Genomic DNA, 72,089 nt, shown 5'->3' with positions numbered 1-72,089 from the left:
ATCACACCTGTCTTATGTTCCTTATGCTTATGCATTCACTCTTTTATGCGTCTTCTTTTGCTGACCCTGGGGTACATTTGCAGTCAGATCACTGCTAGGACAGTTGGTTGGAGTGCTTTGGTGCGGCGACTGCTCGGACACTTGGTCTCAGCAGTTCGGTTATAATGTGTGCTTCACATTTGGTGGTTCGTAATGGCTGGTATTCCCTTACTGTTATTTATTGCTTTGTTTTTTTATGGTTTCTAGGTTCCTTAAACAGACTCTATGTTGGTGAAATTTGTGGTTTTGGATATCTTCTTCCGAGTGCACACCGTGTGTTCTATGAAATGTCATTCGCTTGATTTAACAATTTGTGTTATGTGGTTTGCTGTTGCAGATATTAAACAATTACAAGGTGATATGTTTGATAATTCTCAAATCAAGCGATAGTTTGTTTCTTCGCTTGGAGAATCGTATGGTACAGCCTTTTAATTCTTTCAGTTTTGTGGTTTTGTTGGATTATTTATTTTTCCTGTGTTCTATGATTTGAGTTTTTTTTTATTAGTTTTTTTTATGCAGGTATTTACTTTTCGCCAAATTTATGTGAATTCTAAATTGCTTACTTCATGATCTAATGTAAATGTACTTTGTACTCTTCATAAATTGAATCTCTTTGTAATTGATTTTCTAAATGCATGTATGTGTGCACCTAGTATCATTATTTTACTTTTGTTTGATGAAATGCTTATTGTTTATTTTGACGTCATTAGGATATTTTCTTGACGACCCTTAAAAGTTTTCACTAGATGACTGTCTGATTTGTTAAATTTGTGTTCTTCATCATCCTTTATATATATATATATATATATATATATATATATATATATAGACAACTTAATGTCATCATATAGCATAACCAAAATGAATTGTCTTTTGAATTTTTGTTTCATGTTCTATTTTGTTTGAAAGTCTGAACAAAATGATTTAGGAAGACTTTTTTTTATTAGATATACAACTTGAGTGACTCACAACTCGTTTGATCCATTGAACCATTTCTTTTTTCTGTTGCTAAGAATTTTGGGTGCAAATTTTATTTTACAGCAATTTTGGGTTGAATTGTATAAGGTTGAAGCAATGGAAGTTGGACCAAATTTTGAAATTTGTTTGCTTGACTTTAATGTCAACCTTCTATGATTACTTATATTTTTGCATATATAGAGAATACCAACCGGTTAATTCTCACCGATATATAAAAAGCTTCATGAACTAATCTAATTCGGCTACTTTTAAAATACCAATTTTGACATTTAAAAGTCATCAATGCATTTTGCACTCTTCATATACTTTTTTTTCTACAACTTACATACACCTAAACATGAACTTAAAAGGGTATAAGCTTACCCATTTTCCAAATCACTTTAGCCCTCACTATTTTCTCTTTGGTTTTATGGTCACAAATAGGTTTCGATTTTGGTTAACATCTGTTATATTCGTTAGTTTCAATTTTGGTTGACATTTGTTATATTCATTACTTTGTATATGCCTTTTTTTTGGCTATGCTTGATTTTGTGGTCATATATGGGTTTGAAGTTTGGTGGCTATATGTAGTTTTGTTTGGATGCGTATGCATAAGGTTTTGGTTTGTATAGTTTTACTTGTCATTCTTAGAGTCTGTTAAAGAACTGCATGAATTGTATGCCTTTTCGCTTATGCAGTATTTATATCTATATATGCAACGCACACAAGGTATACACACTTCCAAACAATCATAAGCATTAAACCCCTACTTGGAACAGATACAGATGAAGGGAAGAAAATGATGAAATAAACGAGGACATCTAGCTAAAAATAAGTCAAAACTCTGATATAAATAGTGCTGCATACATGAATAGTGGCTGATAACCACATTTTGTACGTTATGAAGATAGGCTGTCTAAGCACAACTGCAAAGTTTTTTTTTCTTTTCTTTGAAAAAAGCAGTACATGTTCAGCAAATACTTATATAACCACGCAACAATGATGAAGCTTATAATGCTAATCATCTAAGTCTTTACTTTCTCAAGTGTTTTTTCAGTAGCTTTATGAATGGCTTTTACAGAATATGCAACCCAACCCAGCTTAACGCGCTAGTTGTAAAACTAGTTCAAAAACAAAATCCAGCATGATAAAGCACAAGTCAGTATACTAATGCACCAATTTCTACTATTATAATTTGTAATATTTGAATGTGTAATATATATTATTTGTAAGTCGTGGAAAATTAATGTCCTTAATGTTACTATTTTGTGTTTAGTCTTTGGACTTTGGCCATCAATAAATATGTTATTTTCCAACAAGTTCTTTCTAAACTCAAAATATATCACTAGACGGTAGAGCCATAGAAATCGCGGACACTTCTTATTTACAATTTAATGAAAACGAACATATATTTCTCATTATTGTAGGAATTGATCACCTCTAACAAATTAAATAAAACAATTTGTTGAATGTTCACATTTTTACTAGCTTGTATTTCTTTTCTTGTTAGTTAATGATTTTGTTGGTTCTAAATTTAAGAGGCTTGAATAGCCTTTTTGTTAGTTGAAATAGCTTATGTGTTGTTAACATGTTATTGTCACGTCACGTAATGATAAACAGTGGGATGCTTTATAAATATATGTACGAGTAAGGGAAAGGGGAAAAGATCAAATGAGAAATTGACATACTTATCTCCACCACTCATCTATTTAATATTAAAAATAAAAATTTAAGCGAAAAGAAGTAAACCGTAAATTTTGTCCTTGTGGTTTTCTCTCTTTCATCATTTCGTAAAAGAAAAAATTTCCTGTCTAGCTACACTTAGTTATTTTATTTTCAAGTCATTTGTTTCTGCTCATTAAGCTCGCTAGTTGTAATCGGTTAAGTTAACGTGAAATAATTAAAATACCTTTACTAACATCCTTTTAATATTATAAAAAGAAAATAACACACACACACACATATATATAGGTGGGATTATAAGAGAACTCATCTAAAAAAACTAATAAAATATTATTTTTAATTTAAAAAAAACGTTTTATAATATATTTTTCTTTCATCTTTTTTATATGTTGATACTGTCCCCTAAAAACAATCGTCGGTGTAGTGTATATATGCAATAATGTTGTATTACATATATTACAACACTATTACGCAAATACAATAATGCATATATGTAAGGGATTTTTACAATACAACAATTTGAATATATGTACTATATCGATTTTTTTAATGGTAAAGTTTAACAACATATAGGAAGAGTAAAAGAAAAAAAAAAATAAAACTTTATTTATTAGTTTTGTAATTCTCTCTTTAAAAATAAGTGCTCTCTTAATCTTGCTCATACAGTGGTAGGTTCAATAGGAAACCACAAAAAAGCGAGGTACTAAAAAATCATGTTTTTTATATGAAAAAAATAATAAAAAATTCATTTATACATGTAAAAAGCACATTTTTACATAATCTTTTTAGATCTTTTACAAATAAATACATGTAGAAGCCGTTTTCGTAATTTTTTTAACCAACAAAAAAAAAGTAAAAAAAAATACTTTTTTACAAAATTTAATTTTTTTAATGGAATGTCTTCTACATATATTATAAAGCAAAAACTTTAAAATATTTTATGCTAAAATTAATTTTTTACATGTTAAATCGAGCTTTATATTATTTTTGACATGTAAAAGACATGGTTCCCTAGTTCATCACCTTTTTAAAGTTTCCCATTGAACCCTCCTTTATATATATATATATATTAACATATCACATTAACGTATTCACATCTTCGCTACCACGACCGCCTCCAGCCACCATCTCATCTACCACCACCAATTGACAACAGCACAACCGCCTTTCTCTATCTTCATACTCTCTAAAAGTAGTGTTCTCCGTCGTTGATGGCCATCATCCTTTGTAATTGTATTTGAAACCCAAATTATGGCACCTATAGAAGCCCACAATTGCTGCTAGTTATAATTGACAATTTAACACCACCACTCGCTGTTTTGAAGCCCTAGTAATTCAGTTGTTCATAATCGACAATTTAATACCACTAGCCACTATTTCGAAGCCTTAAATTTGTCGTTGGTGACAATCGACCATCATCAGTTACAATTGGTTGAAGGATTCGAGACAAGTAAGAAATTTGTGTTGGAAGATCTTTTTAATACCTTATTACACATATCGTTCAAGTCAAATAAGAAATTCTAGAAAATCATTCACATATTTGGTCAAAAATAGGGGTTCGTCGTTATAGGTTTATGGTGGCTGATTGTTTTTCTTGTGGTGGTGGCCAAGGAGTCTCAATAAGTTCTAAAGAATAATGAAAATGATGTCACGTGATCAGGAGGTGTAGCCGCAATAGCACCAGTTTTTTTATGTCTGTTGGCTTTACCTTTTTTTAAAAGTATGTATGTACGTAGTTCAAGTTTCGCCCGATTCACCAAGGAATATTTTGGTTGCTTTTGGCAGATCGTTTACTACTAGGTTGGATCGGATGTCAACCTGTGGAGGCACCATTTGTGACTATTGGACAAATCTCTCCTTTTGTTTTCTTCTTGTTCTTTGCCATAACACCCATTTTTGGACGAGTTGAAAGAGGAATTCCTAATTCTTACACAGATGAGACTGCCTGAAAAGTAATCAATTCTGACACCCATCATTTTCGAGTGAGTATTACACTTTTTTCTTCATTTATAAGTTCTAACCATTCATTTCTCTCTTTCCTATATAGAATTATAACAAAAACATGTCCCACCACTATCCCATTTTAGGCGTTCTTCTTCAATGCCGGCCATCCAAAACCATGACAAACCCGCTAAGTAAAAACGGGTGAAGTAGAAAACCTAGGAAAAAAACCCTTCAAAATAGATTATTGTGGGTACTCTAATAAGAAACTACAAATTTATTTACGTGAGCAATAACAAAATTTTCAAATTGGTATTTCATGTTGGAATTATGGACCAGTTCGGGTAAGCCAATACGGCCAACCGAGTTATGACCCGTAAGAGTTACACCTTGGGTAACAAGCATAAAACCCGCTTAAATTAGTTAACCGGTATTAACGATATTTAACGGGATTATTATTTATACTATATATATATATAATAATTTAAAGTTTATTTATTAGATAAATAAGATGGAGCGGGCCTTTAAACGAGTTGGGCTTTGAGGCTAGGTTATGTTTTATTATTGATAATTAAGATTATCAATATTATATATATATATATATATATATATATATATATATATATATATATATATATATATATATAACCTAGAAGATGGGATGCACAACAAAAGGAAAGTGGCAGCCGTGAATAACCAAAAACAAGATTTTTGGCTTATCACGGCAGTAAGCAAACACCGCAGTATTGCCGCAAGCCCGTCACTGACGACCATCGCCAGTTCGCCACACCGCACCACCTGCTGCTACTGTTCACTGCTGTCCTGAAACTCGTTAGCCGCTACCGTAGTGCACCGGCGCCGCCCCGTTCGTTTCGTCACTTAGAGTCGCTGGTTAACTCTCGGTGTCTCAACCGGTTATTTATTAACCGAGGTAAACTTAAATATATTGTTAGTTTAATTATATATTTATTGTTTGACTCGTACTCGTATTGTCTATAGCCGGATCCTATCGGGTTTTGTTTCGGTGCTGATTAATTGTATACTTTCCGCTGCTTATAATTATTAATTAATGAGATTAATTATTATTAACCACATTTATTGAACCGGTTTTAATAAACAAAATTTTAACTGATCACCACTGAAACCCAACAGTGGTATCAGAGCCTTGGTTACAATATACGAGTCGAATCCGGTATTTTCACCGGTTCTACATCATAAACTTCAAGTTTGTTGACGTTTTTGATCTAGATAAAATATTAGGGCATTTTAGTTTGGGCAAAATTTTATTTATTTTATTTGACCAAAATATTGTCCGACTTATTTTTCGTTGAATATGTAAATTTGGCCCGACCTTGTTTGTTTGGTAGAATGATTTTTATTTTGGTCATATGGATGGTTCAAAAGTTGTATTTAGTTTTCGGTTTTATTTTATGGTTTTTGGCCACCTTGATGGTTCAAAATTGTAATAGATAGGGTTTAGTTTTTCATTACTTGTATTAGTGCAATTTTGTAATTAAGAAGATCCGAAGGAAAACCGAGGACGAGCTCATGGAGTTCTTGAAGTCAGTGGGAGTTACCAAAGATGACGGGATGCACCAAAAGTCCATCCTTGTGGTTGTTTTGTTTTGTGACCTCTTAACCCGGTTGATCTTGCTAATAGGATAGATCAATCACTAATCTTGGCCATTTAAGATTTACATGTTCTTATTTGCTATTGTGGTTGATTGCTTAATTATAATAGTTATAATACCACCAACCTAATACCAAATACATTAAAATAAATTAACCAATCATGTTTTGCAAAATTAAACTAAATTTAATTTTCCATAACTAATAACTTAATAGGTAAAACTATTAACTTAAAATTGGTTGGTATTAATCCGACAAACTTAGTTTTAATAGGTTATTTAAAACTAAATGTCCTGAGAGATGAAAGAGTTCATCAAGTTGTCTCGATCAATAAAGTAAAACTGGACTTTTACTCTATTCGGTAATATTTAAAATTAATCCCAATTTAAATCAATAGTCTATGCCATCCTACTATAAGTCATACTTGAGGCATACTGTGAAACTTCAAGTGTTTGGAGCTACAGCACCGCACTTGATTCTAGCCTATCCCTTCAAGGTGAAAGGGTTTCGTTGACACATCCGGCTCTTTCACAAGTGACTATACTAGGACGACTATTACTTTACTCTCTTGTTACGTGCTACAGTTGTCTGGAGACTAAGGTGGGCATAGATGACAAATGTTGTCTTAATAGGCCTCATAAACGAGAGTTGTGCTCTATTCACAATTGGCAATCGTTGTCTGTCTACATAACCACTTACTAATGTTGTGTGCTACAGCTGCCATTACTAACTGGAAGCCAGATTCTCAAGTTTCTATTTTACTAATGTTATTGGGTCATTAATAATAGGATTAAAATATCAAAAATACTAATAAAATTTACTTTTGCTAATTTAAACAGATGTCTACTGATAATAATTCCTCATTCACCCTCAAGGCTATCATTGAGAAAGAAAAGTTGAATGGTACCAACTTTCTTGAGTGGCACCGCAACTTGGGACTTGTTCTCAAGATGGCAAAGAAGCATTATGTTCTCGATGGACCTGTTCCAACCGAGCCTGAAAGCAATACTGCTGATGCCAAGAGGTTTCTTGACAAGCATATAGATGACTCGGCTGAAGTCGCCTGTATCATGCTAGCCACCATGTCTTACGAGCTTGCAAAAGGCTTGGAAGATTTTGGTGCCTATGAGATGCTTGAGCAACTCAAAGGCATGTTCCAGAAACAAGCCCGTCAAGAACGCTATGACACCATAAAGCAGCTTATCAGCTGCAGAATGGAACAGGGATCACATGTTAGTGCGCATGTTGTCAAAATGAAAGGGTACATCGAACAACTAAGGAAACTTGATTATCCCCTGTCAGATCAAATGGCAGCGGATTTCATCCTGAACTCTCTTCCCAGCTCTTATGACCAGTTCGTAATGAATTTCAATATGAATGGCTGGGTGAAGACAGTGCCGGAGCTTCATGGAATGCTCAAGACGGCTGAGATGAATATTCCCGCTAAAAACAATCAAGTTCTTATGGTTCGATCTGCTGGTGTCGTCAAGCCTAAACCCAAGAACCAGGGTCATAATGGTAAAGGCAAGAAGAAGGATACTGTTGCTGCCAAGTCTGTCACCAACGCTAACAAAGGTGTTGCAAAGGTACCGCCGCCGCCTCCTGAGGAGCGCCAGTGCTACAAGTGCAACAAAATGGGACACTGGAAACATAACTTTCCCGACTACATTGCTGGGCTGAAAAGGCAGATGACCAATGGTGAAAGCTCCTCTAAAGGTATTTCTATTTACGTTATTGAATTTTTCACTATCTCTAGCAACACATGGGTATTTGATACCGGATATGGTTACCACATCGTTAATGTCTTGCAGGAGCCTGAAAACTGGAAGAAGCTGAAACAAGGCAGCATGGAACTCATCGTTGGTGATGGGAAGAGAGTCCCAGTTCTTGCAACTGCCACATATCGTTTTGCTTGTTCGTCTGGCCTTATAGTTACTTTGGATAACTGTTTGTTTGCACCTGGTTTGACTAGAAACATTATTTCAGTTTCTTTATTATTTGAACAAGGATTTAAGTACGTTTTTAATGGTATTGCTATTTCTGCCTATTTGAATGATATCTTTTATTTTGAGGCTAAACCTCGAAATGGTATTTATGAGATTGATGTTCAAATAAACAATAATGTATATAATCTATCTAAACGTATCATATCTGGCATCAATGATACATTTCTATGGCATTGCCGACTTAGCCACATAAGCAATGCACGAGTTAAGAGACTCCAATCCGAAGGGATTCTTGAGTCCATAAGACCGGACTCTTTTGATGATTGTCCTGCTTAGCTGGCAAACTCGCCAAAGGCTCCTTCACTCATAAGAATGAACGAGCAAAGGATCTGCTGGGAATCATACATACTGATGTATGCGGTCCCTTCAGAACCATGTCTAGGAATCATGAAAGAAACTTCGTTTCTTTTATTGACGATTACAGTCGATATGCCTATGTATCTCATGAAACACAAGCATGAAACCTTTGAAAAGTTCAAAGAGTTTCAAAACGAAGTGGAAAACCAACTCGGGAAAACTATTAAAATGCTTCGATCGGATCGAGGCGGAGAGTATCTCAGCTCAGAATTAATACATCATCTAAAAGAGCGTGGAATTGTTTCACAGCTCACTCCACCCGACAATGGCGTGAGCGAGAGATCGAACCTTGCTAAACATGGTCCGATCGATGATGTGTAAAACTAACTTGCCTCACTCCTTTTGGAGCTTTGCCCTTTTGACCGCGGTCTGCATTGTCAATCTGGCTCCAACTAAAAAGCTAAGCAAAACCCCATATGATATACGGCATGGGTGAAAACCCAATTTGTCTTTCCTTAAAGTATAGGGATGTGATGATTATGTCACTAGTGATTCTGACGATAAGCTCGATCCTCACGGCGTAAAAGTTGTTTTCGTCGGATACTATAACCAAAACGGATATTATTTCTTCCATCTTGATACAAATGTGATTTCTATCAAAAGGAAGGGCCACTTTCTCGAGAAGGAAATTCTCGACCGAGGAACTAGAGATAATATTGTCGATCTTGAAGAAATTCAAGAACTACAAACTACCGCTGAGGAAGTTGGAACGTCTGATCAACAAGTTGTTGTTGCTTATACATCAGACATGAACACAAGCGTTCACAGAAGTAATAGGACTCGCGTACCAAACTCTAAATACCTATGGCATCTAGATGGTCCCGAGGTCCTCTTAGTAGCCGAGTCAAGCGACGAACCTACAAATTAGAAATCTGCTATCTTAGATCCGGAATCTGAGAAATGGCAAGATGCCATGAACGCCGAGATGCAATCTATGCATGACAATCAAGTCTGGAACTTGGTTGAGCTACCCCCCGAGTGTTGGGCAGTAGGGAGCAAGTGGATTTTCAAGAAGAAAACCAACATGCATGGAAATGTACAGACTTATAAAGCATGGCTAGTCTTGAAAGGTTTTACTCAAGCTCAGGGTATTAACTATGATGAAACCTTCTCGCCCGTTAGTATGACTAAGTCGATAAGGATATTACTTGCCATAGCCGCGTACTATGACTACAAGATATGAAAAATGGATGTCAAAACTGCTTTTCTTAATTGACATCTTTCTGAAGATGTCTATATGGTTCAGCTGGAAGGTTTTTTCGATCCTAAATATCCTAACAGGATGTGCAAACTGAATAAGTCAATTTATGGACTTAAACAGGCATCTCACAGTTGGAATCTTCATTTGATGAGAAAATCAAAGAGTTTGGTTTTACCAAAAATGGAGATGAGCCTTGTGTTTACAGAAAGGCTAGTGGGAGCACTATATCATTCCTCATCCTGTATGTGGATGATATACTGATCATTGGAAACAACATCCCTATGCATAAGGAAGTTAAAAACTGGTTGGGCTCTTGTTTCGCAATGAAAGATCTTGGTGAAGCTGCTTATATTCTAGGAATTAAGATCTACCGAGATAGGTCTAAGCGGCTTCAAGGGCTGAGTCAAAGTACGTACATAGACAAAGTAATGGCACGCTTCTCTATGGATAACTCCAAGAAAGGAGCTCTCCCCATGGCTAAAGGAATCGTGTTGAACAAATCGCAATCTACGGCAACGGACATTGAAACTAAGCACATCCAAGCAATTCCATATGCTTTAGCGATTGGTTCTATCGTGTATGTTATGTTATGTACTAGACCTGACGTCTCGTATGCACTGAGCATGACTAGTCGTTTTCAGCAGAACCCTGGCATTGCCCACTGGAATGCTGTGAAGAACATTCTGAGGTACCTGAAAAGGACGAAAGACATGTTCTTAGTGTTTGGAGGAGTGGAAGAATAGCTCACTGTAAGGTGTTACACTGATGCTAGCTTCTAGACTGACCGAGATGATTCTCGCTCAAAATCTGCTTAGATGAAGAAATTCATAGCCCACCTCGATCTGGTTCTAAGCTTTCGGAAACCGATCAACGTAATCCGTGATAACACAGGAGCCATTGCTCAAGCCAAAGAGCTCAGATCTCATCACAGGGCCAAGCACATTCTAAGTAAGTTCCACTATATACGAGATATACTGGAACGAGGAGACATCATAATAAGCAAAGAAGACACAGATCAAAACCTAGCTGACCCGTTCACTAAACCGATGACTCAGGACAAGCATGATCATCACAGAGATGCTATCGGTCTTAGATTAGCTAGTAGTTTGTTTTGATTTAGTATTTGGATGTGTGAACATCTCAAACAGTTATACTTTAAGTTCTCTTTTGATTTAATGGTTAAATGCAAATGTTGAATAATATAAGTTTTAATACGTTTAATCCGTGAATATTGTATTCTAAATTATCCGTAGTCGGTCAGACTCGTGGGAATGACTCTGAATTAAGACTATTCTGACTTTGGACTCAAGGAGTTGACTTCCAAACTCACAGACCTCATTATGAATGACGTTGGATGTGACTCGCATCAAATCATCTTCATGGATCTTAGTCATAAGATGTTTTGATACTAGTATAATCATTTAGTATCATTAGACCTGAGATACATATTAGAACTTTCGTTTACTAAAGGTTATTCTTTGATCAATATTAACCGCTGTCGCGTAACTGCCAGCTATAAAGGCACTGGTTGGGAATAATCTGAAGTTCAGTGGGAGTTGTATGTAATCAAGATGGGATTCTGTACTCTTACATGATATGTAACAGTTAGACATCTTTGCGCCCTCGTTGATTTAAACTGGTAAAGTGTGAGGCCTCACCCAAACTAACTGTGTGTTTGATTGGACCACTTTGATTATTGATCGAGAACTATAATGATTAAACGCCATATGAGATTGAACCTGATCCATGTCTCATTGTTTAATTGATGTCTTATACAGAAAGGATAGATGACAACTATTACCATAAATTCGTTATCTTGCAATAGTGTGTTCCAAGATTGTTTTGGTTAATGAATTTAAAATGTTATAACCTGTTGGGGGCAGCTACGTGTAGCTAGAGTACCGCTGGCTGTCAGTATTTAGTAACTTAACCGGAACCGTCCAAGTGGGAGACCGTTGGAATTATGGACCGGTTCGGGTAAGCCAATACGGCCAACCGAGTTATGACCCGTAAGAGTTACACCTTCAGTAACAAGCATAAAACCCGCTTAAATTAGTTAACCGGTATTGGCGATATTTAACGGGATTATTATTTATACTATATATATAAATAATAATTTATAAGTTTATTTATTAGATAAATAAGATGGAGCGGGCTTTTAAACGAGTTGGGCTTTGAGGCTAGGTTATGTTTTATATATATATATAAAACCTAGGAAAAGAGTTAAAATAAAAATACATAGTTTTGTAGGAAGAATAGGAAGAACATAAAATTTAAAGTTAGGAAACTATGTGAGTCTATTTAGGGAACCATGTAAAGCTAAATCCTAGATCCTAGGAAACTATTTGTTATTTTTGAAACTACTAATCTTAACCACTAGATCCTAGATCCAATGGCCTAGATTTATTCTTATTCTTCCTAGAAAAAAATCTCTTTTTATTATAACTCACCCCTATAACCTAGAAGATGGGATGCACAGCAAAAGGAAAGTGGCAGTCGTGAATAACCAAAAACAAGATTTTTGGCTTATCACGGCAGTAAGCAAACACTGCGGTATTGCCGCAAGCCCATCACCGACGACCATCGCCAGTTCGCCACACCGCACCACCTGCTGCTACTGTTCACTGTTGTCCCGAAACTCGTCCGTCGCTGCCATAGTGCACCGGCGCCGTCCCGTTCGTTTCGTCACCTAGCATTAGCTCGTTAACTCTCGGCGTCTCAACCGGGTATTTATTAACCGAGGTAAACTTAAATATATCGTTAGTTTAATTATATATTTATTGTTTGACTCGTACTCGTATTGTCTGTAACCGGATCCTGTTGGGTTTTGTTTCGGTGTTAATTAATTGTATACTTTCCGCTGCGTATAATTATTAATTAATGAGATTAATTATTATTAACCACGTTTATTGAACCGGTTTTAATAAACAAAATTTTAACTGATCACCACTGAAACCCAACATTTCATATAATATATATATATATATATATATATATATATATATATATATATATATATATATATATATATATATATATATATATATATATATATTTCATGCATTTGACTCGAATGCATAAAATATATATATATAACTGATCACCACTGAAACCCAACATTTCATGCATTTGACTCGAATTCACGGGTATGGTTCTCACCAAACCCAAATAGCCCCTAAACGGGCTATAACATCTCCTCAATTTAAAAATAATATCATCAAATATTTGATATGAAAATCCTATAAAATAGGGATATACTAAAAAAATAATATCCGATTATTTAAAAAAAGATGTTTGTTATAATTAAGAAACAATTTTGTAGTAAAAAAAAAGGTCATGGATCAAACCAAACCAAGATAGCTTTTAAACTATGTTATAACATTTCATTTGTTTGTGAAACCCTTTAATCATCATACACTAAATATGTTATTAGCTTTCTTACAATAAATAAAATAAAATTAAAAAGATATATATAACTATTAGAAACGAATAATGTAAAATCCGTAATACCTAATGAAAATATATATTGCAATATGTAGCCCTATACATGCAATATATATGGCTTGCTGGTGGTAGTTGATTATAATTAAAACCCGTCGTCCTTATAGGTATGTGATTAAATGAACACCATCTTCCCCTTTATAAATTCCTCATCGACCCACTCATCAAACATCGTCAAAATTTAACTACTAGATTCATTTTCAGTTCTGGTTTCAGCTTCCCTCCAATGAAGTTCTTTCTTCTCCACGTTTGTACACTTCTTTCTGTAAGTGTGCTTGTCTATATACATGATAATAATTATTTTTTTCATTTAGGGTGGTGGGAGTGTTTCTACCATCCTGATCATCTTGCTTCAACCCCAATTAAGGCATGGTTGTGTTCCCATTCCTGTCATCCCAGGATTCATCATCCATCCCGAAAGTTCATCCCTCAGCCACTCCATTTCTTCTTTGATCTTCATAGTTATCGGGGTGGCTATCCCGAGCGGGATGCTTTTGAGGTGGTGAAGAGGTCGGGGTGGTGTTCCCGGCGGTCCCGATAGTATCCTACCATCCTTAAACATGGGTATTGTAGCTATTTAAAGCAGGCTTGCAATACTTAAGAGAGACATGATTTATAGTACTTAGATTTATGGTTAAGTATTAGGTCACCTTAATATAAGTCTATAGAGTTATGATTCAGTATATATTTAAATAATTAATAAAAAAATGACTTGAAGTAAACTTAACTTACACTATTGTTTAATTATTTATTTGGTTATCAGGTAGCATTAGTAGGAAGTCATGCAGTGACTCCAGAAATTTACTGGAAGTCTGTGTTACCAAACAGTCCTATGCCAAAATCAATCAAAGATCTTCTATACACAGAATGGAATGAGGAGAAGAACACCGCAGTGGGAGTGGGAAAAGGCGGTGTCGGTGTTCACACTGGAAAGCCCGGGAAGAGGACGGATGTTGGTGTTGGAAAAGGTGGTGTAGAGGTGCATACTGGACACAAGGGGAAGAGGTTTATGTTGGCGTACATCCTGGACCTAGTCCGTTTGTTTATAACTACGCTGCATCCGAGGATCAGCTCAAGGATAATCCGGATGTAGCATTGTTTTTCATCGAAAACGACTTGCATCAAGGCACAGAATTTAACCTACATTTCACCAAAAACGACCAAAAATCAACGTTTTTACCTCGAAAAATCGCTGACTCGATACCCTTTTCGTCTAACAAACTTCCCCAAATCTACGACGAGTTTTCAGTTAAACCCGACTCAATGGAAGCTGAAATGATGAAGCAAACGCTTAACGAATGCGAAAGTACCGGCATTGAAGGGGAAGAGAAATACTGCGCGACTTCATTAGAGTCCATGGTCGATTTTAGCACTACCAAACTAGGTAAATTTGTGAAAGCTATTTCAACAGAAGTAAACACTAAATTCAGTACCTGCCCGTTACAAAAGTACAAAATCAAAGTCGCTAAAAAGCTTGCTGCGAAAAAAGCTGTGGTTTGTCATAAGCAAAACTACGCATATGCGGTGTTTTATTGCCATAAAACTGCTAGTACTGAAGCATATGCGGTTTCAATGGTGGGTGCGGATGGTACGAAAGTGAAGGCGGTTGCGGTTTGCCATACTGACACTGCAAAATGGAACCCGAAACATTTGGCGTTTCAAGTGCTTAAAGTGAAACCAGGAACCGTTCCGATTTGCCATTTCTTACCTGAAGATCATGTTGTTTGGGTTCCATACTAGTAAGCTCCATCAGCAGGAAAAACATATCATATGGTACTGTGTGAGTATGTATTTGTTTCAAGAATATCTGTGGTAATTTGCGACCCTATTTATGTTGTTTCTGCTTTTGTTTCTCAGTATATGTAAAGTAAACAAATATGTTCTGTTTTTCTTGCAACTTAATTATATGTATATTTAATGTTTTTAGTAAGACCATATTGTTGGATTCTCACTGTTAACAACTAAGGATTCAAAAATATTGTTTTAAATGAATACTATAAACATAAACTAGATAAACATGTAGTTTTAAGTTTGAAAATTTATGTCTTGAATGGGGTTCTACCGTCATATCACTATACGAAATCAGCTTTATTGACCGCAAATGTGCCATACAATGTGTTTATGCGTGCTTTGATCAGGATTGATTAAGATTCGCTTTTGATGATTTTATATGTTTATGCCAAAACGCACCGAAATCAACTGTAGGACTATTTAATACCATATACAGAACTTACTAAATGCTTGACTTAGAATTGGTTATACAATTTGGATATATTGAGCATTTAAAAAGAAGGATAAGAACATAAATTGTGATCAACATCAAAAGAAGAATCAACAATGTTCCAACACTCAAAACATAAAGCGCAAACGCCGACTGGATCTACCTGTTTTTGGCTATAAATGTCATGTTTTTTTGACACCCATTTTTATGCAAACACCTTTGAATCGTTCCCTGACACTCCACTCAAATCTTAAAGGAAAGTTAGTTCTGTTGCCTGTTTGGTTAGCGGGCTGATTCAAAACTAGTTAACATGTGTTTTGGAATAATGAAGTCTCAGTCCTGGTTATTGATAAAATGTGATCCATATGTTGCACGTGAGATACATGTGATCCACGAATAAGTTGCACAACAGGTTTTTGAATTTTTGTCGTTAGGGTCTGTTTTTAGTTTTGAATAATTGTGCCTAAGTGTCCGGTGTGGTTGATAAATTGAATCTGACTCAATGGTAGAGCAGTTACTTTAGTAGTGAGAGATATGTTGTTCAAACCTCACTATTACCAATTTATATGAGAGATATGAGGGATGACCATGACTTGCCAGGGTTCGAGTCCTGATTTCACCCGATTTTACCAGCTCCTCGCTGTCGTGCCATTTGGCGGGCGTGGGGGTCGGGTTTTATCCGGGGAATCCCTCCATAGGTGGACCGCTAGGGGCTCCGTCCGTCCGGACTCATGGCCGACTCAGGCTACCTTTAGTCATTGGGGGCCGCGTACGAAGTTCTTGGCGATACTTAGTTGGTCGTTCCAAAAAAAAAGTGTCATGTATGCTTATTGAACGGATTTTCTAGGGACACCAAGAGGTTTTTTTCTAGAAAACCCTTCAATACGTCGCATATTAGGCTATATACGGGTATTGGTGAGTTTTTTAGTTTTGTCTTATTATGTTTTTTTTTCTTTATTTTCTTTTCTTTTTATTCTTTTCGTATAATAAATTTATAAAATAAATAAGTTGTTTTTTATTTAATATTAATAAATAGTTGTTATTAAACAGTCAGCTCGTTTTGTAAGAGTTCGTTCAAAACAATAAGCACATAGATACACCAAAACATGTATTATATACAAAACCACGAGTTTGTATAACTAAAACTAAAAACAGCAACTAAATTAGAATATAAAAATCTTCATCAACCCCCCGAAGTCCTTGTCGCCGGGGGCCGTAAACGCCGCATCATGGACGTCGACGTCCTCTTCGCCCCTGCGCCTGGGCCCCGATCCCTGACCGGCGCCGTCCGCGTTGTCACCCCGTCCAAGATGACATGCGCCCAGATAGCTAACAATCCGGCTAATCTGGCGCGCCATTTGCAACATCCATTGCTGCATTTGCAGCATCCCCTGCAGCATGGGTAGCTGCGATCCTAAACGGCCTGTAAATGGGCGTCAATGGTGGGATACAAACGCACCATGCGATATGTACGTGGAACGTGTTACGGCGACGGCTAATTATAACAAAATAATAAGAGAACTCTTAATAAATAGACGAATTAAAAGCAACCGTAAAACGATAATGTAATAAAACGTCCCTCATGTGCGTCCAAATCAAGAGGTGCGTCCCCACCAGCATCCGCATCCCCGCCTGCCCCGTCCCTAGCCTCCTCGTCGACAGGCTAATCGACAATCTGCACCTCCGCTGCCGCGAGTGGGGGAGGCTAGACTAAAGGCACCGGGACGTGCCCCAGCCCCGGCCACCATTCGGTCGTACGGTGGCCCGTCGAACGAATGCACAATGTGCATGCTGGTGCAATAGTCGTGGTCCAGCGGGTGCGGAGGGATCGATGCAATAGGCAAGACGTCCACCTGGTCTCTGTGGCCTAACGAGATCGCAAGCTGGGTGACGTACGGGCCACCCATCAAAGACCCTCGAGCCCGCCTATGGTAATACCTGGAAAAATAGTCTGCAAACCCCCTAGCGAGGTTGTTGGCCGTGCCGGTTAACAGACACCAAAAAAAAACATGTCATGGAGACTGCAGTGCTTCACGCCCTAACTACGACCCGTAATAGACGTCGCAATGAGTCTATGTAGATACCTGTATAATATAATATAATATAATATAATATAATATAATATAATATAATACACATTGGGAACGTACCTGTGCAGAGGGTCTATAAAGGTGGAGACCTTGGCCTTCGTGGCCCTATCCCCGACCCCGAACGGCTCATCGCTTATCGCGCTCCATCAGCCTCGCAGGTCGTCGTCCGGTAGCTGGTGTATGCTCTCCGTGTAAATCGGAAGCCGTACATCCACCTCCGTGTATACATAGAGAGCCACAGCGAACTCTTCTATGAAGAGGTGGATATCCTGCCCAAACATGCGAAAATAAATCTCCGCACGTGTCGTATTGGCACTTGATGCCCTCATCCGAATCTCCGCCAGATCTGACGCGCGCGTCCTGAAATTATATTATATTATATTATATTATATTATATTATATTATATTATATTATAATATAATATAATATAATTAATATATTATATTATATTATATTATATTATATTATATTATATTATATTATATTATATTATATTATATTATATTATATTATATTATATTATAGCTAATGCGTAGCGTGGGGTAAAACTCCAGTGTCAGCTCCCGGTGCGCTGACTGGGCCATACTGAATCATCGGCTCTGTGGCGTATCCTGTCCGACGTACTCGGCCGCCCACCCCCGTGCGTCACAATCCTTTAAAAACGGCCAACAGATAATCGTGTTCTAACGCGGGGTTATCTGTCGGAGGCGCTTATACAGGACAAAAGGGTCTGTATCCTCCTGAAACTGTAAGTGTGGGTACTCGACTAATAAATCGTCACCCGCCCCTACCCTTGTCTATGCTCCTTCTCCTACTGCTCAAGCTTTAGCCCCATCTCAACCTCGTCTTCACCATCTATAATAATAATAATAATAATAATAATAATAATAATAACAGAAACATCAATAACACTATTAGAAATAATAATAATAATAATAATAATAACAATGATAATAATAACTAATAATAATTAGTAAAAACAATACCAGCGGCAGCGTACAATACTGTATGTCATCGATGGGCGTCCCTGCCAAACATGTAAGGCCAGTCACCGGTAACCCTACTTTCGTGTTGGATTTACTCATAAACACAGTTCTAAATATCAGAGTTAATTAAAAACTTTACGCGGAATATAAAACTTTCATAAAACATTACATATCAATTCATAATCATGTCTTAAAACATTCCTCTTGTCTTTCAAAATCAAAACATAACTTATAAAACATATCAGATCTTCAGATGCCAGGCTTTAGTCTTCTGCCATGTGTCCTCCACTCAAGCCAGCTGTCTCATCCTACTCACCTGCGTGCATACTAAAAGTCAGCTACGCTGAGTGAGTTCTAGTTAATCATACAATACCATACAATACCTTATTACATACATACGTACTTAACCTCATAACTTTCTTTCATACACACATAAGTACTCATACCTTCATTCTTACTTACATACTTTCTTTCTTACTTACATACTTTCTTTACATTCATAATCATACGTTTTAAAGAGCCTTTCGCCCTATAACCTCACAGATATTATAAGGGTCTGGTCCCTAACATCACAGATATTATAAGGGTCTGGTCCCTATCCTCACAGATATTGTAAGGGTCTGGTCCCTAACATCACAGATATTATAAGGGTCTGGTCCCTAACATCACAGATATTATAAGGGTCTGGTCCCTAACATCACAGATATTATAAGGGTCTGGTCCCTTGTTTTCGAATATTAGTAGGGTTCGATTCCCTCTTCGTTGCCATACAACCATACATCATACCTCGAGTATTATTAGGGCTCGGTACCCTTTTCGTAACCATACAACCATACAACCGTCATTTCCTTCTTTTATTAACTTTATTACGTTCATACACATAAACATACATATCATACTTACCATATTTATAACGTTACAACCTGACAGTACGTGCAATATCCGAAGATCGTTCACGTACCATCAAGCAATCATTCATACATATCACATATATCACATATGGCATACACTTATCACTTAGGATAAATGTATTAACAACACATCAAGTATGCACACAGCCCCGAAAACATAACAAGGAATGGGGCTAGAAACTCACCTGGATCCTGTTACGCTCGGCGTTGATCGTAATTCCTTTCTTTAACTGGGCTCGGCTAACTGTATAATATTTACACATATCAATTAACTACTACTACTCGTTTTGTATTTCTATCTATATATGACCCACAACGAACGGGGGTCCGGGGGCAGCGCCCCTGGCAGCGGGGTTCTAGGGGCGGCAGCCCCTAGCGGGGTCCAAGGGGCAGAGCCCCTGGCTGGGGTTAAGCTGCCAGGTCAGCTTGGAAAAATTTTATTTTCGATAATTGCCTTAACACATTTTCCATTAGGTTTTTAATTTATTTTCTAAACGAACTTCACTTCAGGCGAAGTTAAACCTCGGGCGAACTTGGCTTCAGGCGAAGTTAAACCTCGGGCGAACTTGGCTTCAGGCGAAGTTAAACCTCGGGCGAACTTGGCTTCAGGCGAAGTTAAACCTTAGGCGAACTTGGCTTCAGGCGAAGTTAAACCTTAGGCGAACTTGGCTTCAGGCGAAGTTAATCCTTAGGCGAACTTGGCTTCAGGCGAAGTTAATCCTTAGGCGAACTTGGCTTCAGGCGAAGTTAAACCTTAGGCGAACTTGGCTTCAGGCGAAGTTAAACCTTAGGCGAACTTGGCTTCAGGCGAAGTTAATCCTTAGGCGAACTTGGCTTCAGGCGAAGTTAAACCTTAGGCGAACTTGGCTTCAGGCGAAGTTAAACCTTAGGCGAACTTGGCTTCAGGCGAAGTTAAACCTTAGGCGAACTTGGCCGTAGGCGAAGTTATCCTTAGGCGAAGTTACGCTTGAAGGCGAAGTTACGCTTGAAGGCGAAGTTCATCAGGCGAACTTAATCTTGCAGGCGAAGTTATCGCGCTGCAGATCTGTTTGCCCATAAATCCTTCGTTTCTTAGCCAAATAACTCGATTTTGGTACCCACGGAATCGTATGATCGGCGCCTACAAATCCCAACCATCAAATCGGCCTAAAATCGACGTTTTAGGGGTCCGATTTGGGCAGTTTGGGTTTCGGGTCCGGTTAACCCATCCAATCCTAACCATTTTCAGTAATATTAGCTTTGGTGGATTTGTTCTTACCTTACCAACTCAGATCTATCAACAAAATCTCGGGTCTCGGCTTCGAATCTTGATCGGTTAGAATGTGTGTGTTTTGAGTGTGTGAAGAAAGAAGGTGGAAATGAAAGATTGGGTTTGGGATGGGATATTTATATCCCTCTAAGCCCAAGGACCCGAGGCCCATTCTCATTTAACCCATCTTACGCAATCTAAGCCCAACTCCCTCCTTACTCGACATTAAATAATTAACAACGTGAAATCACTAAACATAACTTTCTTTATTTATAATTAAAATTTTAGGATGTTACAAAACAAAAGGCCGGAATCCGGCCGTCTGCTTCGCCGTTATCATCATCATCATCATCATCTAATCAAGAAAAAAAAACATCTTGAGACATACCTGGTGTCGTGTCGTTTCAATCGAAACTCATCTTGGTGTGGCGTCGGTGCTCATCTTCGTGTGTTCTTGACTAATTATTTTTACGCATAATGCATGTTGTTATATCAAGTGAATGGAAGTAGAGAATTTAGTTTGAACTTTAGGATCATAAATAAAGATAGAACAACTGTTGTATTTGCTCTTCATTTTAATCCTTTGTGTACAATTATTGATGAATAAATAAATTTAGTATATTTGAGCTATGATACAAATATTGTCACGTCCCGGCATGTTTCGTCATAGGTTAGGATGTGACAAGTACTATTTAGATCCTGGCAAAATTATTAACTGTAAAGCGTGATTTGCAAAGTCAAATAAAAGATTCTTTATGCTCCTTTATTTTGTATTTTGAACCGTTTACGGACTAGTTTATTTTCTTAACGAAAAAATACGGACAAAAATTTTCATTCGGTTAGATGTTCGTGAATCACTCGCTTGTCTGATAATAATTTAACGGTCAAACATGAACAAAGTCTTATCCCGCTCAATTCGTTTATGGCAACTTCAAACAGAAGGTCTTCAGACCCGATCAAAATTTTGCTCGTACAAATACGATGATTGACTGAATTTAATAATTAGTCAATGTATTTGTATTCAAAGGTCTATGCGTGAATATATATATATGGCTAAGCTTGCTTGTGGTAGTTGGCCATAATTAACACACGTCGTCCTTTTTGGAATGCAATGCCTTTTGTATCAAATGAAACCCATTTACCGATTTATAAATTCCACGTCGACGACTCATCTAACATTCTCAAAATTAAACTCAAAAGATTCAGTTTCAGTTTCCACCAATGAAGTTCTTTCTTCTCCTGCCACTTCTTTCGGTAAGTGTCTGTCTATATACAATATATATATATATGAATATGATAAAAAAAGCTCATTTTTAAAAAGAAAACTTAAAAACTATTAAATAATTATTTTTAATTAAAAATAAAAAAATATTTTTAAATTTCTGTTTTTACTATTATTCTTATATTTTCTTACCCTTTACTTGAAAAAAATAAAAAATATTTAAAAAAAAACCCGCTGTAATGCACATACGTATTACTGTGCAATACCGTTGTATTACACATGTATATTACTATGTATTTTTAAGTTAAATAGTGTTTAATTGCATATATTCAATATTTATGTATTGTATATGTGTAGTAGTGTTGTATTAAACGAAAAAAAATAAAAATAATAAAATAAAAGTCGATATAGTGCATATGTGCGTTAATGTTGTATTACACATACGTACTAATGTGTATTCAATGTGCGTATTAGTCTTATATTGTATATACACAAATTTAGACGTATGTAATAAGTCGACTCGGTGCGTAAAAAATTCTGTAATTTTTTACGTATATGTTACCTACATATATTACGTATGTGTAAAAAAAGTTCAAAAATAAAAATTCTTACATTGATTTCTTTTGATTTCTTAAAACTCAAAGTGGTTCTCATTTGAAATCTCTCTATCTCTCTCTCTCTCTCACACACATATATATATGTATATAGGGGAAGTATAAAATGAAAACCCACTTGAGTTGTGAAAACCCGTGAAAACCCTATGTAACATCGTTTTTTTTATTACACACGTAATATATGTTGTTACATTTAATACAAAACATCAAAAAATCAAAAAAACATTTTTTTGCTATTTTTTAATATTTTTTTACTAATTTTTATATATGTTTTCAAGAGAGAGAAAATGTTATATATATGTTTACATTTTTTATTAATTTTAATTGTGGACCATAAGATTTAAACTTTAATTAAAAACATGTGGTTGAGAATGAGTTTCTAGAGTTTTCACAACTCAAGTGGGTTTTCATTTTAACCTAACTATATATATATATATATATATATATATATATAGAGAGAGAGAGAGAGAGAGAGAGAGAGATGGTTGTAGGTTATATGTTTCTCCACACTGAATTTAAAACAAAACAAATAAAACCTACACATTTGTAGATATATAAAGCTGTCTCCAAGAATTGGTAAAATTCATTTTTCGAATGAGGGCAAAATGCGGGCCCTTTGTAAAAAATAAAAATAAAAGAGGTGTATATTAGTGTGTAATAATTTGAAAAAATATAAGTCTGTGGAGTTATGAATCAGTATGAATTTACATAATTATTAAAAAGTGACGAGAAATAAGATTTTGTTACATAAATTATTTGTTTATCAGGTAGCATTTGTAGGAAGCCAAGCAATGACTCCAGAAGTTTATTGGAAGTCTATATTACCTAACACTTCTATGCCAAAATCAATCAAAGATCTTCTATACACAGAATTGAATGACGAGAAGAGCACCGCGGTGGGTGTGGGAAAAGGCGTTGTAAAGGTGCACACGGGCCTGAAGGTGAAGCCGGATTATGTCATCTTAAGTGCTGCATATTTTATAACCTACTTATCATCCGGGAAAGTTAAAAAGGATGATCCAAATGTATCATTGTTTTTCTTGAGAAACGACTTGCATCAAGGCACAGAATTTAACCTACATTTCACCAAAACCGACCAAAACTTGACGTTTTTACCTCGAAAAATCGCTGATTTGATACCCTTTTCATCCAACAATCTTTCCCAAATTTACAATGAGTTTTCAGTTAAGCCCGACTCGTTGGAAGCCGAAATTATAAAGCATACACTTAAGCAATGCGAGGATAAAACCCTCAAGGGGGAAGAAAAATATTGTGCCACTTCATTAGAATCTATGGTCGATTTCTGTACTACCAAACTAGGTAAAAATGTGAAAGCTATTTCAACAGAGGCAAACAATAAAGAAAGTATCCCGTTTCAAAAGTACAAAATCCAAGTAGCTAAAAAGCTAGCCACCAATAAAGTGGTGGTTTGTCATAAGCGAAAGTACGTATACGCGGTATTTTATTGTCATAAATCTAGCACTGAAGCGTATGTGGTTTCTATGATTGGTACAGATGGTACAAAAGTGAATGCAGCGGCAATTTGCCATATGGACACCTCGAAATGGAACCCGAAACACTTCACGTTTCAATTGCTTAAAGTGAAACCTGGAACCATTCCGATTTGTCATTTCTTGCCTGAAGATCAGGTAGTTTGGGTTCCATACTAGTAAACTCTACAGGAAAACACAAAAAACAGTATGTGTTTGTTTCAAAAATATATGCGTGATTAGTGACAATAATATTTTTGTTGTTTCTCCTTTGTTTATCGATCAGTATACGTAAACTAATATTTAAAACCAAATGCTGCAATATTTAAAACATACAAAGCTTTACTGACTGTTTAGCTTAAATTTGGTTTTACAGTTTGGATATACTAAGTCTTTAAAATAAAGGATAAGAGGATACATTGTGATCAAGATCAAACTAAAGAATCAATAATGTTCTAACCTCCAACAAAAATGGTATTAAAACCTTTGTCAAAAATTGGGTTCCAATATGTAGAAACATAGATATTACATCAATATAGCAGGTAGGCGGGCAACAAGCTGCGCCAACAGGATCTACTTGTTTTTGGCTATAAATATCAAGTTATCGGACGTCCATTTTTCATGATCAAAACACCCTTGAATCATTCCCTAACACTCCTACACTCAAAACTTAAAGAAAGGTTAGTTTTGTTGCTAGTTCTCCATCTTGAAACTAGTTGCAAGTATGTTAAAGACTCATCTAGAGCTATTATATTTTTCATATCAAGTGTTGATCATCTACCAATAGTTTGTAGCACCATTGAGGTAAGAAATCATGTTCTTGATGTTAGTTTCATAAGTAATGAGATTTGATTATATTTAGGTTTTCAAAACCTAGTTAAAAACCTAAGTTAATCAACTAAAATGATTTATAAATGTTTGATATGTTAAATATGGGAACCAAAAGAAGAAAACGGATTGGAAGCTTAACAACTAAGGTTTTCGTGACCGTTTGGATTAGACGGATTGTCTAATCATTATGGCAGTCCATCAAAAGGTTGCTTTAGAACCAAATTTATGTAAATAATACACGAACTGTCTAACTCTATTTAAAAATTATTGCGGTCCAACAAAATGGCTAAAATGAAAAGTTTTATTAATTTTTAGTTAATGATTTTAAATTCGTAATCACACCACTGTTTATACAAGGTGTATATTCGTAATACGAGACAATATAAAGGTTTAGAAGTAAAAAAGTTGGATCCTATGAATATCTTGATGATTAATGCAAAACCTACCATTTAAATATAGGTCAAGAAAAAACATGCTATGAGGAACGGTCATTCAAGATTTACTTTTAGGAGAATAAGCTTAACTCTTTCAAAATCTGAAAATATATTTATATCTTTATAATGATTTGAGTATTTTCAAGCCATTTGATGCATAAGGTAGTTTAATGAGATATAATTCAGACTATAGGTAAATGTATAGTTGAATCAGCACATGTTATAGATGAAACGTTGTAACATGGCTAGTAGAAAACTCTATTGTAGGCATATGTAAACTTACGAGTGAGTTGGGTACTATACTAGTGTGCTCCGTCTTTATACAATTGATTGAAATGAATAGTCTCACTGAATATTTTTAGGCTACCACATATATATGATTAAGTTGTTTTACTATTCAGCCAAACTAATTATAAATACTTTGTTTTTTATCACTACTAGAAAATGGAGATGTGATACGCACTTTCGTGTCGCACATATGTAGCAAATAGAAACCACATACGCTTGACACGGTACTCAAACTCATAAAGTTTCCAATGTAAAGAATCATATCTGCAACCTTGTCAGATGATCCTAAAAAACAATGTTGGTCACTCATTGATACAGTACTTAGACTCATAATTTTTCCACCAAGATGGATACTTCGGCTGAAATGAATTTTAAGATCGGTGAGAGCTTTGGTTCATATTAATGGGTCTCCAACGAGAGACCTTCTTAAACTTCACAGTACTTGCAATTTGGACCACCGAAATGCCAAGGCTTTATACAAGACCATAATCACAATGTGTTGGTGTATTTAAAAGACGACAAATGATGTGATTTCTGATAAAAATCCGATGAATAATATCTCTAAAACTTTAAAAGACATAAAATCCTTGAGCTACCTTTGGATAAAAAACCGCCTCCCACTTAAAAGTTTGCCATGGAAATATTTGTGTAATTATATATTCCTAGCTGTGTTTTGTTGTTTGTTAGTTCTAGCTCCTTGCTAGTATTTAATGAAAGAATATCTCAATAACTTTAGAGAATATAAAGTCCCTGGGCTACCTTTGGATAAAAACCGCTCCCCACGGTGTAATTATATATTGCAAGTTGTGCTTTGTTGTTTGTTGGTCTAGCTAATTAACTAGCTCTTAATAGTTTTTAATTAAAGTTGTCGTTTCATATATCTATGTGTATTATGAATTGTCACACTCATACAGTAATCTGAGTTGTACTAATTCTAATTACTTGTATTATTATAGATTTTATGAACTGTCACACTTGTACCGTGATCTGTGAATAAAACCCTTAATAAGGCTAGTCGCTATGGGCGCGGAAGTGGGAGAAATGGGGCGTGGAAGAGGGGGAACACCGCCGGGGGGCGCCTTCAAGGCGGGCGCGAAAGGGGGGGGGGGGGGTGGTGAAGGGGAAGGCGGGCGCGGAAGGGAGGTGATGGGGGGGGCACCCCAACGGTAAAAAATTGAGGCGTTTAAAAAAAATTATAATTAACATTTCTATATAAATTCAAACCTTTTTCTCAATTTTACTCAAAAAACTTTCATCTTCACACCAAATTAACCATCTTCACAACAAATCATGAATCCTAACTCGAACCCGAACCCGAACCCGAACCCGAACCAAAACCCTTGGGATCCGAGTTGTATGTGGTGGGCTAGTTTGCTCGCAAATAACGTCGACCTTAGCAACCCGTTCTATGCAAACCAACAACGACTGATGATTCCTCCACCCATGCCACCGTTTATCCCCGATATGTTATTTCGGGCGCCAATGCCGTATACGTCCTCGCAAGTACCACAAACCCAACTAACCCGAAACGCAACTACCCGAAATGCAAGTCCCGCATCCAAAAAGAAGTCATAAAAAAAAGAACCTGGGTGACGTTCGAACAACCGAAAAGGTCGAATGACAAATGTGGACGAGGAAATGGTGTTAGCGTTAGCGTGGATCGACTCTTCCGAAGACTCGATTCAAGGTATATTATAAAAATATTTATATGTTTTCCATGTTATATTTTTTTTGTTTACTAATACTAAGCTTTTATATGTATCGAAGGTGACGGCAAACTTTCGACGGAGTTTTTGGTACAAATACGCACCAAGTTCTTTGCTTTAATGGGTCGAGTAGAGTATCGCGGGAATGATTCCGTCTATAATAAATGGAAGTCAACACGCACAAAAATAACCGACTTCACAGCCGTTCACACCTGCGTTTCGAACAACAGAAAAAGCGGCATGAGCGATGCCGATATGTTGGAGGCATGCTTAAAAGAATACAAAGCCCTTTATAAAACAGATTTAGCATGTTGGATATTTGGAGACAATGCATAAGCTCGCCAAAGTGGCATACGGTCCCGACATCATCACCACCGCGACCGTCCAAACGGTCAAAGACAACGTCTACTTCGGCCAATCAATCGCCGTCTAAGCCCATGTCCGATGGTCGTTGTCAACTTGATCTAAACGAGTTGGATCCAGAATTAATTTTTGACGAACCGGATGAGTTGCCACGGCCGGTAAGAAGAGATAAAGCCAAGGCGGCGACTAGAGGTGGAGGATCTTCGTCCAGAACCACATCATCTAAGAGTTCCGACATGAGCTCGCAACTTGAAAACTTGGAGCTGAAGCTAGCCGAGATTGCCAACATTAAAAAACAAAAACAGGAGGGCCTCATTAAATGCACAAAGAAAGAAAGGCGATGCTTGTGGATTACAAAGCGAAGCACCAAGAGCGAAAGCCACAAAAGGAATTCGAGCTCCTCACAAAAGATCTATCGCATCTAGATCCTGTGTCGCGGGTGGTGATAGAAACAAGAAAAACAAAGATATTGGCCAAATATGCAAACGAGGACGGCAAATTGTAGTTATATTATCATTTTTTTTATTTGTATGTTTTTTATTTTTATTTGTATTATTTTGTATTTTAGTATTATTGTATTTTTTTATTATTGTATTGGTTTTTTGTTTTATAAAAAAAAAGGTCGGGCTTCGAAGCTTCCTCATCATAGAGGGGCATTATGCCCTGGGGTTTCGATACCCACGTGACGCTGATGTGGCACTGTGTAGAGGCTTCGAAGCCCCCCGCCATAACACACAACCCAATGGTCTTGTGTTCAAGATATTTTGGACTATTCCACGAGCCATTTCGCACCATAAATACAATTAACTGAATAGTGACTTGTAAATAGAAACCATATTTTGTATTGTTAGAAAAAAGTAAAGATAAGTCATGGATCGGTACGCAATTAAAATCATTTCCTTTTGTTAGAGATTGCTACACCTAGTTGACATCCAAGATATAGCGTTTGAAAGAATCAATCAAGGATTCATATCCTTTATTTATTTTACATTGTCATTTTTACGCTGAAAGCTCACCGAAAGTTTTTCTATTTATTTTGTATTTCTCTTTTTGTAAGTAACTACAACAAACAATCAATGAAAATCAACTCTAAATTTACTGTCTTTCTCTCTTTCTTTTTGATTATCATAGTTATTAGTAATTGCCTTTGGAGCAGCAATAAACAATTTGTTAAAGTTTATAAGATTTAGATTAATTTCCCATAAATCCGTCACAAAAATGTTTGGCGAAATTTCCATTGCATGCAGTTTCTCTGCCCATTGCTATTAGGACTGAACACAGTTCGGTTCGGTTTTCAGGTGAAACCGAAACCGAAAAGTCGGGTTTTCAAATACACAAACCGTTCGGTTTTGCGTTTTTTTTCGGTTTCGGTTTGTTATAATCGGTTTTTTTTTTTTGGTGTGTGTAGGCATTGCGAAAAAATTCCAAAAAAAATGAAAATGTATACAAAAATAGGCATATTTTTTGGTTTATCCGATTTTAATGTACGTTATGATGATGAACAAATATGCTACTGATTAATAAACAAAGAGGTTCTCAAAATTTGGAATAATATATCCCAGATTATAATTTTACATTTTTACTATAGAAGCATGCATGAATATATTATTATTTTAAAGTTATTCGTACTTGAGAATAATGTACTATATCGATCTGCTTAAAGTTGATGGGTGCATGTGATAGTTGGTCAGAACTCATGTCACGTACTATATCTGTTTAAAAGTGATGTTTGCATGTGATAATTGGCCACAACAAAAGTCACAAGATAAAACTGACGTATGGGAAGAGTTGCTTGAGAAAATTCCCAACAAATCCCTTCTTAAGGAACAAATTTCAACTTGTCCCTCCCAAGCTACTCGTCACGCTTTGATTCTAAAGTAAACGAGTAGTTTTAATGACCAATAAAAAACTGATGTGTGACACCAAACTACTAGTGGAAACCAGTGTCGTGCCAAAAAGGATCGCCACTATGAGTTTTATAAAGGAAACAATGCGGCATGACGTGAAGAAAATATGTGGGACATTTGCGGAATTACCCCTTTGCTTTACTACTTTAATGTCTTTATATATCAAAAGAGAGTACACAAAAGTATCTACAAATCTACAATGCATGCCCTTTAAATACTACATAAAACAAACTGAGTAAACCTACTAATGTGGTCCACTGTCTATAAACACAACGTACAACGTTCACATCCCATCTAATACCTTGACCCGGTCATCTTCTAAACTAATTCATACCTTGACCCGTTTGCTATTTGGTGACCCGTGTAAACAAAACCGGCAGCCGACTTTACCCCTACTCGACCAGTAACATCAAGATTAAACCCAACAACTTTAGCCTTAGTATATCTTTAATTTATTACCATAATTAATACATTATTTAACTATCGTGACAAAGAAAATCTAAACTTGTCAACACATGGTGCTGCAAACTTATTTGGTTAGAGATGCCTTTTATGATGTATTAAAACGGGGGGAATCTCGGCAAAAAAAGAGGTTTCCGTGAATTTCTTGTCAGATCTGCGTGAAGGAAGGTATGCTCTCCAACCAGCCGACATTTTTGTGTTTGGATGGGCGGGGGAAGCATGCTTGTGTGGACCTTACTAGGGTGTCCCCTCTTGTCGGGCTTAGCGACACCGGGTTTGTTGCTAGGCAAGCCATGTTAAAGACAGAAACAGAAAAAATTGCTAAGCACAAGATGGCGTGTGTTGAGAATCAACACGCCTTCATTCCTTTTGCTTTCGATACATTTGGGTCTCCTGCCCCCGATGCTGCTACGTTTCTGAAAAGAGTTCAGCGGGTCGTGCGTAGTAACTCAACGACGCCGAAGAACGATAACTTTGTTTTCAGTAGGATTGGTTTTATTATTCAAAAGGGGGTAGCCACGCAGTTTGTTGCGCGCGCTTACTTGCCCCTCTATTGTAATTGGATCATTTTATTTTAATATAAGGAAAATTACAACTAAAATTTTTTTATGAAAAACCAATTGGTATTGTGACCCAATATTCACTTGCTTTCATCAAATTTTGTAACTTACAAAATAAATAAAACCTAGCTAGCTCTTCCACTGGTGGATAAATTTGTCTATGAATATACATAGGTATCTTAGGTGAAATTTCACGGAAACATAGATGTGGAAAGAAACCCAATACCATCCCATTATTTTGGTTTAGTAGATTTTCCAAAGGCCTAAGGAAATAAGAATAAACATTGATACTGTATAAGAGAGTGGACTGCAAGATTGTTGGACGTTAATATGATTTCTAGCAACGACGAACCTCGCGAGGTCTAGTGATAGCGCCCTGGTGGGGGTCTCACAACCACTCTGCATATAGTGCCCACAACAAGCAAAAATTCACAGTTAAAAGCCTTTGGATATTTTGGGGAAATATGTAATTTCAAAGGTTTAATGAGGGGAAATATATAAAAATCTCTAGTTAAAAAGCCTTTGGAGATTACTTCTGGCTTGGCTAGAAATTAGGAACTAATATGGAAGTAAATTAACTAAGAAATCAACAAACACAATTGTAATAACAAGAAGCAACTCATCGATAGAAAGTAGTGTTAGCGCTAATGATCAGTTATGATCAGTAGCCAAGTTACCAATGAAAACAAATCATCAGCACCATGATTAGTGGGTAATGCCTACATGTTTTAATGTTTAATATTGCATTGTTAATCGGTTTATTATATTGAATGCAATGACTTTGTGTAATTTTGTGAATGGCAGGTGATGGAGCTTAAACGAGCATTATAGAGCATTTAGAAAGAGTTTTATAATCATTACTTAGGTGAGAAGCATAATTTAAGTAAATATGGAAGAAACGAAAGATTAGTGAAGAGTTTGTTGAAAACCCGAAGCCGGAGGCAAAAACTAAACATGACATGTGATAGTCGCGAGTTAGCTAGGGAGAGAGGGGGAATTACTAACGTGATACCATGTAAATAATGAAAAGACTACCACCCAATCAGGTGGAGGATTTATATTTATATTTATCTAAAGAAATGTTATATCAAGAAATACAATTACATATCATTTTACTTTTAACATATATACACACCTACCTTACAAAGAGACAATCGAGAAGTAACGTAATTATTACAAAACGTTAACAAAAAATTAACGTGGTCTTCTTCTGGCAATCCAGCCTCACCTTTACCGTACGGGCGCGCATGCTTGAATAATTCAATTATTAATCAAGTCTATTTTCCACTTTATAAATACTACTTCATCAATCTCACTTGAAACACCATCAAAAAATGTCTTCTATGGAGTTCATGCTTCTCCACGTTTACACACTTCTTTCTGTAAGTATATATATATATCAACATAAACCTAAATACATAGACATTTATATAAGAATATGAGAAGCCATAATTAATAATACATGCCAACTGAAAGTCAGTAATATTAAAAAATGTTTAGTAGCTGCAGGCTCATTGGTTTTTAATTATGCATTCTTATTATATAAAGTTATATCATGAACATAATAATTAATACAAGGTGATTTTTAATTTTCAAGATAATACGTACGAGGCATACGAATTGAATATTTGGTATTGGGTAGTTCCAAACACTACTGTTCAAAGAGAAAAAAAAAGATTTGGTATTTAATTTGGACTTGGGATTATAAAGAATGTATTATAATGTGTTACAAAATAAAGAATTTGTGTTTTGTGAGAGGAATTAAATTATTTCTTGTATTAATTTGGGATTTGGTTTTGATCAGCTGGTAGCAGTACTTGTGGGAAGTCATGCACTAAACAGTCCTGAAGTGTACTGGAAATCTGTGTAACCAAACAGTCCTATTCCAAAAGCTATTAGTCATCTTTTATCAAACACTCAAGGTTCACCATCCTTTGTTTTGCTATATCTTAAATTTTGTATCAGCCTTTTATAATAAAAGTAATATTATGTTGATTTACAGGGATGATGGAAAGGAAAAAGTCTCCATGGACACTTACATCAAGCTAAAACAATCTTACAACCCATATTCCAAGTATGAGGTTAAAGATAATGAACCCCTACAATCTTACTGGGCTTGGAGACAAGGATCAAAGGAACAGCAAAAACATAACCCCATCATGAAGTTATTATTCTTGGAAACCGACTTGTATCAAGGCGAAGAACTGAAGTTGCATTTCATGAAAAACACCCATAAAACCGAACTTCTACCCCGAAACATCTCCGATTCGATACCCTTTTCATTAAATGACCTTCCCGAAATCTACAACAAGTTTTCGGTTAAACCCGACTCAAAGGAAGCCGAAATTATAAGGCATGTGCTTAACATATGTAAGGACAATGTTAGTGAAGGTGAGGAAATATTTTGTGCGACTTCGTTAGAATCCATGATCGATTCGACTACTATGAAATTGGGTAAAAGGATCAAAGCGCTTTCGACCGAGGTGAATAATAAAAAAACTACGCCGTCACAAAAGTACAAGATTGGGCCAGTCAAAAAGCTCGCGGAAAAAAACAAAGTTGTGGTTTGTCATATGCAAAGCTACGCGTATGCTGTATTTTTTTGTCACGTGAGCGTTTATATCCGATCGTATGCGGTTTCTTTGGAGGGTGAGGATGGAACCAAGGTGAATTCCGTGGCGATCTGTCACACGGATACCTCGAAAATTAACCCGAAACATTTGGCATTTGAAGTGCTTAAGGTGGCTCCAGGAACTGTTCCACTCTGTCATTTCCAACCTGAAGACCATGTTCTTTGGGTTCCATATTAATTATTAGTGTTTGATTCAGTACTGATTGTGTGTGTGTGCTTTAGGAATGTTGTTTAGGTTGAATGTTGATGCTACTTGTTGCAATTAACTTTGCTTATGTTTGTTTAGGTACTTTGTCTGTGTTTGTAATATAAGAAATAAAATTGTGTGTCTTCTTAATTCGTTACTTGTATGTCTTTAATATTAAAATGCAGCAAACTCATAACAAATAACAATTACTACTATTAACTAGAAAGACGATAACTTTTTATAAGATCTTCAGGTTATGTTCGTTTCAAGAATTTGAAAGAAATTCTAAGGAATAAGATTTAAATCCCATGAATTGATATGTTCGTTTTATTAAACGAAATAATGAAAATCAAAACTAAATCCCATTAAATCCCACGTTTCATGAGATTTTAAAATCCCACCTATTTTAAAGGATTGTTATGGAAAACAAAGGATTTTCTTATTAACAATAAAAACCCCTCAAAAAAATTAATATAAAAATTATAACTCAAAATATAAATAAAAACCGAAAAATGTTAAAAAATAAAACGTTTTCGCCTTTGCCCTCGTTCTTAAAAAAACGAGAAATGAACCGAAACTGAAAGTCGACGAAAACGAAACACAAACCAAAACTAAACCGAATTGATGGAAACCGAAAAAATCGATCAAAACGAAACAAAAAAATTGAAACCGAACAAAAATGAAACTGAAAAAACCGACCACAACGAAACAAAAGGCCGAAAACGAATCCGTAACTGACCAAAAACAAACAAAAGAAACCGAAACCCAACCCGTCTAGTGCTCCAAAACCGACCAAAAAGAAACAAAGGAAACCGAAACCCAACCCGTCTCGTGCGAAAACTCGTATCAGCTCGAAACCAATTCCAATTCTAATACATATTAGCCATCCAAACACATGATAGAGATTCTTAAACATTCCATTCCAAATCCTTTAAAAAAGTCCGTGAAACGAACGCGCCCTCAAAGTCTTTTTGCATCTGTTGAGTTTTCGGTCCATCCTCAAGCTTCTCATCGAGCCTGAAGCCGAAGTTCAAAATCTTCAAATCAAGCCTCGGAATTTTGAATTTGATTTTTGAAAGCTAGGATCAACATTAATAGTAAAAAGAATATACAAGAGTTTGTAAATAAATAACAGACGGAGCCGTTCAAAATAAATAACAGACTTAACAAATCGATTTAAACCTTCTAGTTAGGAGTGTTAAAAAGCATCCCGACCCAAATGAGTTGTATTGTAAAAAAGAGAGTAAAAAGAGGGTTGGGCCGAGGATTTGACTGGAACATCTTTGAGCATTTTTCGATAGCCCGTTAAGACAATATAGCCCATGAAGATCCACACAACATCAACAATATAACAAAAAATAAACGTAGTAGCATTAGAACGAAGAAAGATTTAAAAGTTTGATCTTAAATTAAATAGAGAATGTGTTTTTAACAACCTAACAGGTTCCGTCAATTTGAGAAAATTTTGAGCTGAACGGTATAGATTTTGGAAAAATTATGTCGAATCGGCCCCAGGGTTAATTGGTTTGGTTAGTTGGACCGGTGCTCGATTTTGGCGGTTGTCTGCATGGGCTGGTTTATTTTGTGTGGTAGCGTGTTCATTTAGTTGTTCAGAAGTTCAGTAAATTGGTAGTTCAAAAAATATGAAACTTTTCTACTTTTTGTGTATTAAAGGTAGGTTATATTTAGAAAATATAAACGTATAATAATTAGAAATGCTATATATATATGTAGCATAGTTGTTCAATGCTTATATGTGAAATTTAATTAATTTTTTTGTAGAAACTGTATATTAAAATAACCTTTTTAATGATTCCACGGGCTTCAGTTTTGGTGACCAGTTCCAAATTGTAAACCAAACGGTGAAACCCTGTTTTCTAAACTGCTCCAAATTGTATACGATGAAACCTGGTTTTCAAAAATGTAAACCAAACTTTTACACGGTAAACACAAATTTTGTGTTCGAAGTATTAATCTTCAGGTTTCTACGTTTGGAGTGAAATTTTGATTTGCGTCTATTCAAGTTTGGTAGGGAACTATTTTTTTTTAACGACCAACAAACATATAATGCCTAGGTATTCCGTACGGGGTGACCCAATGGCAAAAGACCACCGCTAGCTGGCCCAACCCAGCCTTACGGAGCCTTTAAGCGCCTCCAAGTTATCTCCAATTCTGGGGAAAACCCACCGCCCGAAGGCCCATTGGTGGTAAAACCCGGTTGCCCTCAGGATCGAACTGAAAATCACAAAGATCTCAATCTTCCTTCATAGAGCCACCGATAACCCCCCCCCCCCCCCCAAAAAAAAGTGTTGTAAGTGGGAATTGAACTTGAGCCTCTATTGAAAAACCCAACCTCCCTACCACTAAACCATATTGGTAGGGAACTATTCGTTGACAGACATATATCCAAGTTCGGTGGGTCACATTATTTTTTATGAACAACCTTTTTAAAGTTCAAAGATTGTGTATTTATAGTCAGGGGCGGACCCACATAGTGTGGATCGGGGTTCCGGGACACCAATGTTTTTTAAAAATTTAATAGTAGTGGTATATTAATTTTTTTAGGACCCCATAATATTTAATACTTGGAACCCATACCATTAATGTTGATTTGGTCTGGTGGTAAGTTCCTTGTTTTATCTTTGAGAGGTCATGGTTCAAGCCTTAGTGTTAACCAATCATTTGATTGTTAATGCTGCAATAATAACTTTGGAAACATTCGAACACCTCTAAAATACATATCTTTGTTTTCAACTTTATGTATGGTTTTCTTTGAAAACATCCAAACACCTCTAAAATACCATTTTTATTTTTCACTAGTTTTCGACACATACTTACAAAAGGATGGATCTAGGTTCTATCTCAAACGCGTTAATAAGAAAATAGTTAAACAAAGTGATCGGTCGAAAGGAGCATAAAGTTGATAATTTGAAAGAAACGGAAAAAAAGTGTTTATGTGTCAACCCGACCTATTTTGACCCGTTTAGGTGGTGATGATTGAAAAGAAAGTTTTATTATGATATCGGTTTTTATTATGTTCTTCGCCTCGACCTAACCCGAACAACGACCGACCCAAAAAATTTGAACACCGAAAATATGGGACCCCATTGGCAAAAAATCCTGGGTCCGTCATTGTTTATAATGTAGTACCATTCTTTAATGTATCATGCACGAGCATGCAATTGTGAAGATTAGCGTATATGCCAATAGAGTATATGTTTATACGCCGTATAACATATGCGTCGTATATGTGATACGCTGTCACATATATGTCGCAATGTTATGCTATATATATCGTTTTCTTGCTTCTTGTTTTTTGTAATTTTCATTCTGATGAAATAAGATTTTCCTTTCCTATTTTTTTTTCTTTCTGTGTCATTGTTCTTCAACGACTACATGGTATAAGAGCAGAGTTTTAAATCCTGCTATTTGTTTCAACCGGTTTCTCTTGTTTCGCCGGTTTTCTCTCTGTCTGTTGTTTGTTTGTTTTTTAATCTTGATCATTTTCTTTGATCGTTCTTGTATTTGTTCGGGAATTGATTTTTCCTTGATCGATTCCGTTCATTTCATTCAATCTCTTTTGAAATTGGATGATTTTTTTCTTTGTTTATGGCATACTCTGTTTTCGTTCCGTCGACAATCTGTTTCGACGTCGGATTTCGATCACCGGAGTTTCGTATTTCTCCGTATTTCTTCTCTGGATTTTAAGCATCGGATTTCGATCACCGCAGACCTTTTACAGAAAAACATTAATCTAACCATTCGGATTTTCATTTATTTCATGTTTTTGTGCTCACATTTCATGTATTTATATGACTTAACTTCATTTAAGCAAAAACTGTAGCCGGATTCTAGTTTTGGTTATTAATTGTAATTAACCAAACAAAAAGCTGGCAACTTAACCGAATAAACCGAGCCTATTAACCAAAAACCGGTTGGTTGGTTATAGATTAACCGATGACCAAAGAACTACTTAAAAACTTAAAGTGCATAATGTGTACACAACCACTTAAAACAAGGACCCATTATGCACTTTTATTATTATTAACACAACTAGTAAAACTGGTTACATCCAACAAAACCCTAATCCCCAAATGTTGCAATCAAATTGAACCTCTGAATCGAACCCAATGGCGTTCAGATCGAAGGAACTGATGAAGAAGATCGGCGGCGAGAAGAATATGGATGCCGGAGTGAAGGAGTCGTTGAAGAAGAGTTTGCCGGAGAGTAAGGTGGTGATGGGTAGAGCTCACCGTGGGATTTACGCCGGCCGGCATATTCAGTTTGGGAATCAAGTTAGTGAGAAAGGTGGAAACAAGTTAGTACATTTACTCTCTTGTTCATTAATTTTAATATTTTGTTTTCAGTATGATCGGTTTTGCTATTCAAAAGCTTCTGCATTGTGATTGACCAATTTGTTTAGTATTAATGAATATATATAGGAGTTTGGATCAAATACAAATTAAATTAACGTGCTAACTGTGAGAATCAAGTAATTACACTAGCACGCTAATTTTGATTGTACGTTAACTTTCCCCGATATATATTTACTTAAAAAAAATAAAAACTTGTTTAAAATTGGATTTAAAGATGATGATTTTCATGTTATTTGGAACAAAATTTGTATTTCATTTTTTTGTTAATAGTGAGCATTAAAGTAAAAATCTTTTACTGGTAAAATGTAGCATGTGTGCTTCTTAACATGCTGATTATGTAGATTGGCATATGTTTATGAGCTTATCTGATATTGTATTCTTTTTTTCTTTTTAATTGTTACTTTGCTATAGAGCAAAGAACATGATGATTGTGTGTGTTTAAACAACTGGAAATGACTATATTAACAAAACAAAGATTATTATACAAAAATCGAAAAGGCTGTTTTAGTCTTAATCCATCTTGTGACGTATTTAAGACTGGTTTGTATGTTTCATTCTTGATTGAGAAGTCATATGTGAGTATGACCTTTTTTTTATTTATTGCAAAAACTTTATGAATCTAGCCTTAGTTTATGCTGCAAAGCATAGTGCAGTTATTTTGTTGCTTTGTTGTTCACTAATTAGATTTAGGTTCTGTAAACAGATATATGTAATCCATTACTCCCTGTATCTTGTTTATTTGAAGACAACCATCTACAAATGAAGGATTATTTTTAAATTTATCATTCTAAAACATTCATATATACTCTTTCAAAACATTATAATCATAAATATTCATTACATAGTAGATAAAGTAAAATCCATCACTTACAAAAACTTATTTATCTGAATCAGCTAATTGGAAAATATATATATATATATTTTTTATTTTTGCTTATTCACTCTTATAAGCAACTGTTTTTATTTTATTTTTATTATTTTTTCATAGTTATAGTGCTCTATTTTAGTACGAGACTACGAGTAGTCGAGTACAATATTTCGTACCATTTAGTCATTGAAGTTCGTAAAAATTATGCTATTTGTTAGTCACTCAAGCTTGTAAAATTATGCCAGGGTTACCAGGTAACTTGTTGAACCAGTTTCTCTAATGACCTGGTCCTGGCAGTCCACGTGTACTCGTTTTTTAAATTGCTGGCATGCCAATAAAAGTTTAAAGCATTCCTGGCATGCCAATCCATGTGTACAATAAAATATTTAACATGGGTAATATTTGTAATTAAACAGGACTAGAAGAAACTGGAAGCCCAACGTACAAGAAAAACGTCTTTTCAGTTACATTCTCGACCGCCACATTCGCATAAAAGTAACAACACACGCACTTCGCTGTATAGACAAAGCAGGCGGGATTGATGAGTATCTACTAAAAACACGGTACAAGAAAATGGACACTGAAATGGGACTTTTATGGAAATCAAAAATAGAGAAAATGTATCAAGAGCTTGGAAACATGGAAGTTGTTTTGTTCCCACAAGAGGAAGAAAACAATCTTGCAGAACAATTTAAAGAAATGAGAATTGAACAGCGTGCGGCCCGTAGAGATGTGAGAAGGGCAGCGTATGGTTGGAGTCGAAAGGTTGAGGAAATTGAGGGGGGTGAAGATGTTGAAGCGAATCATCATGAGGAACTCGTTGCTAATTCATGAAAAGATGTTTGAATTGAGTGTGACTCGGTGAGTTATGATATCGGGTTGGGGTTGACTCGGTATTTTGAGTTGAGTTGTGTTTATGAATTTGTTGAATCAGCTTTGTAATAAGCTTTTGTATTAGTAGCAGTTAAGAAAATAGGGTGAAAAATGTAACTCTCAAAAGTTGTTTATGAGAACTTTTAACCTGAATTCAATCTTGAGATTTCTACTTATTGAGGTGACCTCGTATCATTAATAGATGATCCGTGCTGTTTAACTCGTTTAATGAAAAGGTTGACCCGCTAACTTGTTTAGTCAAACAAGTTGACCCACTAATCCATTTATACTGTTAGTAACACATTTTTACAACCAACCCACCCAATTAGCACGTTTACGACCTGACTATTGCTCACCAATCCGGTAATAGTGTTATTTTCTGTTTAAACTGGCTCGCCACTTGGAGTATTACCCCGAGCCAGTTTAAACTGGTTTCTAGCTCTCGGTTCTTAAACTGCCGATTCCTTTTCCAATACTAATACAAGCCGGACCCCCACCCACTGGTTATTTTTCCGATTGCAATCCGGTTTCTACATGATCAAGTTCCAAATCGGTTCGGTTAACTGGTTCCACTGTGCACCTCTAAACCTGTTTAGAAATTTGGGTTGAACATGAAGTTTTCAAGTTACATGATTTCAAGTGTATGTAGATTAGGGTGAAGCTTTTTACACAAATAAAAATGTCATGTCCGACTTGTAAAATTCGACCTGCCAACCCGACACGATTGACGCCCCTAGATAAACGTGCCAATTTAGCCCGTACTTGAACTCTTGATCAGGTAAACATTTCAATTTGACCTGTAACCAAACCTCTACCAGGAAGGCCAAGTTTACAACCTCTTAACAAATATCATCACACCCTTTAAAAAAAAAAACAGAGAGAGGGCTAATACACAACTTTCTTTCTCGTAATCATGATTAACTAGTTGCATGTCTACACATACAGGAAGCATTCAAAGTTCAAAACTACGACGCAATGACTAGATGATCAAAGAAAAACATAGATTCTACCACCCAAATAACTGCAATAATCCCATGCCACAAATAACCACTACCGAGTAAACGCTGCAGTCCATGAACAAAGCACTCGAGCCCGTTTTCATCAACAAAGCCCACTCCAAAGCCATACCTATAGGATCAGCATTACAAGCGTGACCCGTTGACCTGTGCTTGACTTTTTGCAAGAGAGAATATGCAGCCACAATCGTCACATTCGTCACTAAAAGTAGCAAAAGCGGCCTGAAAAGTATGACTTTCTTTATAGCATCACTGCCTACAACAGGAAATCCTGCATCTGCCAACATAACCAACACTGCAACTGTAATAGAACAGATGACTCTGATGTTTTCTGAAGCTGTTATGGCGGGTTGTAACTGTTTAGGGCTGAAAGTTTTATGATGACGGGCTTGTGATTCGGGCTTTTTTGATTCGGTTGAAGTAGAGATTAGTGGCGTTTGTTCTGCTAAAGGTTCGGGTTTGGAATATGATTGTGCAGAGGTTTCGGTTATTGTTGCTGAGTTGTCGATCACTGATCGTACATCACTCGCCACATCATTACCAACAGTTTCTGTGTTCAAAAGGAGATCTTTGTTTTCATCTGCAAAAGTCGGTCAAAAAGCATGAATTATACACGTTCAAATGAACTTAAGCATAACCTGTTGGTATAATATGATAAGGTTTTAGTTTCTCTTCAAGTCTTCCTCTAATCATTCTGTAATTCTTTGGAGTTAATAACTTGATTACTATTGTGTTAAATCTCTTTTATATGAGTATTCAACTGCTTCTTACATATCACAGATACACAACTAAATTGACTAATCATTTTCCATCATATTTTAAGGCCGAGCCGAGCCGAGCTCGACAAGGCTTGAGCTTGGCTCGTTTGAAGCTCGGGTTCTGCTCGTTTATTATTTATTAATTAGTTTATATATGTTTTTAATTACTTTTATATATTTTGAGTAAAACCTTATATGAGCCTAAGCCCGGCTCAAGCTCAACTGTGCAGTGTTAAATTAATACATAAAAGTCCAAAAGATCTAAAATTTATAAATACACTAAGCTCGTCAGGCTCGACGAGCCTAAACCAGCTTCCTACACAAGGCTCGAGCCTGGGCTAGATAACTAAGCAAGCCCTGTTTGAGGCTCAGGCTCGGCTCGTTTGCACACGATATACAGTTGCATCAACAATCAATCATGTATCAATCAACCGGCTAAATCCACATATCACAAAATGCTAATACATCATCAATGAATCAGAGATCTAACAGATTCGAAACCTGGGTCTCGGTAAAACCCAAACCTTGAAACCATGGTGTCGGTAAAACCCGAGCCCTGAAACCCGGGTATTGGTAAAACACTATTATGTATAGTATTAATTAGGGGCTCAAACAAATACATACCGGTGACAATTGGTTGATCGGAGTTCGGAGGGGATAAGGACTGAACACGGCCGGTGATGAGAGCCAAACGTTCGGCGCCTCTGTCGGTGATTCCCCGCCGGCGAGCGGCGGCGGCACTGGTGGTGGTTCCGCCGGTGGTTGACATTTTAAAAGATAACCAACTGCCGTTGGTGTGTGTATGAGCCGCAAGTATTAACTTGTATTTCGTTTCGTGTAAAAGGGACAACTTTTAATTTTTAAATATGTTTCAATTTGTTCATTAAAATTTTAATTCTAGCTCAACTAGTTCACTCGACTTTCAATAAATGTTCTAATACTATGTTTTTTACCTTCATATTATATGTTTATAAATAACTTAAACATTATTAAAACCAACATTTTTTTTACTTTTTATCAGTAAATGTGTCATTTACGATGATATAGTAGTTTTTCCTCTCATTTTACAACACAAGTTGAAATTTAAGTGATCTAATTGAGACAAACTGTAAGTTGAGTGATTTGATTGGGAGAAAACAAAATATGAGTGACATAATTGAAACAAACTTAAAACTAGATTACTATTCTATAGTGTTTTCCCTAAAAAGAAATACAAACTAATTAAATATTCATATAAAATTTAACTAAATGTTAGTTGTAGGGCGTATTGGATTTTAATAATCCAACTTAACGCAGGTGGTCGTTAATGATCCTAACTTAGAAAGTAGCTGTCACCGGTCCTAACTTTCACACTTTGTTTTTAGAGATTTTTATATATTTCCCCCTTACTTAACACCCTTAATTACATATTTCCCCATACATAAACAAGCAATTACATATTTCCCCTTTTCATATCAAATTACCAAGTTACCCATATCTCTTACCATTAATAAATTAATTAAAAAAAGTTATATTAGTAATTATAGAGTTAAACCCACATTATCAAATCAACTTCTCCAACCTACTTCCAGCAAGCTCGATTTTTCCGGCAAGTTTCTGGCCATCTCATCACCGCCATAAATGACTACCACCACTTTTTCTCTCTGAATCCCGCCGTCTCATTTACACTTTTTTATTATATTTGAGTTGTTTTTGTTGGTAAAAAAATTTAAGTCCAAAACTCTTTTATATTGACTATTGATTAAAAAATTCGATACCAATTGGTTTATTAGTGTTCGATATGTTCGTCTTTATATCGACTCGGTTTGGATTGAACTTGACGAGATATGTAATTGATGTTTTAAGGAAGTGGATATATGTAAATACTTATTTAATTATGTCATTAAGGGTATAATAGTCATTTAATTGGTTAATTTTAATGAAATGGGGAGATATGTAATATGTGTGGTTTAAGGAGGGGAAATATGCAATTGATTTTTATGGGATGGGTAAATATGTAATAAGGTAACTTAGCAAGGGGATATATGTAAATGCCCTTGTTTTTATTGGACATCCGTTAAAAAAAACTTAACATTAAGTTTTTCCAAATTTCAAATTGATATTTTAGGGCTTTTGATCGGAATGAGAATACGAATCGATTGATGTAAAACTTAACTCGAAACGATGCTCCAAACAGCTTGATTTTTGTTAATTAAAAGTTTAAACACCGGAATTGAAGCATCCTTTAGTCGTTTGGACCACCGTTTTGAGGTAAGTTTTACATCAATCGACTCGTATCCTCATTCCGATCAAAAGCCCTAAAATATCAGTTTGAACTTTGGAAAAAATTTAGCGTCGTTAAGTTTGTTTTTTTTTAAATGGAGGTTCAATGAAAACAAATTGTGTAAAAGTTGGGACCGGTGACAATGACTTTCTAAGTTGAGATTATTATCAGCCAACTGCATTAAGTTTGGATTATTAAAATCTAATTTGCCTAATTGCAGTTATGGTCATTGTGGTGAAACCCAACACGCAGATTTCAACCCCGTGGTGGCCATTTCACAAATATAGACCCTATGGTGGTCCGTTTTTTTTTGCAATCACGGCCCGCTGTGAACCTAAAGTTTGTTTTTCTATGTAAAGACCATTATACCCTTGCAACTTGCAACCATGTGGTTTTGGAGGAGTGGAAGAAGGGCTCACTGTAAGGTATTACACTAATGCTAGCTTCCAGAATGACCGAGATGTTTCTTGCTCACAATCAGCTTGGATGAAGAAATTCATAGCCCACCTCGATCTGGTTCCAAGTTTTCGGAAACCGATCGACGTAACATGTAATAGCACAGGAGCCATTGCTCAAGACAAATAGCTCAGATCTCATCACAGGGCTAAGCACATTCTAAGTAAGTTTCACTACACACCGGAATTACTGGAACGAGGAGACATTATAATAAGCAAAGTAGACACAGATCAAAACCTAGCTGACCCGTTTACTAAACCGATGACTCAGGACAAGTATGATCATCACAGAGATGCTATCGGTCTTAGATTATTAGCTAGTAGTTTGTTTTGATTTAGTATTTGGATGTGTGAATATTTAAACAGTTATACTTTTGAGTTCTCTTTTGATTTAATAGTTAAATGCAAATGTTGAATAATATAATTGTGTTCGGTTTTAATACGTTTAATCCATGAATATTGTATTCTAAATTATCCGTAATCAGTCAGACTTGTGGGAACGACTCTGAATTAAGACTATTTTGACTTTGGACTCAAGGAGTTGACTTCCAAACTCACAAACCTCATTATGAATGACGTTGGATGTAACTCGCATCAAATCGTCTTCATGGATCTTAGTCATAAGATGTTTTGATATTAGTATACTCATTTAGTATCCTTAGACCTGAGATACATATTGGAACTTTCGTTTACTGAAGGCTATTCTTTGATCAGTGTCAACCGCTGTCGCATAACTGCCAGCTATAAAAGCATTGGTTGGGAATAATCTGAAGTTCAATGGGAGTTGTAGGTAATCAAGATGGGATTATGTACTCTTACATAATATGTAACAGTTAGACATCTTGGCGCTCTCGTTGATTCAAACTGGTGAGGTGTGAGGCCTCACCCAAACTTACTGTGTGTTTGATTGGACCACTTTGATTCTAGATCGAGAACAATAATGATTGAACGTCATATGAGATTGAAAATGATTCCTTTTTTGTTGTTCAATTGATGTCTTATACGGAAAGGATAAATGACGACAATTACTGTAAGCTCATTATCTTTGCAATAGTGTATTCCAAAATGTTTTGGTTAATGACTTTAAAATGTCATAACTTGTTGGGGGCAGCCATGTGTAGCTAGAGTACCGCTGGCTGGCAGCGTTGAGGAACTTAACCAGAAAGCGTCCAAATGGGAGACTGCTGGATTTTATGGATCGGTTTAGTAAAGTCAACGTAGCTGACCGAGTTTTGACCCGTTAGAGTTACACCGTGAATAACGAGCGTGAAACCCCCTTAAGTTAGTTAACCAGGTATGACATAAATTAACGAGATATTATAGAACGGGCTTTTGGAAACAAGAGATGGGCTTGGTGGCCCGTATTAGCTTGTAAACTAGTTAACCTATCATTATAATCCTAACCCTAGCCGCCACAAGCAATCCATCTCTCTCTCTACTACACACCACCGTCGCCGGCCTCACAGCCGCCGCCGCTGCTTTGCAAACCGCCGCCCACCAGCCACAGCCACCGCAGCCTTCCGCCGTCGCTGCTGTCCGCCACCGCCGCGTCGCAGTCCGCGAACCGTCGCTGCCGCTGCGTTGTACACCACCATCATCAGGTCTCGTTTGTTTCCTAGCGTTGCTCCTTAACTCTCGTTTGTTTCCTAGCGTTGCTCCTTAACTCTTAGTGCTTTGACATCAGCGCTATTTCTAGAACCGCAAACAAGAACAACACGAGCTATGTGAATAACTAGACAAAATGTGACCACGTCCTAATTCTTTATTCACCATCGATCTTCTTATAAATTAGACAAATGACATGTTTACTCTATAACCAATGTTCATGTGTACCCTTTCGTTTCTTATTCACCATCTACCTCCATAATTCTTATAAAAATCAACCAGCTAATTAAACTATTTTCTTCTTCATCTTATAATAATCTAATACTATACTTCAGCAACTTTTTTATAAATTATTATTTTGTGATGAATCCGAATTTTTTTTTTCTTATCAAGGGGTAGAAATAGGGACAAATCTTAGTAAGTTAACTATTATTTTTAACTAAGGAACAGCTAACTCGCGTTTCGTAACAGGTAGCATGTTTTATATATGTTTTTTATAATTCATAATGCAAGCATTACAACTCTTAGAAAATTACATTAGCAACTCTAACTATGTTAACAATATAGAGTTGTAAAAATTTATCAGTTTCATTGTACTTACTAAAAGAAAACAAAAGTGAAAGATAGAATCCCAAAAAATATGTCTTAGATGATCTGTTTTATTTATTTATCTATTTATTTATTTTTCAATTGCAACATTATTCCCACTTAAAATCCCTTGACCTTTTATTTACAAAATAGCAACTCTAACCATATTTGTGAAATAGAGTTCTAAAATTTATCAGTTTCAATGCATTCACTATATATACTCGTAGTAAACGAAAGTGAAATATAGAATCCCAAATATATGTCTTAGATGATGGTTTTATTTATTTGTTTATTTACTTATTTTTGAATAGCAACATTATTCTCACATAATATCCTTTGACCTTTTATTTATAAAGATTTGAAATAATGAACACCATACCACTAGACCATTAGATCATTGGTCTTAAATAATCTAGTTACTTAAATATGTGAGTTAATTAAAGAAAGTAAATAATAAAAAAAAAAGAAAAAAAAAAGAAGGAGCTTGGTTGGGGTGGGGGGGGGGGGGGTAGATTTTTTTGTACAAATGCTGAAACCTTTGTGTTAAGGTGTTTTAAAAATAAAAAAACAAACCTTTACTGTTACTCTAGTTTCTCACTAACAGAAATAGGCTTTCCATTAATAATAGAGATATAAAACTAACTTCTTGATTGACTTATTTAATATGTATATAACATCTTTCCATTTTCTCCCAGCTATGGTATTTTGCTCGAGCACCATTGTCGACGGTATTATTGTTGTAAATTCAATCACAAAACATTCAGTCGCAACATCGTTGCTTTCCAACATGATGGATTTTATCTGTTGCAAAAGGTTATGATGATACCAAATTGTGGGATAGTGATCATGATATATGTTTCACATGGATTTATGTGATATTTTAATGTAATTTAGTTGGTAACTAACAAGATCAAACACGCTACGGCTAGATGAACAGCAAAACCATGCCGTAGTTTATCAAAAGATGGAAAATGTGCACTATAAATTGCATCCGATGGTGATGATAGGTTAGAACAGTTCTAAGGGACATGGTGGATTATTCAGATGTTACAATATTGAAACTTACTAGGATATAGCCCGTGTGATACATGGGTTGTTAAAAAATAAAATAAAAAGTTAAATTCAATAATATGCATATTAACAATATCTTATGGATTCATAAGATATAAATTATTTACTAAAATACATAGATTAGTAAGAATAATTTGTATTTGCATTTTAAAAGTAATAAAATGGAAGGTTGTGATTTATACCAATTAAGAAAAAGAGAAGACTAACATCAATTAATTCTAGTTGAGTTGGTAAGCCATAAACATTTTAAAAGTAAGGTATGAGTTCAATTCCCACCAGCAACATATTTTTCATTTATCATTCATGAAGGAAAAATTGTAAAAATGAAAACTTGTACGCTTGGCGCCTATGTGGAGGGTCTAATTGAATGACAAATGGAAAAATTGTATTTATTTAATATATAGTTAGATTAACGTGATGTTTATCTATGCAAGATTTTAGTAAATTGGTATTCTCTCAAGATTATGGCTGAACTTATGAGTTGATATTGATGGTTTTCATGCTTAATAGAGTTGAATGGCCTTGTTAGTTTTACAAATGCTTAGATACTCATGTTGGAAAACTATGTTTTAAGTGTTTGTTTGTAAACTTTGAATGCTCATGCTTGATTAGTTTACATTTCTATGTTATGAATGACTAGTAAAAATTAACTTGGTTGTAAAATTGTTGACAAGTATAGAACCTAGCACTTGATATTGGAAAATTGATGAGTGTTGTTATGATTCTTGACTTGGTGATGACTTGCTAGTTAAATATTCATAAGCTGATATTGATTTCATAAGTTTGGCTAGTTTAGTATAATTTTAGGTAGTTAGAATGTTTATTGATGCAAGCTTTCCTTTGATTATGAGACTCTGTTGTTTCGACAAAAAAAGTTGGTCTATGTTTATATCTTGATTGAAAGTCCACCATGTTGATTATTTGTTAGTATTAGGTTGTTTGATTGTAATCTAGTATTTATTTTAGATTCTTGATGTTAATTTTACCATGTCATTGCCATCTTATCATGTTAGTAGAGTGGATTCATATATAGGTAGTCTTTTGGATTGATTGTTCTTGTGTTTTACTTGCTTTATGTTTATTGCATGTTAGTTTAAGTAGTTCAAATTAAGCTTTCTTTTTTGGTTAGTCATGTACAAAGATTTAGTACTAGAAAATTACTGTGTCCATGGATTGATACTCGGTTCTTACCGACACTTTATTACAAACGATAGGTACACTTGCTTTTCGTGTGTGGTTTAGTTATAGGTGAAAACCTATTTTTAAAACCTGATTTATGTGGTCTTTATATATATATATATATATATATATATATATATATGTATATATATATATATGTATATATATATATATGTATATATATATATATATTCACACACGTCACTCGTCCTCATGACGAGTTGAATTTACCTCGTCCACCATTTCCAAAATGTTTGCCACGACCATGGTTATTGTTATCGTGCTGCGTGAAAAAGAGTTTATCTTGATAATCTGTCGCAATTTCTCTTTTAGACTTAATCCTTTATTCAAAAGTTTTAAGCCTCTCGATGATATCATCTACAGATACTTTGTCTAGATCCATAAATTGCTCTATTGAAGCAATTATTTGTAAGAATCTATCAGGCATAGAGGTCAATATTTTTCTCACTAATGTCGGCTGCTCAAATTTTGCACCACAACTAGTTGACTTGCTAACAATATTTGTTAGCCTCGTTGTGAAAGAATCGATGGTCTCATCGTGTTTCATTTGCAACTAATTAAACTCACAATTGATGCTTTGCAACCATGCTTGTTGCACTTGTGTAGCACCAACATGTCTTGTTTTAAGTGTATCCCGGCCCACACTTCTCTTGCAGTTTTACATTTTGTCACTTGCAGAAGTGGATCTTCTGATAAAGTTTGAAACAAAAATTCCATTGCACACTTGTCTTTCCTGACATCCACATTTGTTTCACTAGTGGACTCTATCGTTTCTAAGAGACCATTTGCATATGATATGATTTTCATTCGAATTGCCCGTGTTATATACTTTGTAGACTTTAACATGGGGCATTGGTAATTCGCAATAGATAATCCCGACATTTTGTAAGTCACAAGGGCATTCTTATCTTTTGGATTTTCCGACATGGTCATCACTTAAGAATAATAATTATACACGAAGTATAATTTAAGGTTCCAATAAACTTGTAAACTTGTAAAAACCGAAATAAAAGTTTGCAAAAAACTTGGTTCTGTTTAAACAAAGAATCAATCTTTGTATTAAAGATCTAAACCAAATATACAAATGGATACCAACGACCCAATTCTTGGTTTTATCAAAAAAAAAAAAGGAACTTGTTTTCTTAAACAAAGAACAAATCTTTATTAATATTATTATCAAACCAATATTTTAATGAACTCAAATAATCCAATCACGTACAAGTTGTCAAAAAGAAACTTAAGAATCAATCTTTGTATTATTGAAGATCTAAACTGAATATACAAATTGATACCAACAACCCAATTCTTGGTTATATAAATAAACTTGGTTTCTTAAACAAAGAACAAATATTTATTAATACTATAATCAAATCAAATATTTTAATGGACTCAACTAATCCAATCTCATACAATATGTCAAAAAGAAACTTAAGAATCAAGCTTTGTATTATTAAAGATCTAAACTGAATATATAAATGGATACCAACAACCCAATTCTTGGTTAGATAAAAACTTGGTTTCTTAAACAAAGAACAAATATTTATTAATATTATAATCAAATTAATATTTTATTGGACTCAACTAATCCAATCTCATACAATATGTAAAAAGAAACTTAAGAATCAAACTTTGTATTATTAAAGATCTAAACTGATATACAAATGGATACCAACGACCCAATTCTTGTTTTATCAAAAAATAACTTGGTTTCTTAACAAATCTTTATTAATATTATAAGCAAATCAATATTTTAATGGACTCAAATAATCCAGTCTCGTACAATTTGTCAAAAATAAAGTTTATTCTTTTAACTATGGGCAATATAGTCCAGAACAAAGATGGAAAAAGAATAATAACACACCAGATAGTTTTTGGTTTCTTTGTTCACTAGTGGACAGTAACAAACACAATGGTATGTGTGTTATTTGATTTTAGTTACCCACTATACACAACAAAAAGCCAAAGACACAAACACACAGACCACAGACATTTATGTTTTGAATTATGAACACAAAAACCAATTTTTGTGAATCTGTGAATAATAAAAGACTAATATGATTGTTTTTTCTTTGCATCCAATTGGCCGGAACTAAAACAACGATTGCTGTTTCTTGATCAATTTGATTCCAGTTGATAATTGTAATTTCAACAAATGAATTAACTACTAATCTAATTGAATTTGAAAATCCAATATGTAGTCGATGACATTTTCAAACCCAAGTTTTCTGCAACAAATCACAAAAACAATCACAGTTATGTGATTCAAGGATTGAAATTCTATTTTCCGATTGTTTCTCACAATCAATTTTAAAATCAAAGCCCTCTCGCTTTCTAATGATATTCCAGAACTGATTCAAGGATTGATTATTAATGATCGACAATGAGATGGTAATTTTAATTGAAAACAAACATGACTCTGATGCCAATTGATTCCCAGAATATACGAAATTGAGATGAAGATTGAGAATAACAATTGAATTCGCAAAAGGTTATTAATTTCCATTGATCATGTCAAGTATTTATAGATGTCATGGCGTACCATGGAAATGACGCATCGGTACATCACACCAATTCAATTTTTACCATAAACAACTTTACAACTTTAACCCTTCTAAAATACATAATTGGAATATACTAACTAAACATACTTTAATACTTTGACATATCTAACCCTAAACTTTACATGAGAGGGATTAATTCTAACATTAACCCCCTTAACCACTAACATGTAAAGATAGGGTATTCTACTCTTCAAATCTTCTAACTTCATCTCTTTACGCCAATATACTTTGATCTTGAACTTTCGCTTCCTTCTTTTCTTTGAATGCTCCATTTGTTTTGCTTCATACGACTTCATTTTCTTCTCACGACTTTGCTTCACACGATTTTCTAGAGAGTGATATTTATACAACAGTTGACATTGATGTTTTTGCATCAGAACATCAAGAAGGGAGCTCATAGAAACTTTGCTATGTATTTGATCATAGAGCTCATGGTAACTATATGAGGAATCATCTACTTTAGATAATGTCGTTCGACTCGTTGTCCACGAAACACATTTATTTTTAGATTTTAAATAAACCTATGAAACTCACCAACAATTTTTGTTGACGTTTTTATACATGCATTCTCAGGTAATTGAAGCATTGAAAACACATATGGAGTCAATGCACTAGGATGCATTTTGGAGTTTTCATTTTATAGCCTATAGAAACAATTTGATGTAATCTTTTTGAGATACGAATTGTAATACATATATAAATTTTATTAAACAAACGATTAGAGTGTTCGATGTAAAAAATGACTACAATCCATGACGTGTAACGTCCGCGTTTTGAGGATTATTAAATAGAATAAAGTAAGTTTTATTTAATCAATAGTCGTGTGTCGTTACTTAACTCCGTTAAATAATAATAGTATGATAGGATAAGCTTAGGGTTGTTCATGGACTTAAGGATGATTATGGTCCTAAAGCCTATGGGCTTAGAGTATTTAAAGTCCTAACTTTCCTAAAACCCTAAATATCCTCATTTCATCATTCATCATCATCAGACAATCACACATACACACACACCCTCCTATGCACACAAACATTCCATCTCATTCCATCATAAACCTAGAATTATGAAGTTGATTTCCTATTCACCCGAAGAAGAACTCACTTAGGATTTGCAAGAGAATCAAGATCCAATCTAAACAAATCTATAAGGTATATTATTTGTCAAATATTTATACTTTTCATACAATCTTCAAGTCAATCGAAAACCTGCATATGCGTAGAAAAGACAATAGAGTTTGTCAAGATAAAGTTGAGTGAGATTATCACCAGTTTTGCAATGATATAATAATATAATAAATAAGCAAAACGTAATAAATTGCGGTAAATAAATCAAACCGTGAGCAAATAATGAGTCAATAGACCGTTGCCATGCGAGCGGGCGTTGGTCAGTCGTATGATCATACTATAAAGGAGAATATGATGGATCTCTCCGAATGCGGTAAATAAACAAATTAGCATGTAGCAAGTATATTAGATCAATCACACACAATTACACGTTTGCTAGTTTGAGATATATAGATAATATGAAATATGAATAAATACACATATGTCTTCAAAACTTGTGAAAATTTAGTAAAATAGGGGAATGATAAAACTCACATTAAATAATAGGCAAGTGAATAAAAATAAGAATGAATTTAAGGGACAAAAAGCAAATCGTCCGTTAAAGCGCCAAATGAGATAACCCAACTAAAATTGAAACTTTGAGATAAGAAAATATGAGTAAAACCGAACTCGTTGCCGCTGGAATCATTCCAAACGAATATTTAGAACTCCGGTTATGTTAAATTAAACATTTAAGCGAGTCGGTACTGACCAGAATCCGAACAAGGATTCGGAAGTCGGGTTTTGGTCAGTAGCCTTAAAATTTCATTACGAGAATAAAAGTCTTCTATACCGAACGTCGGTTCTGACCAAAAGCATGAGAAAACATGTAGTCAAACTTGTTGACTGTTTTGCCCTTTAGCGGGTTTTAAACGAATTGACCAGTAACACCCTTCAACCATCGAAATTTATTGAAGGTTGTTGACTAGGGAATATGTATGAATGATTTTACAGTTCACAACTTACCCAGAAAGTGAATGATTCAACCGAAAAGTGGAGTAAAAAATCAACACAATAGCAAAGTCAACCAATAAAGCTTGTATCTTCAAACAATAAAGCAAAAACGAGCAAGATGATGATGGCCAGAAGAGAGTGACAGCTGAGAATACTTAATTACATTTTAGGGAAAGTTTGTGGCAGATAATATAAGTGTTGTTTATATAATATGTGTAAAAAACAAACCAATTTGGTTAGTTTGCTCGTTTAAGTAACCGAACAAGTTTTTAATGATCAAATCAATATAATGATCAGTAAAATCTTGGGTAAGGGGTAATGAACATGGATATGTACTTAGGCTATATTACTTTTCTTGGGGCTTAATTTACTCGATTTAATCAAAAAATAAGCGATTTTCATGCCAAAAACGAACTAGGAAAGTGCAACAATAACAAAATCTGTGCAGACCAGCCATAGCGGCGCGCGACCACCATGGGTGTCTGCTATCGCGTGGCGCACTGGGTTCCATGTGGACCACTTTTGATTTTTGGCAATAATAGTCCTTGTACTTTGTAAAGTGGTTAATTATTGAATATTTTGGAATTAAATTAAGGATTAAACTACTTTAAGAACATGAGGGGTATAAAATGTAAAATACAACTCTTACATACTTATAAATGCTTCATATTATTAAGGATAAAGATCCGAATAATGTTTGTAAACTGATAAAACGAATACAAATACGAATACGGAAAACCGGAAATGTTACTGTCCCCTACTTTTGGGAATTTCGTCCCGAAATTAGAGAATTAACTGTAGCGAACAATGAGGATATTTCTCTTTCATTTGGTCTTCACGTTCCCAAGTAAACTCAGCTCCTTGCTTTGATTCCCAACGAACTTTAACTAACGGTATTCGACTACATTTAGTGACTTTATCTTTGTGGTCCATGATATCAACGGGTCTTTCAGTGAAATGCTTGGTCTCATCAATATGAACTTCATCGAGAGGTATTTGAAGATTAACCTCGGCAACACACTTCTTCAAATTCGATACGTGAAACACCGGGTGAACATTTAAGAGTTCAGAAGGAAGTTTAAGCTTATAAGCAACATGACCAACACGATCAAGGATTTCAAAAGGGCCAACGAAACGAGGAGATAACTTTCCTTTCTTCCCAAATCTAACCACTCCTTTCCACGGAGATACCTTCAGAAGAACACGATCACCAACGTTGAATTCTAGAGGTTTCCTTTGTTTATCCGCATAACTCTTTTGAAGACTACGAGCAACATGTAAATTACGGATTTGAGCAATACGATCACTCGTGTCTTGGACTAACACAGGACCGGTAGTTTGAGATTCTCCGACTTCATTCCAACAAATCGGAGAACCAAATTTGTGGCCATAAAGAGCTTCGAAAGACACCATACCAATGCTAGAGTGAAAGATATTATTATACGAAAACTCGATGAGTGGTAAATGAATATCCAATTGCCCCCAAAATCGAGGACACAAGAGCGAAGCATATCTTCTAGAGTTTGAATCGTGTGCTCAGACTGACCATCAGATTACGAATGATTGGCAGTACTGAGGTCCAAACGAGTTCCCAAGGCTGACTGAAGAGACTTCCAAAAACGAGAAGTAAAACGACCATCTCTATTGGAGATAATGGCTAATGGGGTCCCATGATGACAAACAATCTTCTCAACATAAATGCGTGCCAATTGATCCAGATAATAAGTGTCACACCCTCAAATTCCACTAACGGAGTTTTACCGTCAGAGGGTGTGAACTAACAGGATCAGAATCATCAGTTATAATCAAACCATAAAAACGTTTAAATGAAATTAAGTGCGGAAGCGTAAAAACTAAAAGACAAAAGTTGCGTCACGCAGGATGACTTAAAAAACCCAAGTAATAATAGTTAAAACATGTTTGCATATCAGAATGTTCAAAAACCATGCATGATCCTATACCGCGCGCCCGCCTCGGCTACCTGAGAATAACATACTAAAAGTGTCAACACAAGGTTGGTGAGTTCACAAGTTTAAATAAAATAAAGCGTTTAGCGTTTGCGTTCAGCGTTTTGCGTTTAGCGTTTTGCGTTCAGCGTTTTGCGTTACCAGATAGTGTTAAATCAATTATATATCGATAGGTAGCTAGCCTATACAACAAGTATTACTAAGTGTTCGACACCGAAGCTGACTGTTTATCAAGTGCTTTGTCACCAGGTCATCCAGACCATGGTACGTGTTAGCCAAAATTACACCCGCTCGACCTCCAGTCGAGTTTAGCGTTGGGTGGGGTTTGTCAAACCCAGTAGTACTACTCAACAGTGACTCGCTATTCCAAATATTAACCGGTTCGATGTGTAGGACTTCAAATGTTTCGTTTGCCACTTAGCCTTTACAAGTGATATATAATTTACTAACAAAATCTTAAATGCGTTTATCGGAGTATGTTATCTCCCCCAAGTGAAAAGCGTTTAAAACAGTTTAAAGGGGTAAGTGAAACTCACTGTTTGCGAAGAATTCCCAAAATAAATCACCAAGTGATGCGCGTCACAGAAAACTCTCTCTAGCGTTCTAAAACAACAAGGAGATTTTCTAAGTATCGGAACTAATATCGAATCTCTAGACCCGGCACATAATTCCTAAGCACAAGATACGTTTCGTGTTTGTTTGTGAATCGTGTGTGACTTAACAAGCACATTTATGATACGTTACATGTTGTGAATGACTATCTACGTGTCAAGTATTTATAGTGTACATATTTATCAACTATTCCCCGCAAGGGCAATTTGGTCAAAACATAACAATTAACTAGCAATTAGCACTTTTCATGTATTTTCACCAAGTTCAGCAGCTAACTTTACCGAGACAGAATTCTACTAGTAAAGATTACTCTAATTCACAGATCACAAATCATCAATTAATTCATCAAAAATCACCACAAGAGCACACATGTGTTAGGTTTCCAGAACATATTTTATTGTATATTTATTCCACATATATTTCTCACAATGATCAAAACATTACAGCAAACTCATAACAGTTAAATTCATGCGCAACAGATTGTTATTTGAAATTCCCGTTAAATGAAAAATCCAACAAATGCAAGACCAATTGGGTTAGGTTCTTAACTCAACAAGTTAACTTCCAGAAGTGGAATCAACCCATTTGGCCTTGTAGTTCATGAGATATAATATTTACAAAACAACCTAACAGCAGGTCTCACAACTCAGCTTTGCACAACGTTTTTGTAAAATCATAAAAGTTAAATTTTACACGTCCAAAAATTACAAATTTATATTCTTTAGAAACTAGACTCAACCTAGTTTACAGTAGTATCAATTATCTCAACCAATTTTCACATTTACTCCCCGATACGGTCAAATGAACATCAACAACACAATCTGTCCAGAAACTGTTTGCAACAAAACTCAACCTATTAACCATCTATAGACCATAATCCATTCATATAACCTTCTAGCCACCATAACCACTATCCATGCATATCAATTACACAATACATACATGGTTAGGGTTTTATTTGATCTCAAAATCAAAGACACAACCAATTAACATGTAACAATATCAATTCTAGTTATCAAATCATCATCAATACATCATCAAATCAAACAAAGATCATATGAACACAATATATGAAATTTCCAGATTTTAGGGTTTATAATTAACCCATTCAAACTCAAAATTAAGCATGTAAAATACATAGGATAGTTTTTTATACCTTCCTAGCACCTTAATCTTCGATTAAACTTGAAAGATCTTGTGTATATGTGTGTGTGTGATTGACGGCAGCCAAGAACAAGGGGGGAGGGGGCCGATCGGTCTAGAGGGAGGGAGAGGGAGTGTTAGGGTTTAGGTTTATATTATTATTTATAATAACATGTTACATCTAGGTCCCTCAACTTCTAATTTGCACTTTTCTAGCTTATTTTAACTAGCTCTTGTTTCTTGTTTAGTATCATACATAATATAATCAAGTAACACATATGTCTAACACATAATTATCACATAATTATTGTTTTGACATTTTTCGTTTATCCACCAATTGTTTGCGTCAACTCGTTTGCGTTTCGGTGCAATTCCCGAAAGACTACACATGTAGTAAGTGTCAAGCGTCATTTAAACCCTAGTTTAAATGTAATGAGGTGTGCGTTACAGATTCAATGATCTTAAGTTTGAATTGACGGAGTTGAGTTAACGGAGTTAACGGAGTTAACCTGAAATTGAAGATTGTCACATTATTCCCATGTTAAAGAATTTTCGTCCCGAAAATTTGAGTCAAGTCGTGATGAGTGTCTGAAAAAGTAAGAAAAATTTTTCAGTTTGTCATATCATCCCCTAGTAGAAAGAAATTTCGTCCCGAAATTTAATTCATACCTCCGGTGATTTCTGACGGTTTGTCGGGTTTCGCGGTTTTCTGTGTTTGGTCAGCCCTTCAAAAAGGTAAGGATACTTTTTCATCATTTGATCCTCGCGTTCCCACGTGAACTCCGGTCCACGTCTTGAGTTCCAACGAACCTTAACGATTGGAATTTTGCTGTGCTTGAGTGTTTTGGTTTCCCAGTCCAAAACTTCAACTGGTTCTTCAATGAAGCGTAGCTGTTCATCAATTTGCAGTTCGTCCAAAGGGACTACTTGGGTTTCATCAGATAGGCATTTCTTCAAATTGGATACGTGAAAAACATTGTGTAAACTGCTGAGTTCCGCTGGTAAGTCCAGCCGGTACGCCACCGGACCAACGCGTTCCGTTATCCGGTAAGGACCAACGTATCGTGGGTTGAGTTTGTTTCGCTTCCCAAAGTGAACCACACCTTTCCAAGGTGAGACTTTGAGTAACACTTGGTCATTCACTTGAAATTCAAGTGGTTTTCGGCGCTTTTCGGCGTAAGTCTTTTGGCGATCTCGTGCTGCTGCCATGCGATTTCGGATTTGAACAATCTTTTCCGAAGTTTCGAGTACCAGTTCTGGACCAGTGATTTGGCTGTCACCCACCTCTGCCCAGCAGAGTGGTGATCGACACTTCCGTCCGTACAGTGCTTCAAACGGCGCTGCTTTAATACTTGCGTGGTAGCTGTTATTATACGAAAACTCTACCAAAGGTAAGTGAGGTTCCCAACTTTTTCCGAAATCCAACACACATGCACGCAACATATCCTCCAGGGTCTGAATAGTTCGTTCACTTTGCCCATCCGTCTGAGGATGGTAGGCTGTGCTCATATCAAGACGTGTGCCTAGTGCGCTTTGTAGTGACTTCCAAAAGTGCGAAGTGAAACGAGAATCTCGATCAGAAATGATTGAGACAGGCACTCCGTGTCTAGACACTACATCCTTCATGTAGACGCGAGTCAATCTTTCCATTTTGTCCGATTCCTTAATCGCTAAAAAGTGTGCGGACTTAGTCAACCGGTCAACGATCACCCAGATGGTATCGCATCCCGTCGTTGTTTTAGGTAATCCCGTGATAAAATCCATTGAAATGTGTTCCCATTTCCACATTGGAAGTTCCGGTTGTTGTAGTAGGCCAGATGGTTTCTGGTATTCTATTTTGACTCTGGCACAAGTCAAGCATTTGCTCACGTAGGTGGCAATGTCGGCTTTCATATTCGGCCACCAGTAAAGTGCCTTTAAGTCATGATACATTTTATCTGAGCCAGGGTGGATAGAATATCTGGACTTGTGTGCTTCGTCCATCACCAGAGTTCTCAACTCTCCGTATCGTGGAACCCAAATCCGGTTCTCAAAATATCGGACCCCGTCCGATTTGGTTTCAAGTTGCTTGTTCATGCCCCGCATGAGTTCCGATGGAAGATTATCATCTTTCAAAGCTTCGAGTTGCGCCTCGTGAATCTGATCGGGTAAGTTAGTATGAATCGTGAGTTGCAATGCTCACACTCGTCTGGGTTTATCTGTTTCTTTTCTGCTGAGAGCGTCGGCCATTACATTGGCCTTGCCAGGGTGGTACTTGATGGCACAATCATAATCTTTAAGCAGCTCGACCCAACGACGCTGTCGCATGTTCAGCTCCTTCTGATCGTAGATATGTTGGAGACTCTTGTGGTCGGTGTAAATGGTAAACTTGGTACCGTACAAGTAATGCCTCCATATCTTAAGGGAAAACTCCACAGCTCCGAGTTCCAAATCATGGGTCGTGTAGTTCTTCTCGTGAACCCGTAGTTGTCGAGAGGCATAAGCTATAACCTTCTCGAGTTGCATCAGCACACAACCGAGACCTTGTATCGATGCGTCACAGTGTACCTCAAAATTCTCCGTTCCCTCGGGTAGGGCTAGAATAGGGGCGCTACAGAGTTTGGTTTTCAACAGTTGAAAAGCGGATTCTTGCGCGTCACCCCAATTGTACTTAGTACCCTTGTGAGTCAAAGCGGTGAGGGGTTGGGCAATCTTTGAAAATCCTTCAATGAAACGCCGGTAGTAGCCGGCCAGTCCTAGGAATTGCCGCACCTCAGTCGGGGTCTTAGGTGCTTCCCAGTTATTGATGGCTTCTACCTTACCGGGATCGACATGGATACCATTCTCATTGATCACATGTCCTAAAAAGTGAACCTCGCGAAGCCAAAATTCGCATTTCGAGAGTTTTGCGTACAGTTGTTCCTTCTTCAATAATTCCAGAATTACCCTTAAGTGTTCCTCATGGTCAGCCTTGTCCTTGGAGTAGACCAGGATATCGTCAATAAACACAATCACAAACTTGTCGAGGTACGCCTTGCATACTCGATTCATGAGATCCATAAATACGGCTGGTGCGTTGGTTAGACCAAAAGGCATAATCGAAAACTCGTAGTGACCATACCGTGTTCTGAAAGCCGCCTTTGAAATATCTTCTTCGCGCACTCTTAGTTTATGGTAACCAGATCGCAGATCGATCTTCGAGTAATAACTCGATCCTTGGAGCTGGTCAAACAGATCATCAATTCGGGGTAAAGGATAACGGTTCTTGACCATCACCTTGTTCAACTCCCGGTAGTCGATGCATATGCGGAAAGTCCCGTCCTTCTTTCGGACAAATAAGACAGGGGCTCCCCATGGTGATGAGCTAGGTCGGATAAAACCCTTATCCAACAAATCTTGCAATTGAGTGGACAACTCCTGAAGCTCTGCCGGTGCGAGCCGATACGGGGCTCGTGCTATGGGTGCTGCACCGGGGGTCAACTCGATTTGGAATTCGACTTGTCGTATAGGAGGGAATCCAGGCAAATCCTCCGGGAAAACTTCCGGAAAATCTCTCACAATCGGTATATCTTCAATTCATTTCTCCTCCGCGGCTTTCTCAACAATCTGCGCCAAAATTGCCGGATGACCCTTTCGTAGATACTTCTGCGCCTTCATGAGGGTAATGACGCTGGTGGTCATGCCGTTTCTCTCGCCCCGGATCGAAATGATCTCGCCGGAAGGGGTAGTAATGTGGACTATCTTGTCGTGACATATAATCTCCGCTCGGTTCTCGGATAACCAGTCCATGCCGACCACGACATCGAAACTACTAAGCGTAAAAGGAATAAGGTCGATATCAAAAACATGACCTGACAGTTTTAACTTACATCCCGCAAGTACATGAGTCGTTACTATAGTCTTACCATCAGCTAATTCAACAGAAAACTTAGCATCTAACGGGGTTGGAGTTAGGTCTAAGAGTTGACTAAAGGCTTTTGACACAAAACTCCTATCAGCTCCAGTGTCAAACAATACAGAAGCAAAACAATCGTTCACAGGGAACTTACCAGTCACCACGTACGGATCATTGCGGGCTTGACCCGACCCAATAACAAAAGCACTTCCTTTACCATTGTTTCCACCACCACTGCCACTTCCATTACCTCCATTGTTGTCGTTCTGTTTCAGCTTGGGACAATCTTTCCTGAAATGACCTTCCTGCCCACATTCGAAACATCCATTCGTCGTCATAGGTGGTTTAGGGGCACCCTTTGCCGCAAGGTCTCCTCTACATTCCTTTGCCTGGTGACCCATCTTTCCGCATCTCAGACACTTGACACGGTCACACGGGCCAGTATGATGATAGTTGCACCTGTTGCACTTCGGATATTTCCCAGCATATCCGCTCGAACCCTGCCCACCACCGTGGTTATTGTGACCCTGATTGTTGAAGCCCCGAGTGAGTTCGGGCTTACGGTAGTGTTGTTGCTGTGGGGGGGGGGGGGTTCGAGGATGAGGATCTGGTGTTGTCAAACTTTCTCTTTCCGTTTCTCGGGTTGTTGCTGTTGTTGTCAGTACTCGGGTTGTCACGGGCTTTAGTGGTTGAACCCCTAGGTGGTAGCGCACCTTGGGTCACTGCTTGATCCGTTAGTTTGTGAGCTAACCGAATCGCTTGTTGAATCATGGCTGGTCTGGAAGACGTCACCATGCCCTGAATTTGCGGTGCTAACCCATCAATATACATTTCAATCCTCTTACTCGGCGGGTCTACCATCCGTGGACACATCACAGCTAGCTCTTGAGAACGGGTGGTGTAGGCTTCGATTTCTGAACCCACCATCTTCAATGACCAAAACTCTGATTCCAACTTTGCAATCTCCTCCCTAGGACAGTACTCTTCTCGCATCATGTTCTTGAACTCCTCCCAGTTCATAGCGTTAACCAGTTCCAATCCAAGGATCTGCACGTTTGAATTCCACCAAGTGAGGGCAGAATCCTCAAGTGTTCCAGCAGCAAATTTGACCCTACTGGCAGGGGGACAATTACACATCTCAAACGCCGATTCGGCCTTCTCAGCCCAACGCAGGAAGCCTATAGCTCCCTCAGTGCCCTTAAATGTACTGGGCTTGCAGTCAAGGTAGTTCTTGAAGGTACACATTCCAATTGGACCTCCAGCTTGGTTCTGTACATGTGCGGCTAGAGCGGCCGCCGCGTGGTCGTTCAGCAGAGTTTGTAGTTCTGCTGCAGTCAAGTTGATGTTACCACGTCCGTGTCCAGCCGTTCTTCTTGCCATTTCCCTTCCATCTAGGTGTTATCATCCTTAGATGTCATCGTCTGAGGACACCTCTGAGTGTTCCTCTGGCTCAGCCGGTTCCTCCTCCGGTTCCTCTTCGGGTTCCTCCTCGGGATCTTCCTCGGGATCCTCCTCAGGCTCCTCTTCGGGATCTTCTTCGGGTTCCTCTTCAGGCTCTGCCTCAGGTTCTGCCTCAGGCTTTGCCTCAGGTTCGGCTGCGTTCTGAGCAATTTGCCTTTGTAAGACATCGCAACGCTCTAAAGCTATCTTGGTTCGAGTCCTTGCTACTTGGAGTTGTTCTTGCAAGTCTATCATCCCGGCTTGCATCTTTCTCATGATCTTCATCTGTTGATTACTAGCCTCTTGCATTTCCTTCATGGCCGCTGTCATGCGAGAAATTTCCTCCTTAGTCTCGGTTCCATCTTTTAACAGTCCGGAAACGTTAGCTCTCGTATAGCGCATGTAACCCACGTCACGCTCCAAACAAGAAACGACAGCTGCGAGAACTCGCTCCACAGGTTCGGTTATGGGTGGTAAGGTGTTGGGATAAGCAGGATGGTTCGGGTGGGGTAGCGGGGGAACTTGTTCGCGATAGACCATACGTCTGATCATATTAGGGTACCAATCCCAACTAACTTCGTTTTCATACATGCCTCCGGATAAGCGATTCCTCTTCGGTGCGGGAGCTTCGAGTTCCGGAACTACTCGGGGTGGCGATGCGGTAGGTATCTGCGGTTCTTTCCCGTGAGCATAAGTCATCGGATCGGATGATGATGATGATGGCGGCGTCGACATTCTTACAGGTAAGCCGTGTATGCGCGCGTATGAGTGAAAGAGGTAAGAGATAAGAGAACAAAGACTACACAAACATATGCAGTGCGTATCATTATAACTAATAGGTCGTCGCGGTTATAGTCTAGTATGCATGCAATTTCTAGTTCGCTATAACCAATGGCTCTGATACCAATCTGTCACACCCTCAAATTCCACTAACGGAGTTTTACCGTCAGAGGGTGTGAACTAACAGGTTCGGAATCATCAGTTATAATCAAACCATATAAACGTTTAAATGAAATTAAGTGCGGAAGCGTAAAAACCAAAAGACAAAAGTTGCGTCACGCAGGACGACTTAAAAAACCCAAGTAATAATAGTTAAAACATGTTTGCATATCAGAATGTTTAAAAACCATGCATGATTCTATACCGCGCGCCCGCCTCGGCTACCTGAGAATAACATACTAAAAGTGTCAACACAAGGTTGGTGAGTTCACAAGTTTAAATAAAATAAAGCGTTTAGCGTTTGCGTTCAGCGTTTTGCGTTTAGCGTTTTGCGTTCAGTGTTTTGCGTTACCAGATAGTGTTAAATCAATTATATATCGATATGTAGCTAGCCTATACAACAAGTATTACTAAGTGTTCGACACCGAAGCTGACTGTTTATCAAGTGCCTTGTCACCAGGTCATCCAGACCATGGTACGTGTTAGCCAAAATTACACCCGCTCGACCTCCAGTCGAGTTTAGCGTTGGGTGGGGTTTGTCAAACCCAGTAGTACTACTCAACACTAACTCGCTATTCCAAATATTAACCGGTTCGATGTGTAGGACTTCAAATGTTTCGTTTGCCACTTAGCCTTTACAAGTGATATATAATTTACTAACAAAATCTTAAATGCGTTTATCGGAGTATGTTATCTCCCCCAAGTGAAAAGCGTTTAAAACAGTTTAAAGGGGTAAGTGAAACTCACTGTTTGCGAAGAATTCCCAAAATAAATCACCAAGTGATGCGCGTCACAGAAAACTCTCTCTAGCGTTCTAAAACAACAAGGAAATTTTCTAAGTATCGGAACTAATATCGAGTCTCTAGACCCGGCACATAATTCCTAAGCACAAGATACGTTTCGTGTTTGTTTGTGAATCGTGTGTGACTTAACAAGCACATTTGTGATACGTTACATGTTGTGAATGACTATCTACGTGTCAAGTATTTATAGTGTACATATTTAGCAACTATTCCCCGCAAGGGCAATTTGGTCAAAACATAACAATTAACTAGCAATTAGCACTTTTCATGTCTTTTCACCAAGTTCAGCAGCTAACTTTACCGAGACAGAATTCTACTAGTAAAGATTACTCTAATTCACAGATCACAACTCATCAATTAATTCATCAAAAATCACCACAAGAGCACACATGTGTTAGGTTTCCAGAACATATTTTATTGTATATTTATTCCACATATATTTCTCACAATGATCAAAACATTACAGCAAACTCATAACAGTTAAATTCATGCGTAACAGAATTTTATTTGAAATTCCCGTTAAATGAAAAATCCAACAAATGCAAGACCAATTGGGTTAGGTTCTTAACTCAACAAGTTAACTTCCAGAAGTAGAATCAACCCATTTGGCCTTGTAGTTCATGAGATATAATATTTACAAAACAACCTAACAGCAGGTCTCACAACTCAGCTTTGCACAACGTTTTTGTAAAATCATAAAAGTTAACTTTTACACGTCCAAAAATTGCAAATTTATATTCTTTAGAAACTAGACTCAACCTAGTTTACAGTAGTATCAATTATCTCAACCAATTTTCACATTTACACCCCGATACGGTCAAATGAACATCAACAACACAATCTGTCCAGAAACTGTTTGCAACAAAACTCAACCTATTAACCATCTATAGACCATAATCCATTCATATAACCTTCTAGCCACCATAACCACTATCCATGCATATCAATTACACAATACATACATGGTTAGGGTTTTATTTGATCTCAAAATCAAAGACATAACCAATTAACATGTAACAATATCAATTCTAGTTATCAAATCATCATCAATACATCATCAAATCAAACAAAGATCATATGAACACAATATATGAAATTTCCAGATTTTAGGGTTTATAATTAACCCATTCAAACTCAAAATTAAGCATGTAAAATACATAGGATAATTTTTTATACCTTCCTAGCACCTTAATCTTCGATTAAACTTGAAAGATCTTGTGTATATGTGTGTGTGTGATTGACGGCAGCCAAGAACAAGGGGGGAGGGGGCCGATCGGTCTAGAGGGAGGGAGAGGGAGTGTTAGGGTTTAGGTTTATATTATTATTTATAATAACATGTTACATCTAGGTCCCTCAACTTCTAATTTGCACTTTTCTAGCTTATTTTAACTAGCTCTTGTTTCTTGTTTAGTATCATACATAATATAATCAAGTAACAAATATGTCTAACACATAATTATCACATAATTATTGTTTTGACGTTTTTCGTTTATGCACCAATTGTTTGCGTCAACTCGTTTGCGTTTCGGTGCAATTCCCGAAAGACTACACATGTAGTAAGTGTCAAGCGTCATTTAAACCCTAGTTTAAATGTAATGAGGTGTGCGTTACAGATTCAATGATCTTAAGTTTGAATTGACGGAGTTGAGTTAACGGAGTTAACGGAGTTAACCTGAAATTGACGATTGTCACAATAAGTTTCCTTGTTTGGAACGAAATTAGTGGACTTCGTTAAACGATCGATAATTACCCAAATACTATCATGTTGCTTTCGGGTAGAAGGAAGCTTAGTGATAAAGTCCATAGCAATATCTTCCCACTTTCATAAGGGAACGGGAGGCTGCGTGAGCAAACCATAAGGTTGATAATGCTCGGCTTTGACTTTAGAACACGTGAGACATTTCGCAACATAGAGAGAAATGTCTTTCTTCATTCCGGGCCACCAAAAGATGGAACAAAGATCAGCGTACATTTTATCCGCACCAGGATGAACAGAATATCGTGATTTATGAGATTTGTCCATAATGAATGTGCGAAGATCATCACGATCGGGAATCCAAAAACGATTAAGCAAATAAAGCAAACCATTGGGCTTGACTTCCAATTGAGATTCCGCACCACACGACATCTCGTCATATATATTACCTTCGGTGATGGATTTGTGTTGGGCGTTAAGAATACGCTCTTCGAGGTCATTTTGAACAAGCACACAAGTAAGCAGCATAGATTTAGCTTGTTTCTTTCGGATAAGAGCGTCGGCAATGATATTCGCTTAACCGGGATGGTAGCGAATTTCGCAATCATAGTCGCTAAGCAACTCGGCCCAACGACGTTGTCTCATATTGAGTTCCTTTTGATCAAAGATGTGTTGGAGACTCTTATGGTCGGTAAACACTACGCATTTGGTACCATAGAGATAGTGCCTCCAAATTTTCAAGGCGAATCTAGCTCGAGATCATGTATCGTATAATTCTTTTCGTGAACCTTGAGTTGTCTCGAAGCATACGCGATAACTTTGTCTCATTGCATGAGAACACAACCGAGACCATGGTTAGAAGCATCACAGAAAACGATGAAATCTTCATTACTTTTGGGAAGAGAAAGAATAGGAGCATTTCAAAGCTTGTCCTTAAGGGTTTGAAAAGCTTCTTCTTGCTTTGACCCCCACTCGTAAAGTTTACCCTTATGTTTTAGAGGGGCAACGCAATCTTCGAGAAATTACAAATGAAACGACGGTAATATCCCGCCAAACCAAGAAAAGAATGAACTTCGGTGGGAGAAGTCGGTGTCTTCCAATTCTTGACGGCTTCAATCTTTGCGGGATCGACATGGATACCTTTATCGTAACAATATGGCCCAAAAATTGAACTTCTTTAAGCCAGAACTCACACTTCGAAAATTTGGCATATAGATGTTCCTTCCGTAGGAGGTCAAGGATAGCATGTAAGTGCTCTTTGTGATTGTTTTCGGATATTGAGTAGATCAAAATGTCGTCGATGAAAACAATTACAAATTTTTCCAAGTATGGTTTACACATACGGTTCATAAGTTCCATGAAAACGGCGGGTGCGTTGGTTAGCCCAAAAGGCATAACAAAAAATTCGAAATGCCTATATCGAGTACGGAATGCGGTCTTGGGGATGTCATCTTCATTTACGCGATGTTGATGATAACCTGGACGGAGATCGCTCTTCGAGAAGCATGCGGCTCCTTGAAGTTGATCGAAAAGATCGTCGATGCGAGGGAGCGGGTAACAGCTCTTGATGGTGAGTTTGTTGAGTTCGCGGTAGTCGATGCACATGCGAAACGAACCATCCTCCTTCACAAACAAAACGAGTGCGCCCCCAAGGAGAAGAACTCGGGAGAATGAAACGCTTATACGAGAGTTCTTGTTATTGGAACGAAAGCTCTTGCATTTCAGACGGTGAAAGACGATAGGGTGCTTTAGCAACGAGGTTCGCTCCAGGTACGAGGTCAATAAAAAACTCGACTTGATGAATAGGAGGAAATCCAACAACGTCATCAGGAAAATCATACACAATCGGGATATCCTGAATCTTCTTCTTATCTTTCTCCTACTCCACCACAAGTGCTAGGAAAGCAACGTATTTCTTACGTAAATAGCGTTGCTCTTGAAAACACGACATGTGATTAATTTTAGAAGCAGCCATACTACCGAACACCTTAAGAATGTGACCATCTTTGAGAGGTATACGAAAGAATTTCTCAAAACAAACAACCTTGATGTGATTCAAAGCTAACCAATCCATCCCAACTATGACGTCAAAACTACCCATTTGCATAGGAATAAGATCGATACGGAACTTGACCTTATTAAGAGTTAAGACACAATCCCGAATAACTGAGTCAATAGTAATAGAACTCCCATTTGCTACTTTGAAAGAGCTTGGTAAGGATCTAGAACTTATGATTACAACGATACATGATGTTAAGGTAGGATTATTGTTGTTATACGTTATGATCGATATGAATTATGTGAGAGAATGAATGGGCAGAGTAATGAGAGAGAATTGATAAACAAACTTGAAAAACTTACATTAATGAATAAGTTACAGACTATATATAAGGGATGACCACATTCGTTAACATAACAGTTAACGAATGTGTCAATCGTTACATTAAACCATACGAATGAACTCTTCATTCGTTAATACATTTAACATATAACGAATAGCCCTCATTCGTTAATCTAAGTTAACGAATGAGCTTACAGATTAGACGAATGTGTTACATTCGTTACAGGGTAACAAATGTAACTTACATTAGAGTGAATGGCCCATTTAGCCATATTTACATTAAGATCCCTATACTTTAAACTAATTACATTAATGCCCTGATAAAGACTGAGACGTACAAAACTTGTATCAACATACTTCTACGTAAAAGGCTTAGACAACCTATCCCGAGGCTTATCAATAATATACGCAAAATCCAAAGAGATAAAACTCTTATCAGCACCGGTATCAAACAACACCGAAGCAGAATGATTATTAATAGAGAACTACCATTCACCACATCGCTAGAACTCTGAGCTTGATTCACATTCATCATGAAAGCACGACCATTCGAACCTTGAGGGGCTAGAACAACTTGGATGGTTGGAGGGGCTTGGATAGCAGGGTCTTGAACAGTTCCATGAGGAGCATCCATGAGTTGAGGAACTTGTGGGGCATAAGTGTGAGGTGCAAAACTTTGCGGGATCGGGGGTTGGTAGGTTTGAACTTGGTATGCTTGACTAGTATAGTAAGGTGTAGGTACGACTTGGGCTTGATGAGCGTAATATGGTTCATGCATCACTTGGGCTTGATGGGCATGGGCTAGTAGAGGGCACATACTGCGGAGATGACTAGGATTTCCACAATTGTAGCAAGCACGGGTATTTGGAACACCGGGTTGAGCGTGAGGAGTAGCACTAGGTCTAGGAGCAGGTGGAGTGAACCGTTGTGGAAGGGCTTGTGCATTAGGCGGTGTACAAGAATCGTTGGCAAGATGACCGTAACGATTGCATCGAGTGCAAAGGCGGCAAGGGGATGAAGCCGGATGATGGCGGTTACATATGGAACACAGTGGGTGAGGTCCGGTATAATTCCTTTTGTTCGGAGCATTTTGGTTTTGGTATTGGGGTGGTTGATTGGTTTGGTTCACAACATAGTTTTGGTGATGGGTTTTACGTTTCTTGTTATTGTTGTTGTTGTTGTTCTTGTGGTAGTGGTGGGAGTTGTTGTTTTGGGCAGGCTTGGGTTCAGCTTTGGCATCAACGGAGGATTTAGCTTTGGTCTTGTCTGCAGCAGGTTTGGAATCCTTTCGAGGTAAGGTTCCATCTAGAACATGATCATCAGTCAACGAAGTAGCAAGGGCTATGGCTTCCTCAATCGAGAGAGGATCTCGACTAACCACAGCATCACGAAAAATCGTGGGCAGTACCCGGATATACTTGTGGATTCAGCGGGACATAGGGGTCACAAGATAGGGGGTACCAATAGGCTCAGTTCCTTAAAACGGTTCGAGCAGGTTGAATTGTCACCGCCGATTTTTCTGAGCTCCCAAAACTCCGTCTCGAGCCTTTATAGTTCATGCTCGGGACAAAACTCCTTCTTCATTGCATCCTTGAGTTCCTCCCATGGCATAGCCAAAACCTCCCCAACGCCTTGGAGGGCCATAAAAGAGTTCCACCATTTGACAGCTCATTCCTCGAAGACGCTCGAGGCGAACCTAGTCCATTTTTTGTCCGGGCATTCAAAGTGTTTGAAAATATTCTCCGTCCTTTCAAATCAACGGAGGAGTTTAGTAGCATTCTCCTCTCCAAGATAAGGGGTGGTTTAGCACTCGTAAAGTTCTTGTAATGGAAGTTGTTCGGGCCAGATGAAGTAGTGATCCATTGGAGTTGATACTTTGTAGCTGGGTCACAACCTCGGGCAAAACAAAAGCAAATTCTCTAGTGATCCTAGCAGCCAAACGGCGATCATGAGCAGCCGAAGGACAAAGATTTTTACGACGATGAAGTAGGGAAGACATTATGTGGGGACCAAAAATGAAAATTTATGAGATGGTCGGTAAGTTGTGTAAATGAGACCATGTGAGAAAATGAGGAAATGCAACAAATTTGTGGTAGTGATTTGTCATGACTTAAGGATAAGTCGCGATGAAAATAATGTGAATGATTTTGAGTTATTTAAGTAATTAAACAATGTTTATTTAAAATCTAAAAATAAAAATGGTATTGGGTTGGGCTTTCCATTGTAGCTTGCGAACCCAAATTAAATAACAAATCATATAAATGAGTTGGCCTCCCATGATCTTTCCATGTCAATTTGAATGGCCCAACTAAATAACATAATATAAACTTTGTGAATTGGGCCTCCCATGTGCGATTCATAGTAGTTTAAATGGCCCTAATTACATAATGCAACTTAAATTTTAGGAATTGGGCTTCCCATGAGCATTCCATGGCTTTTTATTGCCCAATTAAATAACGAGTAGCAAACAATTGAGTTGGTAGGCCCGTGAGCGTTACATGGCATTTTAACTGACCCAACTAATTAACGAATTATCGAATCAATGGAGTGTGTCGGCCCATGAACGTTACATGACATTTTAACTGACCCACTAAATATCGAATAAACGAATCCAAATATGAGTAGTTTGAGTATCTCGTGAACCACCCCGGGTGATACTTCCAACCAAAGATCGAATCAAAACGGGTTGAGAAATGGATAGTTGGAGTGTCCATGGGTTGTCATGGATTTTTCACCCAACTAAACATTTAAAATAATTAAAAATAAAATTTTGGAAATTTTTCCTGAATTTAGCCACGAACCACCGTAAATTCGGTTTTTATAAAAGGAATGTAACCGTTTAACCGGTTACGTTTGACCGCTTAGGGTTCCGGTCGAATGACATCTTGTTCTGCTTTGGCCTAGAGGCTCTAGTATCGTGGTCAGGTTATCCTCCAGGTAAGGAATGGCGTCTTACCTTGGGTTATCGGAACCGTTTTGCCAGGTCCCGACTCACAGTTCTCGCACCCCCTACGGTTACTACCGAACATGTCATACTCCCATGCCCTAAGGTGAGTGAGTAAAAACAACTCCATAATTCTTAAGGAATTTCCCAAAATAGAAAAACAATCTACTAAAAATAAAAGATTTAGAAAATATTTTCAATGTGAGACATAGCCTCGGAATTTGTGTGCGCACAATAATTAAAATAAAATAAAATATACAATAAAGTAATTAACCTAAATAAGCTGTAAACAATTAATAAGCACATAAGGCAGTCAGATAAGCACGTATATGATCCTAAGCATATGTCTAGGACAATTTCTAACGAACTATCTTAAAACCTTTGGCTTTGATACCAAACTGTCACACCCCATCCTATGACGGAAATGCCGGGGCGTGAGCTGATTGTTCAAGCTCAAAGGTACTATCATAAAATAAAATAACAATATCTAATAAGTTAATTATTTCATAAAAAGTGCACACAATATCCAAACATCACAAATAATCCAAATAAGTAAATATAATCCAAACATAAATTTAAATATAAATTGTCTTCAATTATTCCCTAAAGTCCGTTCTAGATGTCCAAACTTCAATCTTCAAGTCAATCGAAAACCTGCATATGGGTGGAAAATACAATAGAGTTTGTTAACATAAAGTTGAGTGAGATTATCACCAGTTTTGTAATGATATAATAAAAAAAATAATAAACAAGCAAAACGTAATAAATTGTGGTAAATAAATCAAACCATGAGCAAATAATGAGTCAATAGACCGTTGCCATGCGAGTGGGCGTTGGTCAGTCGTATGATCATACTATAAATGAAAATATGATGGACCTCTCCGAATGCAGTAAATAAACAGATAAGCATGTAGAAAGTATATTTGATCAATCACACACAATTACACGTTTGCTAGTTTGAGATATCTAGATAATATGAAATACGGATAAATACGCATATGTCCCTAAAGCTTGTAAAAATTTAGTAAAATAGGGGAATAATAAAAATCACCTTAAATAATAGGCAAGTGAATAAAAATAAGAATGAATTTAAGGGAAAATAAGCAAATCATCCGTTAACGCGTCAAATGAGATAATCCAACTAAAACTGAAACTTTGAGATAATAAAATA

General features: G+C 36.8%; 4 protein-coding genes and 2 pseudogenes across 5 annotated transcripts; 4 read left to right on the top strand and 2 right to left on the bottom strand.

Moving 5' to 3' along the window:
• The first annotated feature begins 13,433 nt into the window (after nucleotides 1-13,433).
• Nucleotides 13,434-15,160, top strand: LOC143567406 (BURP domain protein RD22-like; annotated as a pseudogene). Its single transcript, XR_013141407.1, has 2 exons — nucleotides 13,434-13,579; nucleotides 14,078-15,160. The product of XR_013141407.1 is annotated as a BURP domain protein RD22-like (transcript).
• A 6,833-nt stretch (nucleotides 15,161-21,993) lies between these two features.
• LOC143567407 (BURP domain protein RD22-like) lies at nucleotides 21,994-24,428 on the top strand. The gene is made up of 2 exons (XM_077053842.1): nucleotides 21,994-22,036; nucleotides 23,380-24,428. Exons 1-2 carry the CDS (start codon nucleotides 21,994-21,996, stop codon nucleotides 24,276-24,278), a joined length of 942 nt encoding a protein of 313 aa, XP_076909957.1. The 3' UTR covers nucleotides 24,279-24,428.
• An 8,228-nt stretch (nucleotides 24,429-32,656) lies between these two features.
• LOC143567408 (BURP domain-containing protein 3 pseudogene) lies at nucleotides 32,657-33,492 on the top strand (annotated as a pseudogene).
• Nucleotides 33,493-37,598: 4,106 nt separating this feature from the next.
• Nucleotides 37,599-39,678, top strand: LOC143567405 (large ribosomal subunit protein bL28m-like). The gene is made up of 2 exons (XM_077053840.1): nucleotides 37,599-37,786; nucleotides 39,129-39,678. The coding sequence occupies exons 1-2, from the start codon at nucleotides 37,599-37,601 to the stop codon at nucleotides 39,544-39,546; spliced, it is 606 nt and encodes a 201-aa protein (XP_076909955.1). The 3' UTR covers nucleotides 39,547-39,678.
• Nucleotides 39,679-40,591: 913 nt separating this feature from the next.
• On the bottom strand, nucleotides 40,592-42,128 carry LOC143567415 (uncharacterized). Its single transcript, XM_077053846.1, has 2 exons — nucleotides 41,984-42,128; nucleotides 40,592-41,181 (listed from the first exon to the last, which is right to left on the bottom strand). Exons 1-2 carry the CDS (start codon nucleotides 42,126-42,128, stop codon nucleotides 40,592-40,594), a joined length of 735 nt encoding a protein of 244 aa, XP_076909961.1.
• Nucleotides 42,129-53,942: 11,814 nt separating this feature from the next.
• On the bottom strand, nucleotides 53,943-54,572 carry LOC143567414 (uncharacterized). Its single transcript, XM_077053845.1, has one exon. It carries the CDS (start codon nucleotides 54,570-54,572, stop codon nucleotides 53,943-53,945), a length of 630 nt encoding a protein of 209 aa, XP_076909960.1.
• Between the last annotated feature and the right edge of the window lie 17,517 nt (nucleotides 54,573-72,089).

Source organism: Bidens hawaiensis, unplaced genomic scaffold (genome assembly GCF_021521415.1).
Source record: "Bidens hawaiensis isolate Kalapana, Puna unplaced genomic scaffold, B.hawaiensis_p1.1 tig00023396_1, whole genome shotgun sequence".
NCBI classification, from domain to species: domain Eukaryota; kingdom Viridiplantae; phylum Streptophyta; class Magnoliopsida; order Asterales; family Asteraceae; genus Bidens; species Bidens hawaiensis.
The sequence above is the reverse complement of the archived record's forward strand: the minus strand, read 5'-3'. Positions and strand labels throughout refer to the sequence as shown.

Bases quoted from the DNA above. Each gene is read 5' to 3' on its own strand.
- LOC143567407 (XM_077053842.1), top strand. From the start codon at position 21,994: ATGAAGTTCTTTCTTCTCCTGCCACTTCTTTCGGTAAGTGTCT. The intron at 22,037-23,379 runs GTCTATATACAA...TTTATCAGGTAG, and splicing joins ACTTCTTTCGGTAAGTGTCT to CATTTGTAGGAAGCCAAGCA.
- LOC143567415 (XM_077053846.1), bottom strand. From the start codon at position 42,128: ATGTCAACCACCGGCGGAACCACCACCAGTGCCGCCGCCGCTCGCCGG. The intron at 41,182-41,983 runs GTATGTATTTGT...CGACTTTTGCAG, and splicing joins CGATCAACCAATTGTCACCG to ATGAAAACAAAGATCTCCTT.
- LOC143567414 (XM_077053845.1), bottom strand. From the start codon at position 54,572: ATGGTGTCTTTCGAAGCTCTTTATGGCCACAAATTTGGTTCTCCGATT.
- LOC143567405 (XM_077053840.1), top strand. From the start codon at position 37,599: ATGGCGTTCAGATCGAAGGAACTGATGAAGAAGATCGGCGGCGAGAAG. The intron at 37,787-39,128 runs GTTAGTACATTT...GTAATTAAACAG, and splicing joins AGTGAGAAAGGTGGAAACAA to GACTAGAAGAAACTGGAAGC.